General features: G+C 43.5%; 2 long non-coding RNA genes and 1 pseudogene across 3 annotated transcripts; all 3 read left to right on the plus strand.

Moving 5' to 3' along the window:
- Nucleotides 1-25,980: 25,980 nt before the first annotated feature.
- LOC131910259 (protein SREK1IP1-like) lies at nucleotides 25,981-36,222 on the plus strand (annotated as a pseudogene).
- Nucleotides 28,427-31,198, plus strand: LOC131910260 (uncharacterized). Of its 2 annotated transcripts, XR_009379079.1 has the most exons (3): nucleotides 28,427-28,520; nucleotides 30,378-30,487; nucleotides 30,759-31,198. It is a non-coding gene; the product is annotated as an uncharacterized LOC131910260 (long non-coding RNA). The 2 variants fall into 2 exon arrangements; XR_009379078.1 differs by lacking the exon at nucleotides 30,759-31,198 and having other exon boundaries at nucleotides 30,378-30,755.
- Nucleotides 36,223-40,678: 4,456 nt separating the features above from the next.
- Nucleotides 40,679-44,282, plus strand: LOC131910261 (uncharacterized). The gene is made up of 2 exons (XR_009379080.1): nucleotides 40,679-41,669; nucleotides 43,995-44,282. It is a non-coding gene; the product is annotated as an uncharacterized LOC131910261 (long non-coding RNA).
- Nucleotides 44,283-72,089: the final 27,807 nt, after the last annotated feature.

Raw genomic sequence — 72,089 nt, forward strand, 5'->3', positions numbered from 1 at the left:
ATTGCTTGGGTATTTTACATTATTGGTCTTTCAATAGGATAGATTTCCAGGTGGTATTCTTGAGACAAAAGCACTGTTTTTAAAGAAACAAAACCTACATTGTTTCTCATTAATGAAATTCATGTTTGTTCCAATCATGCTCTCAAAGAACATTTGACAGTCTAGGCAAATAAAGATCAGCTCACAGCAGTTTCAGCATCATGCATATGTGAGGGGGGCAGGAGGGGTGCAGGGGGGCAGGAGGGGTGTAGGGGGGCAGGAGGGGTGCAGGGAGGCAGGAGGGGTGCAGGGAGGCAGGAGGGGATTCACAATGTGTTCTGTGATTTATGCACTTCGAAGTCCAAATTTTGAAGTTCTTGCCACAACCTCTTCTGTGATCAGAATGAAAGGGTGGAGGTGATTTCTCAGTAGGATGGCCTGTGCCAGGAGAACTTGTGTTTCCATTTACCTGCCTCCTGCTAGTGAGGCCACAGGCTGCAACCATCACAGCCCAGTAAGGAGGCTCTTCTAGCATGATGGCTTGGAGTCATTTTATAACATCATTAAGTCCATTGAAGAGTGTGGGAGAGCACAGAGTTGATGTTGCAAGAAGTCGTTCATGAGACTCCAATGTTGGGGGTGCAGGGGAAGGTGAGGCTACAGATGAACAGCATCAGGGAATCATGCCACCATTCAAGGGACACTCAGGACCTGTGCCACTGAGCAAGTGGACTAAACGTTATGAGAAGTTATTCTTATATGACGGGTATCATGAAGTCACCTTTAACTTGGATGCACTTACTATACAAGGTTCCCTGACAGCACACAATGCTTGATTTAGTGGGGGACCAATGGAGGCCATGAGTCAGTTACAATTCTATTTTGGTCAGGATAAAGTTTAGATAAGGGAGGATGTTGTTCAGCATTTACGCTTTAAGCATTTATCCTGAAATGTGTGGCCAGTGACTGTAGGCTATGTTCATCAGGTAAGGTAAGGGGAAGATACCAATCAAAGCATTTTAAGCCTATCTGCTTCTGGCCAGAGTTCCCAGAATTATCATGGAGACCTTAGACATTACAGTGTGGAATTCAGTTTCACAGATTTCCTGGATCTAGAGGTAAACTAGATGATGTCGAACCCCAACTCAATTTCAGACTCCCATGTGGGTCTCCCCTTCCAACCGTTTGGCGCTTCTGCAGTGGGTTTCTTCCATCTCTTGGTTCCTCTCCTCCACAGACAGAGCTTGTTTATAGCAGTGGGTTACCATGGTGATGGCTTGCCCCTCCCCAATCTATTGGTCCTTGTATCCTCAGTAGGTAAGAGCATCTTGACTGGCATATCATCAATAAAATGATGTTTTCCTTATACAGCTAATTTATAACTGCCTGAGCACACAAATCATATTGATTTTGGAAAAAGACAGAACTCATCTTTATAAACCATTGATATTAAATTTTTATTTTAGAAATTAATGTTGTAACCGATAACATATAAAACAAAACACTTTACTTCAGTTAATCTTTGTCTCATTTTATTAAAGATAACAGTGAAAAAGCTTTTTAATGGCCTAAGACAATCTGTTTGTGGTACTATCACAGAGAACCATACACTGGGCAATTTATAAAGAACAGCATTGACTTCTCATAGTGTTCAAAATGGACAAGTCCATGTGCTGGAACCTCATGAAGTTTGTTCCTGCCTACACATGGGGGACAATGCTCAGAGGACCTTTCGTGAGAGCACCTGGTCCCTCCACAGTCCATCTCCTCCTCAAGGTGTGTCATACCATGACTACACTGATCACTTCTGAACTCATAGCACACAAGGCCTTCTCTAGGTCACACGTTATCATACACACAATCACACACTCACAGCACACAAGGCCTTCACTAGGTCACACGTTATCATACACACAATTACACACTCACACAAGGCCTTCGCTAGGTCACACATTACCATACACACAATTACACACTCACAGCACACAAGGCCTTCATTAGGTCACACGTTACCATACACACAATTACACATTCACAGCACACAAGGCTTTCCCTAGGTCACATGTTATCATACACACAATTACACACTCACAGCACACAAGGCCTTCCCTAGGTCACACATTACCATACACACAATTACACATTCACAGCACACAAGGCCTTCCCTAGGTCACACGTTATCATACACACAATTACACACTCATACAAGGCCTTCGCTAGGTCACACATTACCATACACACATTTGCACACTCACAGCACACAGGGCCTTCTCTAGGTCACACATTATCGTGAGCACAGTTTTGAAAGTGCTGGTAAGCAAGTTAAAGAATGCCAGCAGACGTTACCCAGGAAGGACTCCTGGGTCACTTGCCAATCTTCCTATCCTCATCTTTGTTCGAGGCTGGTTCTAGAGCACTAGTGTCACATTTCTTGGAGGACAGTTGGAGGTTACACTTGTCCTGAGATAGTTGAGATCACAGTTATCTCTGATCCTCAGCTCTTGAATCTGAGAAGTAGCCAGTGTGAATGCAGCGGGAGTCCCACTACTCACACCCCCGCTGTGTTTCTCTCCCCACCATTTGTGGGGAATTGCAATTTGCAATGATAGCCACCAAAGTCACTGCCTAAGCAGACCAGGAAATGCCACCCTCACACCAGCACATCTGGAAACTTTTTGAAAATGTAGATTTTATTATTCAGGTATGGCTACACATGGCAGGGCAGGAAGCAAGGGACTCGGAGGCCAGGTTTGTTCTTTTTACGGTAATTAGCTCTTTCAGGGACAGAGAAGATTCTAGCAAGAACTGCACCAATTTCATTTCTGAATACCAAATTACCTCCCATCTGGCCCCATCTCTTCAAGGTTCCAACACCACACTGGGGACAAAATTTGCAGTAGTGAGCATTGGGAGATACTCAAGCCACAGTGCCTTGAGACTCTTGACTATAATGAAATAGACACTCGCGTGTTCCAGTCACATCGCAGAGCAAAGCTGGCGAGAAGAAAGTGAATTGTCATTAGTCTAAGGCCAATCCTAAAGGTGACATTGATCAGCCACAGCCAAGACTCACATAAAGCTTCCCTGTCACTGACTCTGAAATTGCAACAGAGTAGCTCCCAGCCACAATGTGTGTGAACCAAAGCATCCTGCAACCCTGTTGTCACCTTTAAAGGAAGGTTCTGGTTCTTAATTCCTGTTAAGAATGTAGTTTGATGGACCAACATAGGTGTCTACCACAGAATAGATAAAGAAAATGTGGTTTATATACACAATACATTTTTGGGGGGTTGGTTACATAAGTTTATATATATGAAATTTGCTGCATCTCCAAGGCCATGAACTATGGCATCATGAATAGCAGCCAGATATTAGAAGCATCACCATTCAGCCGGGCGGTGGTGGCGCACGCCTTTAATCCCAGCACTCGGGAGGCAGAGCCAGGCAAATCTCTGTGAGTTCGAGGCCAGCCTTGGCTACTAAGTGAGTTCCAGGAAAGGCACAAAGCTACACAGAGAAACCCTGTCTCAAAAGATAAAAAAAAAAAAAAAAAAAAAAAAAAAAAAAGAAGCATCACCATTCATCACCAGGAATCTGTCCAAAGAAACCACAGCAAATCCACACAACCAAGCTACTGGAGGAAGTAAGTTCTTTACCACCATGAGAATTACAAGAACATATTATTAAATAACATAAACAAGGAGCCAAGGGACAAGATTTATCATTTTCTGAAACCTCAAGGCCTGCCCACACACACACCTCTGTCAACAAGGCCACACCTCTTACCCCTTCCCAACAGTTCTACCAACTGGGGACCAAGTATTTAAACATATAATCCTATGTGGGCCATTCTCATTCAAACCAACATTCTAATTTTCAGTGGTACATGTAACTGGACCCAATGCACCTATGAGAAAAACGTTCTCATCTTCATTTCACAAGTAAATAAACTAAAGCATGGAAAAGTTAAGACGTCTTTCCAGGGCCACAGGCCTTTTCTTTAGCAACTTTACTGATGTATATTTTGGAACTATTAAGTCAAGTGTATAATTCAATAACTTTTAGTTAGCACACAAAAGGTATTTTTTAAAACTTTTAAAAAATTTATTTATTTTATTTTATGTATGTGTTTTGTTTCCATGTATATATGTGTACCACATGCATGCCTGGTCACCTTGGTCATCATACAAAGGCTGTATATCATCCTGTATGTGAAACGCAGTAGAAGGAAACTCACTGGAAGACACGGGAGACTAACTGGAGGAGAAGGGAGGATAAAGGGACAGAGGCAAAGGAGGATATGTCTGACATACAGCTAAACAAAGCAGAACAAAACAAAACAAGAGTGTAGCCTGCTTCTCACAGACCTCGTAAGACCCCAAGTGAGAATCCCAGTCACACTGTGTGAACGCCAGTGACTACCATTATAAACAACTGTTTGTGGCACTTTGCTACATAGCAATAAAGGAAAATGAAGATAAACTTCAGCCTTCTTTGGTGGCATGCACTGAATTGGGTCCTGGTGTCCACAAAGTGAGTTCATTGTGGAAGAACTGGTGGCAGTCAGTTCCAGCACAGAAGAACCAGTGTGCTCTGAGGTTCTCCATGAAAATAAGGGCTAGAACTGGGCGTTTACGTTAGGAGTCCCACTGCACTAACTACAGGGCTACATTTAGCTTTGAGGTTGAAGGGCAGTGTGTTGTGGGTAAAGATACGAGAGGGCCCAAGGACCATCTTGAAATCAGGCTCTGACGGAGGGCCACCAGCAAGGGCTGCATTCCCAGTCATCTCTGTATAGCGAGCAAGAGCTGTTTGTGTTGGACAGTTTCTAATAAGTTCATACCTTCAATCAACATCTTTCCAGATCACAACAGAGCAAAGTATTCTGGTGCAATGGAGTGCTTATGAAGTAGAGGCACCTACAAGATCTAGAGCCTCATAGGAAGTCACTGGGACATGGGAGCTCATCCTCATTAACTGGTCAATTCCCCTGATGGCTTAGGTCAAGTCAGCCTGGATTTGGTTATGAAAGAACAAACTGTTACATATGAACCTGGACCCCTCCTGAATCCTCCACACACTGCAGTGCCTGCCACCCTACAGTGTCCGAGGTTCAAATGAGGATGGCCCCCAAAGGTTCATATGTTTGAGGATGTGGTCCCCCATTGGTGGCTCTTTGGAGAGAATTAGGCAGTGGGCTTGGAGGAGGTGTGTTATTGGGTGATAGATTGACAACATGCCTCCACGGTTGGGCATGTCTGGAGGACCTAGACACTTCTGCCTAGCCAGTTCCGGGTCAAAATAGCCATTTCCGGGCCGAGGCATCTCGCATGACCAGGACTCTGTGGCTTTGCATGGTTGTGTAAGAGCATGCAATGCAACCATGTGATCTACGTGCGTACATGGAGTAGCCACATGGACCTGTGTATGCGTGCGCCACCCAGCCTTTATAAGCCCGCGCCATATTCCCAGCTTCCTTCTTCTTCTCAATGCACATGTCTCTTCCGCAGGCCTGAGCACACCTGTCTGTCTCTCTTATCTTAATAAAACTCTTGTTAGTGGATTCTGTCGTGTTTCATGACATTTCCTCGCAGGGTAAGAGCGCCGCCAAATAACTAACACTGGGGGTGGGCTTTGAGATTTCCAAAGACTTGTGCCATTCCCACTTAGCTCTCTCACCTCCATTTTTGGATCAAGACATGAGCTCTTAGCTATCAGGCCTTGGCTGAGTCAGTGCTGGTTCTGGTTTCACTGGAGGCAGCAGCAGGGTGACTTAACTAGCAAGAAGGAGGCCTGGTGAGGGAAGGTCCCCTTCTTCCCTGTGCTCTTCCGTTACCAGGTGGCTACCACAAGACCCCACCCACATGGTCGGTGAATCTTTCCACTTCAGTTGAGGCAATCAGGACAATTCCTCTATGGAGGCTTCCTGCTCAGTGGCTATAGATTGTGGCGACTTGACATTTGAAACTAAGCAGTATCTACCTGTGCATTATTTTTGCTTGCCAAGAGAACAGTATTTACACACAGTGGTGTACAGAAAATATTTTCAGGGGATTTCTTCTTCACTCTATTTTGAATTGATTTGTACGTTCTTCTGTGTGTGTGTGTGTGTGTGTGTGTGTGTGTGTGTGTGTGTGTGTGTACGAGTGTGTTTACATGCAAACAGAGTCCAGAGAATAACCCCAGGTGCCATGAGTGTCTCAGGATCCTCAAGCCATTCATTCGTTTGTTTGTTTGTTTTCTGAGGTTCCCACAGACTTGGAGCTCACTGATAAGGCCAATGAGTCCTGGGGTTCTATCTGCCTGTCTCTGCCTCCCCAGTGCTGGGATTATAAGCATATATGACCTCATCTCACTTTTTCTATGTGTGTTCTGGGGATCAAACTCACACTTGCAAGGCAGAGACATACTGGCTGAGCTACCTCCCCAAACTTCAAATTGATTCTTCTTTTTTTTTTTTTTTTCCTCACAGATTTCCCATGAAAGTGGTTTACTTTCATCAAAGAACCCAGTGGTTGTTACTATTTGGGCATCAGTTTTACAGACCAGTCTTCCCTGTTTAACCCCTAGCTTTCATTCACACAGGTCAATTTACATACGATGCTGACTGGCCACACAGCTTCACATGACAAAAGCTCTCTGGTGCACTTAATTCTTTCATCCACTCACCACTGGACTGTGATCTCAGGTGAAACAGGAAGTTCCCAGTGTGTGTCAGCCCTCTGCTCTGCCAGCTGCTCTGCAGAGCTTGAGCACTCCTGGCTGTGGGGAAGACACTGGGAGGAAACAATGTGAGCTGAAGAGGCTTGCTTTTCCTTTGCCCACCCCCACACACAATCAAAGCACTGAACAGCCCTCTCTGAAGTGACCTCTCAACACACATGGTTAGGATCTGAGCTGGATGTTTCCAGGTTCTTGACTCTTGACTAACAATAGAATGATGGGTCACACAGATTGCTAAATAGCAAGGGAACTTGATTCCAAAGCAAAGAAATGGTGCAGATCAGGTACCCTGTCCAGAGTGACATGAGTCGGGCACACGGGCCTCCAGCATCACTTGGGACTTCCTTTCACAGGTTCAGGAGGAGTCTGGTGACTAGACCCTGTTTTTGGGTGGTTCTCAATTTTGACTACAGATGTGGGCTTTGTAGACCTTTGCTCACTGCAAATGTCCCTTCCCATGATTCACCTGATTTTAATTATACACATGCCCAATTATGAATAAACATAAGATGATAAATAGGAGAGTCTCCCCAAAAGCTCACTTTGAAGACATATTTTGCCATATTGTGTGTGCACCCAAAACAGTTTAGGCCAAATTGGTGCCCTACCTGTCATACTCAGATATGATTAGAAATAGCTATGAATGCAAACTGTGTATATTTTGTGGTTATTGAGAAAAGGAAAAACTGATTTCATTGTTAAGAGATGACTGAATGCGTAGTACATGCAGGTAAGTGTCTCAGGTTGCTGAGTGCATTATTAGGAGAGGAGTATGTGCAAAGCCCATACCAAGTAGAATCCCAGGCTGCTAGACTCCCCTAAGCCTGTCTGCCTCAGTTTTTCTTCTTTTCCTTCCAGAACAAATTTCTTCAGAGTTATTCTTCCAAATGTAATCCACATCATCACTGTTAGTTATTTGGCGGCGCTCTTACCCTGTGAGGAAATGTCATGAAACATGACAGAATCCACTAACAAGAGTTTTATTAAGATAAGAGAGAGAGACAAGTGTGCTCAGGCCTGTTGAAGGGACACGTGCATAAAGAAGGAAGCCGGGAATATGGCGCCGGCTTATAAAGGCTGGGTTGTGCATGCGTACACAGGTTCATGTGGCTACTCCAGGCATGCGCATAGATCACATGGTTGTGTTGAGCGCTTTACGCAACCGTGCAAAGCCATGGGGTCCTGTCACGTGAGACGTTTGACCTGGAAATGGCTATTTTGACCTGGAACTGGTTATTTTGACCTGGAACTGGCTAGGCGGACCTGTCTAGGTCCGCCGGACATGCCCAACCGTGCCCAACCGTGGGGGCATGTTGTGAATCTATCAATCACCTCTTAGCCTTGCCTTTATATCTACAGTTTCAATTGCTCAAGTCAACTCTTCAGGCCCAGCTCACATCATCACAGGAAACCTGAGTGAGGGCTTTTTATAAGATACCTAGAAAGAGAGAGATCATATTCACATAAACTTTATTTCAATATCTTATTATTAGCCATTCATTTCTAACATTGTCTAGTTTGCATATTAAATTTCATAGAAGGTATATATGCATAGGGGAAATCAGCATATATAGGATTTGGTACTATTCAAGACTTGGGACATCCTCTGGGGCCTTGGAGTTTATTTCTCCCAAGGATGAATGGAGACTACTGTATCTCATTTTATTCTGTTAAGATGCTCAAGTGGTTGTATAAAGCCTGCTCACATCATGGAGGACAGTACACTGTGCTCAAAGTCTACTGATTTAAATATTAATCATAATTTAAAACCACCCTTTCAGCAATATCTGTACTGTGTTAGGAACCATGGCATAGCCACCTTGATATATAAAATCAACCATCATGAACTTTGCTTGCCAGCTACTAAAAATCACTATTGGGATCAGCGGGGACCAGCTTATTGCAATCTCCAGCAACTGGCTGTGGAAGACTGTCAGGAGAAGATACTTTCAAGTTGGGATGTAGGGTGGCAGTGAACAGAGGGCTGCAGAGTGACCAGGCTTTCAGCCACCATGTTGCAAACTCCAAGCCTCTTGCTCTTATCTTCAAATGACATTTGATTCTAAAGATGACATTCTGCTGCGTTGCACAGTACTGTCTGTACCCTCGCTAAGCTTTAGCAAAGGCTGCTCTAACTTTACCCTTGGTCTTGCTTCTCAGTGAATCATTCTAGCAGCTATTTAACCTTAAACATCTGGTCCATCAACAACAAAACTCCCTTTTACCATTCCAAGCATCGTTTCACAAACGATACAACGCAAAGTCTAACTTGACCAAAGTGAGGTGTGATAACAATTTCCAAGGCTGACAACTATGGAAGAAAAAGGTTTTAGAAAAGAAGGGCTGATATAGACACCTGTCTGGTCCAAGGCAGATGACCTCCAAAGTTAGGTGTCCTCCAGTCCAACCACAGGAGGTTAAACACAAGAGAGCACCACACAGGCATATGCTCTACAGGGTGGCCAGAGGGCCTGGAGAGGCTCTGCTCACCTGAAGAAAGTGGATCCTTTTCTTTTCTTTTCTTTTATGAAGGTCAGCAAGAACTTGGGAGTGGGGCTCAAAGAGTGGGTAGATGGTCAATCTGCATTTCAAATCATAGAGTCACCATACAGATCAGAGAACAAATATACCCTTCATTAGTAAGTATACAAAAGCTTTAGTAAAAGTCATGTGGATACCAGGAGACCCTATTTGAAGGTGAATATATCTATAGTGTAAACAGCCCAGAGAATCTGAGTAGGAGAGGGCTAGGAAATGCATCCCAGGAAGGGAATTCTAAGGACAGGACTTTGGTTGTTGTAATTCTGAAGGAACGGGATAGATAGAACCTGGGACATGTATGGAAGTATGAGATGGATGTGATGATAAATCAGTCATCCAAGAAGTCAAAAATGATGTCACAGTATTAGTCTTGGATAGTCAGGGCAATGAATTTTAAAGACTATGTGGGGTGTGTGTGTGTGTGTGTGTGTGTGTGTGTGTGTGTGTGTGTACATATGCCACAGTACATGTGAGCAGCTCAGAGGGCCTCTGGTATTGGTCCTCATGCTACATAGTTTTGTATTAACTTGACATGGTCTAGAGTCTTCTGAGAGGAAGGAACCTCAATCAAGAAAATTCCTCCATAAGATAAGGTTGTAGGCAAGCCTGTAGGTCATTTTTTGAATTAGTGATTGACGGGAGAGGGCCCAGCCCACTGTGGATGGTGCTATCCCTGGGCTGATGGTCCTGGGTTCTATAAGAAAGCAGGCTGAACACCCCATGAGGAATAAGCTAGTAAGCAGCACTCCTCCATGGCCTCTGTATCAGCTCCTGCCTCCAGGTTTCCACCCTGTTTGTGTTCCTGTCCTGACTTCTTTGATGATGAACAATGATGGGAAGTGTAAGCCACATAAAGCCCTTCCTCTCCACATTGCTTTGGTCATGGTCTTTTATCACAGCAATAGAAACCCTGACTAAGACAGTCCTTGTCAGCTACCTTATTTGAGAAGACCCTCTCATTTCTTGCTCTACACTAAGCCAGGTAGCACTTGAGATTTTGGAAATTCTCCTGTTTCCATCTTTGTGATGGTTAGTTTCAATTGCCAATTTGGCACAACCTAAAATCACCTGGGAAGAGAATGTCAATGTGGGATTGTCTCACCAGGTTGGGCATGTCTGTGGGGATTGTCTTGATCATGTTAAATGATGTGGAAAGATCCAGCCCACTGTGGGCGGCACCACTCCCTGGGTTTGGGTCCTAGACTGTCTAAGAGTGTCAAAGGTGAGCTGAGCTGTAAGCATGAATACATTAATTCATTTCTCTCTGCTCTGAGTATCGGTGTGATATGATTAGCTACTTCAAGTTCCTCCTGCCTTGACATACCAGAACAATGAACTAGAATTAGAATCTGGAATTGTGAGCTAAAATGAACCCTTTCTCCCCTAAGCTACTTCAGTGGGAGTATTTTATCACAGCAACAAAAATGAAACTAAGTCAAGCTCCCACCTCACAGAGAGCCCTGGGATTACACATGTGCAGGATGATACCTGGTTTGCATGGGTTCTGGTGATTCAAACCAAAATCCTCTTGCTTGTGCGTGATCTGTGGAGCCATCTCCTCAATTCTAAAGATTTAATGGAGGTGAAACAGTCCAACTTTTTCTTCATGACATATAGCTATAGTGTGGATCTTAGAGTCCCCTCAAAGTCCCAAATGTTTAAGGGATGATTCCAGGGTGGTGCTATTGGGAGGAGGTAGAGCCTTTAAGAGGTGGGAATTGTTGAGGGATTTGGGGACACATCCTTAGAGAAGATGAGAAGATGGACACCCTTCCCTTCTCTTCTTTCCTTTGGCTTCCCAGCCTTGAGGTGAGCAGTTTTACTCTGTTGTAGACTCTTGCCATGGTGCTGATCATGTGCCACAAACCTGCAAAACTGTGAAGCAAAATAACTTGTTTCTTTTTATGAGAGATGATAGCAGCCATTTGTGTGTGCACTGAAAAAGGAAGAGGAAGTCAGTGTCTGAGGTTTCCCCTTCTGTGCATTGGGCTCATCTAGTATGAGCCCCATCTTGGTCCTTGTTTCCAGGCCAATGCACCTATCCCTGCCTCTGTGTGCTACACTCTGTGGTAGCTACTCAATTGTTAGTATTTTGGAAAGATCAGGTCCAGCAAATTCTGAACTATCGTACTTCCTTATCATGAAAAGCATACAATGTATTTTTTCCCCTGAATGTTCTTTGTATGACTTGTTTGCCTCAAAATGTCAGTGGTGAATGTGGTGAAGAGCTCCACGGGGATCATGGTGGCAGCAGTACCCCAAAAGGACCAGGATCAGGTTTGAATTCCTCTCTCATCTGCAGCCACGGTGACTTTACTGATGACTGGTTATAAAAGCCACCTCCTAGGAAGGTAACCACCAACCCAGCTACAAACCCTGCAATCTGCAACAATGACCTTCCTGCATGATACACTGTTGCAATGGTGATGCAAACGTCAGGGAGTAACCAACCACTAACTACTGGGATTTGAGGCTCATTCCACAAAACGGAACCATGTCTGACACTGTTGAAGTGGCCAAGAACCTGAGACGATAGAGGCCACGCACCTAGGGGAGAACCAAATACTATTGTTCTGCTAAAGGAACATGGCAACAAGATGACTCTTGGCGACATTTTGGTACACCCATAGATCAGTGTCTCACTCAGCTGTCATCAGAGAAATTTCTTCCTTCAGTAGATGGGAAATAATGCTGAAACCCACACCTGGACAATCTGCAAAGGGAGAGACTTGGAGCACTCAGTCCTGAATGGGATGTCTGCTAGAGAGAAGACGGAGAGAGCTTAAGAGCCAGAGGGAATGGAGGACACCAAGGAAACAGAGTCTTCCAAACACTGCATGACTGACACACGTATGAACTCACAAAGACTCTGGCAGCATGCACAAGGCCTACACAGATTCAGGTCAGGTGGAGTCCCAGTGCTGAGAGGCAGAAGTGGACATGATCTCCCATCTCTAACCAAGTAGCCATCTCCAACTGCTAAAGAAAAATTAGTTTTCTTCCGTGGGGTCTCACTGGGTGTTCCAACCACATTTGAGGGCAAGCCCCATGCCCAGCAGTAGAAGTCCAACACAAAATTTAACTCAATGGTGTTTTTGTAGATTTTTTTTTTGTCTCATTGCTTTTTGTGAGCTTTTTTTAATATATATATATATATATATATATATATATATATATATTACTGGTCTTTTACTTGTAAATTATGGTTTACAACTCTGTTTTTTTTTAATTTCTATGAAGCTTTATTATCAATCTACTATACAGAGACAAAGTCCAATGCCCCTCCCCCAACAGGCAAGCTGAATAACTAACAAAAAGAGCCACTGGTAGGACAAGGTGTGCATGAAACTACTTCAAAGGGGCAAAAACAGAAGAAGATAAAAGTGAATAGAAAATTTCTGAATATGAAAAAAAATAAAATCCCATAGGGGAAAAAAAAAAAAACAACCAAAACCCCAAACCACCAAATCACAACACTTCGAAGCCTGGCAACTGGAAGGTAAAAGCTACAAGTCCCAGGCCAGAGACAAAACATCCACAATATAAAGTAAGAACCCCCAAAAACGGCTGTGGTAGAGGCAGAGGGATTAATGAAGTTGTCTTCCCCAGCAAACCATGACACACTCTCAGAGATACCCAGAAGACAGTTTGAGCTCCTCCAAGGCTTTCAAAGTTTCAGGGAGCCCGGGGCTCTCCTTCAAAGTTTGGTACTGGTAGAACGTGAGGCTGAGGCGAGGCCCAGTCAATCTTGAGCACGGTATTTTCAGCCTGGGCGCAGATGCATCTCCCCTCCTGTGAAAAGGGCCGCCGTCGTCGGAATAAAACTCCACGGCAGGCTTGGCTCTCTGGTGCTGGCACGCTGTCATGTGACTTGCACACACCGTGCCTCTGCTTCTCTGTGTTTCTTGGGCACCTGCTTGAGCTTCATCTGTTCTTTCCTCTCTTGGGGTCCTTCACCGCGGGTTCTCCCTTAACATCTCCTTCCAGTTGAGCTTGACAGCCAGGGCCTTGCAAAGCTCCATGCTTTGGTCTGGCTCCACCTTTGAGTATGAATCCTCCTTGAAAGGTGGCTCCACCTTGAAGTGTCTTTTCAGCGCTGACAAGGCTCACGGGTAGGTCCGGAGTGTTGATTCCCGCCAGCTCCTTCTGACGGTCCAGACTTGCACAACTTCGAGTTTCCGACATCTTGACCGCGGTCACTTTAGCTCCAGCTGATCAGTTTTTTCAACTCTGTGTTTTTATGGGTTTTATTTTTGTATTTACATGTGTTTCTTGTGTTTTTTCCATGTTTTTTTATTATTATTAATTATTATTATTATGTATTAGGGGTTTTTTCCTGCTTGTTTTCTGAAGACACACAAAGATAGAAGTCATTGAGTTGGACGGATGGAAGAGCAGAAAGGGGAGGAGAAACTGTGATCAGAATATACTGTATTTTAATAAGTAATAATAATAAATCACCTCCTAGCTACCCAATGGGGACTTTAAGTCAAAGCCTCCTGGGAAAAGCCAAAGTACAAATAAGGCAAAAGTGTGGTCAAAATTCATAAGCCAGAAGTGTGGAGGAATTGGTAGACTTCAGAGCTGCGCATCTGGGGCTAAGGAGTAAGAAAATGACCACAGAAACAGGGTAGGAGCCAGCTTACTAAAGTCTCACAGAGTTTGTGGGCCACCTTGGTGCTCAATTGGCTGGTGGGTGAGTCCTGGGGGTCAGTGTGGCCAAGAAGAACAATGAAGACAAAGTAAGAACTTCTCTTGGGTTGGATTCCCTGAAGATACACTCTGGGCACTCAGGAGGCTTATTGAGAACATTTTTAAGTGACAGTGATAGGTGGGAGACAGTGACATTATTAAACAGTCCAGCATTGTCCAGTGTCAAGGCAGGGAAGCTGGTTTTTTTGTGTGTCTGCAGAGAGTGTAGATGACTTTGAGGGAGGCATAAGTTTGGCATTTGACTTATGCCAAAAACAGTTCCTAGGGATACACGCAACACTTGGAATGATGGTGGGAACAAGTACCTCCATCCTGGGGCCTTTGGGTGACATCTGCTATAGCATCTTAGGAAACAGAAAATCAGTAGACATGGTTTGGGAGTTGTGGGGTTTGCTGCCAACGTAGTATACTATCACCTCAAAGCACTGACAGCAATATTAATACCTGTTGGTGGTGCGTGCCCATAGTGCCTGCTTTCTCTTTAACAGCCTAGTTGTGATAGGAGGTGCGGTATTAGAAGTGAGCAGTCTGCTGAATCAGCTAGGCTGGGGAGTATGTCTCCACTGGTGAGGAATAAAGAGCAAAAGATGAAGGATCGAAGGTGGCCATCTATCATACATCTGCTGGATGCAGGCCATCCTTCTTTTCACCAGGTTCCTCTGACACAAATGTGACTTACATCGGGACCCTTGATGTAAGGCCGGAGACTCTTTTATGGGGATGCCTCTGCTTCATCCCCACCTCTCCTGAGCACACACAGACAACACATACTCACAGGTACATCACTGTTTCACCATGTCCTTAATTGTACAGATCTCCTGCTCAAGGTTCTGACTAATGGTAAGTTATTTGTTCAGAAAGATTTTATGGCACTCATAAAACGTCAATTACAGTTTTAAAATAACTTGTAGATTTTCTGTAACTTGATGCTGCCATCTTGGTTCCCAGAGGGTATATTAAATTCAAGTAGCAATAACTAATCATTTAAGTAATACATAAATAACCTGAGATGGAGCGCTGTTAAGAGTTAATAGTCTCCCACACACTCCATAGAGGTTGAGGCTACACTCAATTAAAGTGACCCTGGGAGGGGGGGTGCAGGGGCCAAACTGCACCCAGTCGTTTTGTTGAAGGTATTCAACCCGCACACATTCACTTCCTTCTTTATGTCGTCTCTTTTCAGCAGGGAAGGGCTCTCTGCAGTCCCTGGTCCAGAGAACAATCACGGTACAGTCTCAGAGGACAGAAAGAAAACTGGGGTCATAAATATGTTAAATGGGTGCGTGGGTTTAAGTGGCTTTGTAAATGAAACATGGAGGAAACCTCAGACTAATTAATGAATATGTGGCAGCAGAAAAGCCGGGGGCTGGGGGGACAGCCTCTTTGCAAGATGAGGACACAATCAATGGGAGATAATTCTTTTTTTCCCCAGGAAGGAGTGCTTACTTATTTTGAAAACATTTTTCAAGATCTAAATCACAGTGGCTCGATGGAAAAATATCTGATGAGACTGAACATACACAAACATTTGAAGAAAAAAAAAAAAGCTCCTCTTCTAAATGGTAGTTTCTCTAATTAGGGCCCTAAAGGATTCTGTAGATTTAAAAAGTGTTATCCTTGTATTTAGAGAAAGAAACAATCATTTAAAAGAGGGTGAATTGTATCCTCCAGATGGATTCACAGAGCATTAGAATGTATGGATGTTTTCCTGGTACATGGGCACTGCTGGGCAAATTCCACTTGGATAAATACAAGATGAGACTGTGGTGTGGCTTTCCATGTGTTGTAAAATGCTCCAATCTCTCTGTTTGGAGAGTCTAATATCTTTATCTTTTAAGGCACTTTTATTAGCATATGTATTTATGTGGGAAGTTAGAGGCTGCTCACGTGTGTCAAGCAGCCCATTGTGAACCCTCTAACACTTTCTTGATCCTGCCCTGTGAGGGCAACTAGCTAGTCTAGCACTTTGAAAAGCATCCTGAGTTTGGAGGATGCTGTTCTGTAAGACCTAACTGGATACCAAGGACCAAACAGACCATAGCAGAGAAGAAAATGGACAAAAGACAAAGTAGGGATGGAGGGGTGAGGGGAAGGGGGTGAGGGAGGAATGGAGTGGGGAGAAAGGGATGGAGGGGTGAGGGGAAGGGGGTGAGGGAGGAATGGAGTGGGGAGAAAGGGATGGAGGGGTGAGGGAAAGGGGGTGAGGGAGGAATGGAGTGGGGAGAAAGGGATGGAGGGGTGAGGGAAAGGGGGTGAGGGAGGAATGGAGTGGGGAGAAAGGGATGGGGGGAAAGAAGTGTAGCAGGGGGGATGTAAAGAGGGAGAAAAAGAGAGAAGAAGGGAAAGACGGAGAAGAGGAGAGAAATGAAGGGAAAGGTGGAGGAGTAGAGGGAAGGAGTGAGGAGGGAGGGAGTGAGGAGGGAGGGAGGGAAAGGCAGGGTTCAGTGGGGGATTTGGATAGAGTACTCAAAGCCATGTGAGCGGTGGGGGGGCAAAGCAATAGAAAAATAGCAAACAGCAATACTGCTTCCAGTTTGTCCCTGACTTCCTTGTTTAAGCAACAAATTAAATAGTTGAGTTAATTCAATGTTAAATTCTAAAGTAAGCAGCCTAAGCCTCCTGTCATTGAGCTGGTTCAATGGCTTTCGCTCCAATGATTATAAAAACAAACAAACAAAATCCCTTCTAAGTCCTATCTACACTGACTCAGCCAAACTCATTTTATTTCCACTACAAATTAAGCTAAAGAATCACCAAATTATAATCCTTAAACACAATTCATAAATGACATTTATTCTTCAGCAAGTTTTGATGAATAACACAGAAAAGACAGAAGATTAAGCTTTTTTTTCCAAAGAATCAAGAGGTAAAAACTTTAATAGCTCTTTTTAATTTTTTTTTCTTTTGGAGACAAGTCTTTCTATGTATCCAGGCTGTTCTGGAACTCACTATATAGACCAGGCTGGCCTTGAACTTACAAAGATCCACCTGCCTCTGACTTCCAAGTGCTGGAACTAAGGGTATGTGCCATCATTACTCTTCTTAATTTTAAAAATGATGTATTTGTTTTTATTTAATGTGGGGGTATACATGCGCGTGGGTCCCACTTGGAAGCTGGAGGACAGCTTATTCTCTCCTGCCATCACGTGAGTCCTGAGATGGATTCAGGTCCTCTGGCTTAGCAGTGAGCACCCACACCCACTAAGCTATTACCCAGCGGTCTCAACAGCTCTTAGAGTGGAAGACACATACAGTTAAGGAGTGGATGCTCAGGTGGACTCTAATAAGCAGATCAAAGCAAAGAGTTGAGCACAAGGAGAAGAGATGTCATGTGACAGGAGAAAACTCGTGACTGCTGAATGAGCAGCAAGGATTGCAGTCTAAAAAGAGAACTCTCACAGGATGGAAGAGGAAGGCTTCATGGTCCCATGGGCTGTGGGGAGTTGCCCCAAATCTTCTCTCTCTTGTGTCAGCACCCATCTCCACACACCAACAAAGGACTTCTGCTCCACTTGTACACCAGGTCACATCGTGTTCTTAGAACACCCTGTGACTCTCACAGCAGGATCTGAGCACTAGTGTACATTGGATAGAGAAGGAGCAGGAAGGAACCAGTGATTCCTGGAGGCTGAGAATGAGAGAGCACAGGGGATAACTAGAACATGTATGTGAGGAGATTTCAGGAAGAAATGGAAATACTATAAAATGGTGTTTTGACAATGGCTTTACAGCTCAGTACATTTACAAAAATCATTGACTTGTATAGTTATTATACATAAATTTTATCTGTACATTATAACATTATAATTCATTTTTAAAAAACATGCCTATCAAACCAAGGTTATAATTCAAAGCTATCACAGGTTTTATATATATATATATATACATATATTTTTGTATATATATATATATATATATATATATATATACAAACACCACCCCCACCTCCCAGTAAATACTTAAGAGTAAGAGTATTCTTCAACCCTAGAGGGTAACAACTACCTCCCATATTTTGTCAAGCATGAGATTTGTTAGTTTTCATTTACTTAATTTTAATTAAGACACTATTGTAGAGAAACAGTTCATGAGTTGGAGAGGAAAATGGTGATGTAGTCCCATAGTAACTAGAAGTCAATAGCAAATTTCCAACACGGAGCCTCAGTAGGCAGTTGTGGGGTCCATGGCAGCCTAGAGGGACACCCAGCTCCAGGGACCAGCTTCCACTCAGCTTTAGTGGTCACTGAATTCGGGGTGTTGCCAGATTTTGCCCAAAAGAAGCTTAGAAAAAAATTCTTCAGAAATCTTGCATGTTGGTTTAGATTTTTAAAACAAACCACAGTGTGGTCCAAAGAAAATAGGATCAATTCCGCTGATGGACTGAAATCTTGTACCTTCTGTACTGTGGTCAAAACCTCACAATTCAGCACTTAAGTACATTCCTAAGACTTTATGTTGGCTAATATTAACTTCCCCAACTTTTTATGGTTTCTGAAGCTAGATGTTGGAATAAGGGGTCAGAACCTGACAATTTCTCTTTCTCCCCCCCCAACCTCTCCAGTCCCCTCTCCCTCCCTCCCTCCCTCCCTCCCTCCCTCCCTCCCTCCTTTCCCTCCCTCCCTCCTTCTTGTTCTCTCATTGGCTCTTAAGGTCACTCTTGTTCTCTCTCCTGGCCTCAACATGCTGCCTAGCAGCCTACCAAATATATATCACAGATACTACTAAATTGAATTAATACAATGAAATCCTGTGTGCACAAACATTGCTTTGAAGGCTAGCTCAGCTGCAAACTCTACTTTACCCAGCAGGTAGGGTAAAGCCTAGACTCAAGCCTAGGGTTATAAGGACATTTCTTGAAATGGCATTGGCTTTGTGGGTTTTCTTTGGCTGGAGCTGGTTTAGAAAGAAGCAAAACTAAGATGGTTTCTAGTATACTGACATTTCCTTTCTGAAATATGGACGAGACTAGATGCATTCTTTCCAGATACTTTCTTCTTGCTCAGACACACAGAATTAGGCTTCAGTCTCTCTGGCAGTGAGTCGGAAGACATCTGATTGTGTCCGACCCTGGAGTATTAACAGATATTATGGACACTTTTTCCAGAGCTGACTACATAAATCCCTGGCCAAACCAGACCCTGCATCAATTTTCATGCTCCATATGTGGAAGTTACATATTGAAAATGAGATGAGCCCAAATCCCTGAGTCACGTTTTGGAGGAGAGTCATGTGTCTTACTGCATCAGCCTGGGACAGATGAAAAAGAACATTATGAAACACATTAAGCCAGTGAGAGTCAAAGGCAGTTTGTCATTTCAATGAGTACAATGTTTCCTTTTTAGAGCAGGTCTGGAAAAACCTGTGTATGACTGTAGGTGCCTCATATTCTAATAAAATTAATAACCACAGATTCTTTAGGAATCATGCACCTTCAATAAACTAAGCTTTGTCACATACTACGTTGTTGAGTGCTCACAACAAAATCTTCCAGGGGTCTCCTCTGCATTGGTACAAAGCAGAGAAGGGCCAAATCTCAAATGTGGGTGCAAGAAGTCCCCACCTAGACTGCATATCTTCCTTTCCGTCTGTGCTTGGTAGAAATACCCCAAAGAGGTAGTGAGGACTTAGTCATCAGATGACTTTCCTGCATTTATATTTTGATTTAATATTTACTTGGTATCTATGCCTAGTCTTTGTTCTTATGCTGATGTTAACTATTATTTCTTTAATTAGACTTCTATAGGAAGAGAGAGGTTATGCAACCTCTATCCCATAGGACAGCCACTTAGATAGAAATTTGAATGCTTAGAATACAATATATCTCTTGGTAAGGCATGGAACTACTCAGAATTTTCCCTGAAAAGATAAAATGAATTAGTGAATAATTTTAAATATTAGCTAAGTTTTGTTATAGTTTCTTTGTCAATTAGCATTGAACAAAAACCTCTTATGATGGAAAAAATTAAAAAAATATTCACTATCAGGCACTAGAGATAAATACTAGAAAAAATGAAACATGAGACATGGAGCTTCTTGGGGCATTTTCAAACTTACCTTCTGGAGTGCCACCCTCATCCAGTCACCCAGAGCCACCTCATCCAATCACCCAGAGCCAGCTCATCCAATCACCCAGAGCCATCTCATCTGATAACTTAGTCAAGCTATCCTTGTTTCCCACAACATGAACAGCACATCTCAAAGCTGTTTTCATTCTCTTGTTTTCCACCATGCCACTTAGTACAGCCTACTGTTTGTGGCTCCTGGATGATTCTCCACTGTGGGAAATTCTGCCCCTCAGCGAACATTTGGAAAGGTCTGGAAACCAGGGCTGGCTTAATGAAGACTGGTCAGCTCAGGGGGTAGGGCTCCGTTTAGTGCACCTCTGCCACTTATAAGTTGTCACTAAACTTGAACTTTGCCATGTGCAGAAAGAAGCAAAGAAGAAGTTAATATGTTTAACATGTGGGCAGCCATTCCTTCCCTCTCCCCAGTATGCAACCTTCACAACATTCCATGACCACAGAACTCTAGTGGTCATGAATGAACTGGACTTCAGCAAGATGCAAACAAGCACATCTCACACATAACTGAGTAACAGGGCAATGTGGAGCCCCGGAATGTCATACTTTCTGATAAACCAAAACTTTCTTTGAGTACAGAAGGCTGACAGTATTCTAACCGTGAACAAACAGGAAACCATCTCCTGACATTTCTTAGACAAGCAATCTCCCTGTATCAGTTGGTCCTGTGCCCCTGAAAATGATGCCTGGTGGGGCAGTCGAAAGGCAGGGTGGACCACAGCTCCTTCCACTCAGACCCTCCTTACTCAGTAATGAGCTGAAGGTGGAGTGTGCTAGAATGTGCATGTTTCCTGAAGCATCTCCCCACTCCAGCGACATCCCCTGAGGATGGGAGCTGTGAGGGACTGTGCACTGGGTACCAGGTGCATGTATTCCTAGTTGAAACCAAAACTGGCACTCTTGGGTTAAGAGACAAACAGTACAATCACGACAATAAGGTCCTAATTGTAATGTAGACTGACATTAAGAAGAGAGAGATTTTCCTATTCTTGTGCCTTTCAAGATGCCATCCCCGGATTTTGAACAGAAGCTTATGTTTCCATTTTGCACTAGGCCAAACAAATGACTGGCCAGAATGGAAACCCTTTAGGGATATCACAGCCAGGGCAAGTAGACAATATTGGCTCCAGTGGGATCTTAAGATGCTAAACACAGCACAGGGCACAGGGGTTGCCCACTACACAGACAGTAATTCCTGGGCTGAGAGAGCTCCTGCATCAATGATACTTGTTTATAATGTTAATTATGGCCGTCTTGTGCTCTAACCCGTACTGATAACATCCAGCATGTACTCTGGCGTAAGTATGGAATTTAACGAACACTATCACTAAATATTTCCCCTGTTGGAAGAAAACAGCTGTTCCATATTGTTGCTACAGTTACAGTCTGCAGTACACCGACAGCTGGTGTACGTGGGGCCTGTGCAGCACACAGCCCACGCACGTGGCTCACGTCCTCAGCAGGCTGGAAACAGGAGTGTTGGGAGGCAGAGGCAGGCAGAAGTCTGTAAGACTGAGGCCAGCCTGGTCTACATAGTGAGATCCTGACTTGGGGGGAGGGGAGTAAATCTTAACTATTAACTTAATTTTTGACTTGGGGACTTCAGCATTATAAACACTAATCTTGTATCCTGTTTCATACCAAACTGCTCTGTGGGTTAGTAACTCATTCAAATAAATGTTTAAAAATAAAATTCAAGTCTGCATGCCTCTGAAACCTGTGGCCCATGAACAGTGGTTCCCAAAGCCACATGTCTATCCCAAGGGTATAACTTGCTAAAGTTCTGTTCTCCTTTCAAGCTCATGAAGCACCCCTGAGTAGATCACAGGGGACCACAGGCCTGGTCCAAATGAAGATGTAGTTGAACATGAAAAGGGGTTCATGGACCAGACACTGGGACAGCAGGACTGATGGGGTCTGCTGCTATGACATAAGGAACCTGCTATACGCTAGGGCACCTGTACCCTAGAGGCTTTCCTTGGTGGGAGATATCACAGCAGTAGAGGGGAAGTATCATGCTCAGTGCTTTGACTGAGCCAAGCATACAGTGGTGGTGGAGACTTCCTTCTTCATGGCCACCTTAGACTGGTCCACTGAAAATGGCCAAAGGAACTGAAATGAAATTTGAAAGGGGATGAGGAGTAAAATGCAGGGGGCACCTCATATTTTTTCAAGAATGGCTGTGGCAGTTCCACTTGCTTTTAAAAGCATTTGTTAAAACAGGTCAGCAACAGAACGTGTGCCAGAGCAGATCTCAAATCCAGGAGAGCTTCTATTTACAAACCTGGACCACATATTCCCCTTACCTTGCACCCTGGGGTGTCTCTCTGTGGTGTCATGTGCACACAAATATGGCGAAGAGTCCGATTTCTCAAGCTTTATCTTAAAATCTGGGAGACTTCGTGTTCACTTTCTCTGTTTCTGCCATGTCCATGGTATGCGTGGCCAGTTAGCCAGATAAAAAGCATGAGTGCGAGCACTCTCTCTCAAAATCATGTTCCTCCTCCTCCTTCTCCTTCTCTTATTGAGCTACAATTACTGAAGTGCATGCAAATTAGACATGCATTACAGGAGAAACCAGAGGAAAAGGCACTGATAATTTTAGCGGGACGGAAGGTTCAAATCCAGGGCAGCTCCCCAGAGCTCCTTTATTTGAATAGCTCCTGCTGTGAACATCCTACTCATTCCCTACCCGCCCCCCAAATTTTTGCTAGGCACTAGCCAGAGCTTGGAGGTACAGACTTAAGTGTGATGCTAAGCCCACATTCTTGTCCCCATCCCTAAGGATTCCTGCCCATGGATTCAGAAGTTAGTCATTAGAGTCAAGAGCATGGGCTTCCTCCTGTGGACCAATTTTGAATATCGGTTTGGTGATACTGTCATGGCTGGATTTGCGATTTCACGCTTCAGAACCTCCTCATTTGAGGCAGGGTCCCCTTCAGAGCTGAGGAAGGCAGTGGGTCTTTGTCTGAGGTCACAGATTCCTGGCAACAGAGCCTTCAGTTTGGGCTAGCTTGCTGCTGGAGGCCTGCCAAGCCTCACACCAAGAAAATGATGGCATTTAATTGGAGGAGGGAGCAACTTTCTTTACATGAAAGAGACAGGGAAATGAAAAAAATTAATTCATGACTATGTAATAGGTGTAAAACACTTTAACTATGTGGAGGTTGTCATTTGACAAAGTAGAAAGAAAAGAAAAGAAAAGAAAAGCTGTCTTCTTATTGCGCCACAGTACAGCTATCTTGATCACTCAGGGCTTTGGCAGCCAAGGGCAACATGGAAGCTAAAAAGCCATTGCAATAAACCTCTGAGCTTTGCCCTATTAAAAATGTCAGACTCATAAATCACAACTTTAATGACTGAGGAGGGAGGAGATCAATAAGTTTGGGGAAGCCATCTATAGAGGAGTCATATGGTGTTATTTAACACAAGATCACAAAAGGTGGCTGACATCTCCCAGCAAGCCAAAGTTCAGTGTGAAGATCCACATTGGAACAAGAAGGTTGAGTTAACTTTTAGGTCAGGAGTTTTGGAGTAAGGGCTCCCAATTTTAGGCAATAATTGGTCTTTCAAGTTGTATTTTGTGTTTAATAATAAACAAGCTTGTTTTCCAAGTTTTTTTATTTTCGTAATCTTCAAACTGCAGTTTAAAAAAATGGAAATTTCATCAGTTTTATTAGCAAGGTATTTAAAAACCATCCTTAAATTTGGCAACTACTTAGTATGTGGCAGCAACAGGAAGTCAAATTAAACAAAAGGCCAAAACTGACTGTTAAAGTCATGGGTGTAAGAATAATGTACCAATAGTTCTGTGGCTTCTGTCCCAGGATCAAACTGTCAAGCTCAAAGAAAAATGGATCCCATAAAATAAATAATCCAAGACTTAGAATTATTCCTCGTGGCTTTTCCTTCTCTCTTTTTCACAGCTTCGTATCACCGAATTACAGCAGTGGCCACAAACCTTCTCCCAGGGGAGAGAGAAAAAGAAAACTCCCACATTTTATAAGTTATTGATTTTAGCAGAAAGTTTCAAAATTGCCTTATGTAATGAGTTACACTTTATAGTCACAAAAGATATAAATGAGACACAGTGGTAGCCAATAAAAGAAGGTCTTTTGAGGTCTCGGTGAAATCGTTTAGCAAGGACTGAAGACCACTTCTGATGCTCATTCTAAAAGAAATATTTTAAGCAAACCATAAAAGTGGGCTTGACCCTTCCATGAGCCTACCATAAATCAATTGTTAAAGGAAGGGTAAAAACTGGGGAGGAGGTCAGAGGTGGCAGAGAGGCCACAGAGAAAGGACAGTGTGAGAAAGCAGGGCGAAAACCAGAGGGGAAATAAGGCATCAGGGCTGAGGAGAATCATTCATTCAGAGGCTTTGCTTGTGTTGCTTGTGACTGAGTACAAATGAACATATGAAAACTCCAAAGCCTAAAGCAGAGGGAGGGCTGATCAAATTATAAAGCCCTCCACAGTGGTACTTAGACCAGAACTCGGTAGGAAGTAAATACCGGTAAGTCCTTAGGAAAGGCCACAGCAAAGAGAAGGAAGCAGACATTGGTTTCTTAAGTTTCATTGAAAGACAGACTGTAAAATATTCAGGAGGGATACAAACAAATTCTGCAGGTGTGCTGCCTCAAAGAGGCATTTTTACTACATTCTGTGATGGCTAACATGTTTTTACTATCTTGCCGAACTTGTCCTTACACACACAAGAAACACTTTATAATATTCTTTTCTCAAAGTGAGTGAGGAGTTAGCATGTGGATTAATAGTAATTAAAAAACTTTGCTTTTATATAAAAAAAATTGTACTAAATGTTAAGTTTGAAACGTCTTCTCATTTGTGTCCTCTGAGTGGAAACAAGTGTGAAGCCCGGACAATTATCACAATTCACATTTAAATGAAAGCTGGCTGGATTGATTTGTAACAACACAATTTATTTGGTAATAATGACATTCCTTGAGTTGAGCCAGCAAAACAAAGGTTGATTTATTCCCTAATAACAAAGACAAATGGCCCTTCTGTTGTCTCTTCCTTACTTGCTGGGTGAAGGGCCAGGTTGCCAGCTGACTTCTCTGCCTCTTCCTCCAATGCAGGACGATTCAAGACTAACAACAGATAATAGTTTGTATGATGCTTTCAAGTCTAAAAGACACATGCCTATCCCCTGGACTCAGTCCAAAGAAGTACCAGTTCCTGGTGACTGACTGAAAGGCTGAAGAGCTAGCTGCTCTGAGCTATCATCTATCTGTGGATTTGAGCATTATATGAAGACTGAGCATACACAGGCCTGGAGGAATGATTGATGGAGGGAAGGGACCGGTGACTCCTTTACAGAGCAGACAGAGTCACTGAACCCTTGGAAACAAGAGCCTGTCCTCAGGGTTACATACAACACACTCCCAGGGACCCTTTCCTCAGCGCCCCTGGTGAAACCACAGGAGGTATGACAAGGCTGCTAGGAGTCCATGGAGAGGCAGGGGACTCCTCCACCCCTCCCCAAACAAAACTGCTGAGCATGTGTCTTCCTGCCTGAGCTGGCCTCAGGTGACCACGTCTCCCATTTTCCCCGCCAGCTTCTCCCTGAGAGTCAGCAGCCTCTTTTCTACCTGTGGCTCTCCACAGAGCTGTCAGGGCCCGTGGCTTGCCTCTCTCCCACATACCATTCTGCTTTTCAAAATTAATTGACATGAGAAGAGCTTGGATCATAAGCCACCACTTGGGTAATTAAACTCCAAGTCCTCATTTGCATGTGATTATAACGTGATACAACTATTCACTTAACGAAATAGAACAGCTGCCATTCAGTGCTCAGAAATACACCAGGAAGATCGGCCTTCCCCGGCAGAGTGGCAGTTGCTGTGGCTCAGGTGGGAGAAGTCTCTCTGAGAGTACATGGTCATCACAACAGACAGGGAACCTAAAAAGCCCTCACTTGCCTCATGGCAGTCCCAGGTTGCCACAAGGACAACACCAGAGCAGGCTGAAAAAATGTGGCCTCTCTGGACATCTAACTTTTGAGTATCGCCATTTTCTCGGGTAGACCCCAAGAAAGGGCACTGTTGCATGTCAGCAGTGCAAGCAGTGAGGTCAGTGATGAAGAAAACGAGGAACTGAACAAAATGCAGCCTTTGCAGGAGAAAAGGATCAGTGAAAAAAAGGAGAAAAAAGGAGGGGAGCAAGGAGAAAATTAAATTTAAAAAAAGAGAGAGAGAGAGAAGGTCTTATTTCAGCTCCACTGCAGAGGACACTTCAAAACAAAAGTCTCAGGAAAAGAAGAAAAGAAAAAGGAAAGAAAAAAGGAAACCCATTCTTCCCCTAACCATCCTAAATTCACCAAAAAGTAAATGGGTCTTTGTCCTAACTCAGGAAATTGAAGAATTCAATTTTTAAATTATTTTACCTACCTTGGAATTGCTGTATAATTACAACCTCTTCCATATAGACATTTTTACATGTTGGGACCCTTATGCTCCCTGTGGCCATCTGTATTAAATCTCTCGTTACTTGGCAGCCATGCCCCAAGTATCGGCGTTTACACACACAAAGCACATCATTTTGGGTGTTTGTGTTTCTGTGTGTTTGGCTGACGTTGTCACTCCGTAAGTTAATTATAAGATGACGTAATCAGTCGAACAAGTGTTCTACACAGCAGCTACTAAGTCCTGTCCACCTTCCAGTGATGAAGCCAGGTCTGTGATAGTGATTTACACGCTATGAAATGTATAAAGTGAGGTTCTTCACCTTTGTTTTTAAATCTCCAGGCTTAAAAACAATCATTGAAGATAAAGTTGCTTTCCTGATCTTGAGAAAGGTTTTTTTTTTTTATTTTTATTTTTTTTTTTGGTTTTTCGAGACAGGGTTTCTCTGTGTAGCTTTGCGCCTTTTCCTGGAACTCACTTGGTAGCCCAGGCTGGCCTCGAACTCACAGGGATCCGCCTGGCTCTGCCTCCTGAGTGCTGGGATTAAAGGCGTGCGCCACCAACGCCCAACTTTGAGAAAGTTTTTAAATGAATGAGATCTAAGGAAGATAATAATGAGAGTATTTATAACAGTGCCATTGTTTTATGAAATGCATGTTTCTAGCACCTGCTAGAATGTTTTTGTAACAATTAAAATATTTCTTCCTTTAAAAAAAATCACTTAGCTTTCTAGAAAGTCTGGCAGGGAGATTGTGTGCCAGTCAGGATTATTCGGGTAGATCCCAAGTTGACTTAGAAATGTGCCATATTGGCAAGCTCACGGTGACATCTCAGCCACACACTTCCTGTGTGGAAACAGCAGCATCTTCATTCAAACAGATTTTTATTATATCTAGTGTGTATGCTGCTAGTATCCATGAGTACTGTGGCAGTTTTTATGAATGTTTTGATATATTCTATTTATTTTGTCTGAAATGGTTTTGAAATGAGTTTCACACTAAGCTTCTGGCTTCACAGAGTCCAGGGTTAGATATCTCCTCTTTTGCTTCAGTCACAGACCTTAGTAGTACTGCCAAAAATTTAGAATTAAGAATTTCATTCTGTACTTTTTAAAACTGAAGAACCAGGGGTAGCATCATGAAAGCCTTTGTATAATAATGAGATTTTATATGAATAAGTATTTCCAACAACATATTAGTAGATATAAACGTTTCTTAAGTTTTTCATGTCATGGTCATCAGTGTGGTTTAGTTTTATGTCTAGTATTCCCTCATCCCAACAAGTTAGCTTATTATGCTGCAAAGCTTTGAAAAACCAACCTGTCATCTTGGACTAGCACCAAAGGTTCTACGTATGACAACTTCTACATTTTCAAATTGGTAACGACAGACAAGGCCATGAGCAAACTTACGGCCATAAAATAAGCTAAGTCCATTCTGCCTTGCAGGCTGGAGAGCTTTATCAGCCCTTGACCAGCACCCAAGCTGGCTTTCCCTGGTCAGACTTGGGGATCTCATAAGTCTTGTAGCTTTCCCTTACCTCCGCTCAGATTTCATGCAAGCTGCACCCACACTTTTCCCTAGCATTGCATCCACGAAGCTCATACATCTTCAGCTTTTCCATAAACTGATTCCTCTCCTAGCCTATAAAAACAAAACTCTTTTGTGTCGAGTTTAGTCAGCTGTAGGACTAAATGCAGAACTTTTAGATTTTTAAGGCTTTGTTTTGTCTATGCTAATTTTGTGAAAGTTCAGTTCCTTGGTTGTAGAGAGCCGCGCACGGCCGCGCCTCAAAGATGCCGGCGTCCGGCTTCCGCCTTCCCGATGGCGGGTGTTCTCTGGGATAAACAACTCAACTCCTTATTTGGCTTGGGCGTAGAATCTGGCTTGCTTGCGTATGTCTGACCCTATCGGCATTGTCTACGTGGCACTACGGGGTTGGTTGCCCAGTGGCTATAAAGGGCATGGGCTGGCTTTCCCCGGGGTTCAGAAGATTGTTGAAGGTTCCTGAATAAACGGCAGAAAGAAGAGCTCGGTGTTGTGTCTTCCTTGCTGGTCAAGGTGGTCGCAACAGTTGGTTATCTGGATTAACAAAAATAAGTTAAAAAAACATTTTTTAAAACCGATTTTTAAAAAATAGCAAGGGGCTGAGAAGGTGGCTCAGCAGTTAAGAACTCTCTCTGCTCTTACAGAGGACCTGAGTTCGGTTCCTAGTATCCACACTGGGAGTTCATAACCACCTGTAACCCTGTTACTCCAGCTTGGAGAGATCCGATGACTTCTGAATTCTGTGGTACCTGTGAGCACTTAGTAGATGCCCACACAGACATACACATGTACATGTAAATTTAAAGTTTTAAAAATTTTAAATTTAAAAAAAAGCAAAAAAGAAATGGTCTCATACCATTGTGTATGTAGCACTGTTAGCAACAACTGTAGTTCAAAATGAAGAGTTCATCCTATTTGTGAGTTTTATTTCTGTTAACTGTAAGAGAATATAAATGGAATCATTTGGGTTTTTTTTTTCTTGAGTCGTGACACAGCTAATGATTCAGAAGAGCTGTATATAATCAGTCCTCCCTTATTAATCTTCCATAAAAAATAAAAGATTCTTATGGACCAGTCATTTCCCCCAGAAATAATCTCTGAATTGTTGCTAAATTTCCCTATAATATTGACATGCCTTATGAAACATCTCATCTGAGTAAAAGTCATTTATTTTTACTAAAGTAAAAAGAAAGGAAGGAGAAATAAATGTAGATAGGTGATAGATAGATAGATAGATAGATAGATAGATAGATAGATAAATGATAGGTGATACATAAACAGATGATTGATAGATAGATAGATAGATAGATAGATAGATAGATAGATAGATAGATAGATGATAGATAGATAGATGATAGATAGATAGATGATAGATAGATAGATAGATAGATAGATAGATAGATAGATAGATAGATGATAGATAGATAGATGATAGATAGATAGATAGATAGATAGATAGATAGATAGATAGATAGATAGATAGATGCTGGGAATCTTTTCCTCTCAGAGAGCCTTAACAAACAAGTAGGTGTTAGCATCAACATTTAACAGCTAAGGAAGCCCACACTCAGGAAGGAACTCCCAGAGTTCCCAGACAGGCCCAGAAATTCTAACTCTACTCTAGCCAACGCACCCGAGGCCAGACAGACCTTAGCCACGACTCCTTTAGACAGTCGTGGTTCACTGATGACAGAATCTAAAACTGAGATTCCAAAGAAACCTGAGGAAGCATTCCGTAGACCTCAGAGCAGTGACCTTTGGCTGGTGCCTGGGGTCACCACGCTCCCCAAGCTCCCAACCTCCACTTGGCTTCTGCTAAGCTTCAAGAGTGCATTTGCTCACACCAGGCAGTCATTGCACACTTTGGATTAAAAGAACATGCATCTTAATAAGTGTTCATCACAGACGCTGCTGAAACAGCAATTCTTTAAAAATGTGACAGATCTCCTCTGCCCTGTTTACACACCCAAGACTTCTCTATGTTGTGATCATGTGACACTCTTCACACTATTCACTAGTCTACCCATCTTTGCATCATACCACTTACATTTGGGTTTTGAATCAAATATTCATGCTATTGTGAGAATAACAGGAAATGACAGATACGAGAAGGGAACTTCTATCCTGGACAGAGCCCTAACATCCTGTTGGGCAGCGTCAATGACCTTGATAAGAGACTACTCCTAGGAAGGTGGGCTTACCCTAAGCCATGCTTAAGAGCCAGGTGGAATAATTAGCCCTTTAATGAGATACTGTACTCACTCCTGCCCCCCATCTCCACACCAGAACAGTCCCTACAAGTCTGAAAGTCATGAGGACCAGCTGAGTATACCCAAAAGGTGTAATTTTCCTTCACTTTTTCTCTTTCAGATGCCAGCTGGAGCCTAACCTTTTTCTGGTACCTTGGGCTCCCTTGCTCTTCCTCTGAGCCACGTTTCCCGCTTCATTGCTCCATTCTCCTCCTCCAGGAAGTTGCAGAGGTTTGCCTGTCCTGTGTTTAGTTTGTCCTTGAGTTTCTGTGTGATCCATTCTTCAGTTATTTTATTAATGAGACTAAGAACCCAAAGGGTGAACCTGATTGCCCAAGTATCACTCTGGTTTAGAAAATGGAAAATACTCCTGAAGGCCTGCTCTGCATGAGGGCCCCCAGGACCCCTAGGACCCACTAGCCGGAGGACCTAAGCACTGACACTGGGCGATCCAAAACTGTGAACCAAATAAAATTTTCTTTTCTTTTGTTTTTCCAAACAGGGTTTTTCTTTGTAGCCTGACCGCCCTGCAACTCCCTCTGTAGACCAGGCTGGCCCCAAACTCAGAGAGATCCACTTGCCTCTGCCTCCCAAGTACTGAGATTAAAGGTGCGTGCCACCATCACCCAGCTTAAACCTTTTTTCTTTATAAATCAACTGTCTCAGTTATTTTGCTGCAGTAGTGTGAAATTAATACAATGAATACCCAGAAACACCTGTTCCCATCACCCTGCATACCATGGCTCCACAGTCATCCCATCATAGCTAGACTGTCTCATTCCTATCCTTTTCTCCATTTGAAAATATTTGTTCATTTTCTACGGATTCTTCCTGCTTATCCCTAAACACTCAGCACCTAGACTGAAGCTTAGGAAATGGTGAGAATTCTGTGAAATGGATTAAACAAATCATGTCCCTCCCACACACACACACACAACGAAATGAGTGGCTAATCTCTAGTGGAGACAGACATGACCAGAAAGGCTTTTCCCTTACACACCTCCGAAAAGCTTAGCGGTGAAAGCGAGTGGCCAACCATACTTTTATTTGGTTCTAAAGCACTGGTTTCAGAGGCCGAAGAAACCTGAGATTCCACTGCCTCTGTCCCTGTCAGAAACCAGTCTTCCTTGTCAGCAGAAGCCAGGCTGCTGGAATCATCCTCCCATTCCCTCTGCCTTGGCATGCATCCTGGGCCTCCTCGTAAAGGCTGCCATTTACTGGGTTTTGTCAGGGTCAACACAGAGTAAATATTTTCAGTACTTGAACTCGAAGGAGAGCTGGGAGAGATCAAGTGACTAGGGAGTAAATGGCACCTCCACACAGCAGCAGACAGGGCCCTATGCTGTCCTTGTGCCCAGTGATTAGTGTCACGTGGTTAGGGGCTGAACTCTCCTGCAGCTCAGTGACTTCGAGAAGGGTGCATGGAGCTCCGAGGAAGAAATCCAGTATGTGGTGCATTCTCCAGCATGTAAACACCCTGCACACACGTGGATGGGGTTATATATGAGAACAAGCTGGGAAAGATGGGTGTCAAATCAAGATGAGGAACACACATAGCCTGGTAGGATGGTTATAATGAAAAAGTAAACTTTTGTGTTCTAAGCACAAGTACACAAAGAAAAAAATCACACTTTCCCCAAAGCTACCCCAAAGTGGGATGGCTGCTGCTTGCTTGTTCCTATAATGGAGAGGGTTCTGGCAGCTGACTGAGCAATAACACAGTACCACTCCCCAAAGCTGGACTCCAGGCTGTTCTCATACAGGGTGGGTGGCAGCTGAGGACTCAAGATTCTTTCCTTGGCTAGCCTCAGAGAATCTTAGTGCTTGTCCAGACAGGCCCCACAAGGCACTTTTATTTCCTGTCTGGCATGATTAATCTAATTTGTTTTAGGTTCTGAGAAACAGGCTATACTACAAGGTATCCTGGATGCTTAGGAGACCTTATATCCAAAAATTCTTGAGTAAATTAGATGTTAAAGGGCCAATTGTTTCAAAGCAACAAGCTGCTCCCCAGCAGAAGGTGAGCTGTTTAGAAAAAACTCAAATGTGTAGGCAAAATAGAGCACCGGGCTCCATGTTCTTGGTCCTTTGTGAGTTTTCCTGGACTCTCCAAAGATCTGTCACCAGAGGTGTTACCATCCAGAAGAGACTCACTTGAGTAGAGGTGGACCTGTCACACTCTGGCAGAGTTATTTTCTATGTATGATGGCAGCCCTAGAGCAGAAGGGCCCTGCTCTGAGGAGAGATGCTCAGTGGTACTGAGCTTTTGCAGAGGACCCAAGTTCAGTTCCCAGAACCCACATCAGGCAGCTCACAACCGTGTAACTCCAGTTCCAGGATACCTGAAACACTCCTCCACAGGCACCAATATGCGTGTATGCACACACTCATGCAGATCATGCCTGTGGTGGCATCAGAGCTCAGAACAGACAAAACGGCTTCCTGGGTAAGTAAAATCCTTTTCTAAGACAAGCATGGCCTTCAATCTAATGGGAATGTATTCCAGAAACTCTGTCCTCTGGTTTGAAGCCTCACCATCTTGATTCTGTGGTGGTAACAAATCTATTTTGGCAGGCCCCAAGGTGTGCATTCCTAGAATTGTCCTCCATAAGCCCGTTTCCAGGCAGAATCTGACAGAGTAGTTTCAGGACATGGGATTGTCAGTCTAAGATCTTATGTCCTATCTTTGGCCTGGGACCTGGTAGGGTGGCTAGCCAGTGAATGCCAGGCATCTGCCTCTTGCCTCTCAGTCTCTCCATGTGAGGATTATAGGAACACAGCACCAGGCCCAGCATTTGCATGGATGCTGGAGATTGAATTCACGCCCTGAGCACGCTTGCTCGGTAAGTAGTTTAAAGTCATCTCTCCTGCCCCCAGAAAGTATTGCTTGTTTCTCTTTAAGATGTATTTCTATCGAAGAGTGGATTGCAAACCCAAACCAAATCTCTCAAAAAGCCACAAACTAAAAAATCCATTCCACCCCACCCCACCCCTGAGACCTCTTAGCTGTCCAGACAAATAACTGAGTCTTCCAGATGTTTGAAAACATAGTGTATTTCTTTGGCAAGTACATATTAGGCAAGTACAGAACCAAATGTCATGCTCCACCTAGATAGTAAAACAGTCAAGATGAATATTTGATTCTCAAACATCTTTCTTTTACTTCATACAGAACACAATTTAATCTCTGTTTCCTTTCTAGGAAAAAACTCAAAATAGAAACCTTTTAACAACAGAACTTTGTTTTAAAGTAAGAAAATCATATCACCTACTCGTGCCAAAAATGGAAGAGATGAAAAACATGCCCAGCAGTATGGAATGTGGAATGCAGTTCAGAACCACATCCCAAAACACAAGGGTGCCATCAGCAAAGCACAGGGGTGCTCTGATATCAAACACAGCCAGTTATCCTCAAGACCAGCGTGTAGTCACCTTAGTTCACATCTTTCAGGGGGTCCAATTTCTGGTCAAATTTCTGGAAATCTACCAAGATAGTTGGGAAAATCATTTGATCAGCAAAGCAACTATTGTTCTCTGTCAGATCCAAGATAGTGACAGGAAAGACCTAAGAAAAACGCATCTTTGATGAGAAGCTTCTTCTTAGCATAACTGTGAGATTCAGTCTGGGAGACTCTTCTGTTAGGACTGCTTAGGTTCATGAGGAAGAACAGATCTCACAGCCGTCTAGTTCTCTGTGGCCTGGGTAGTAGGTGGCCACTCCAGCTATGGCCTAGAGGACAAGAATGGTTTTCTAAAAAGAATCCATCTCGACCACCTTCACGACCAAGTCAGAAGGACGAGAATGGGTCACTTTGCCTGCAAAGTTCTGTTCTGCCGTTCAGCAACACTACTCATGGATATGGTTCGTTTAGTCAAGACAGTAAATGAGTTTTAACCTCTCCTGAGTCCTCACTGTAGGAAGCAGTATGTTAGTTTGTATGCATACTAATTGAATTTGGGCATTTTAAAAAACAAGTTCTTGTTACCTGCTTGCCAACCTTTTAAAAACACTATGCATGTACTGACATTCAAGGGAGGAAGAAAAGAACCTCAAATAGCTGAACCTTGAATGCCACAATTTGGAATTTGAGGGGAAATTCTTTCATGTGAGCTTGTTTGAAGGAGTGCTTGGACTTTGCACAGCCACAGTGAACCCAGCCTAAAGAGCTTCTTTTGAGAGGGTGTTCATGAATGTGGATGCTGAAGGACTTTCTCTTTACCTTCTTTCACTGAACCATAAGCCTCCTAAGAGTGAGACCTTGATTCCAACAGTTTGCTTTATCTTGTTTGTTCCTGTTTATCACTGTTTTTCTCTAGGAATGTAGGGTGGTGTTTGTACTAAGCATTCAGTAAACACCTAGTGAACGAATGGATGAATGAATGAATGAATGAATGAACGTTCAAATCTGAGACTTCCATACTGCGTGACTGACTCACAGGTGACACACACTGCTGGGGAGCTCAGCTAGCCCCAGAGGGTGTTTGGTAAAAATCATGGTGGTTTATTCCAGGGTACATGCCTTTGGTGCCCTTTTTATTTTTTTTTATACCTGAGTTGTGTTTCTAGAAGCTTAACTAGTCTCTTCCCTTTTAAACAGTGAAACTAGAACACTTCCACGGCACTTACTTTGAAGAAATGGAAGTGTGTCACGGTCTTTGCATTGCCCCAGCTACCTACATTTGACAACAGACTAGATGAGCAACCAAGACACCTTGACTCCGTTGATAGAGAAAAACATCCCAGACAACTATTCCCAGAGACCAGAGAACCAGCCCACAGGGCTTTCTGAAGCTTCTTCTGCTCATCTGTAGGATGGAGAGTTGATCTGTTGGATCTGTCTCTATTTGACTAGTCTAGGACTCTTGCCCCACTCTCCCCAGGTACCACAATAAGTGCTACATGAATGAGCTTTCTTGGTCAGTGCTGGATTCTACTGATGTGAAGGCAAAGGGAACAGGAAGTGAATGACAAGATGATCCTACATTCCAAACAAGATGACAGCCAAAGGCAGAAGGGGGTCCTCACCCAAGGGAGCCTAGGCTCAAAGCATCTCAGGAATGAACATATACCTTTTATGGTCTCTTATTAAGCCAGAATACACTCAGGTAGACGGACTAACAGATCTGCTTCCATTCTTACTAAATTACCAAAGGATATGAGACTTACCAGGGACTAGCTGACTTTGGGTATCAATGCCTCGGTAGAGCCTGGTATGCTGGCAGACATTAAGTGGTGCTTGCTGGATACACAGTGACCTGCTAGTCCTGGTTTTCCTGATATTCTCAATTTTAATAGTAAATTTCTCAAGTCTCAGAAAAGTCCATGTTATGGTCAAACTAAATAGTCAGTTGCTTTAAACACAGTGACAGGCTAGGCTGACGCTAGACTACCTTTAGCAAAGTTGTGTGGTCTACCAAATTGTGTGGTTATCCACCTGGTTTTTAGGACCTACCGACAGCCAACAAAGCAAGATTTCCTAGCAAAACAATCAATATATTTTGAACTGCTTAACTTTTTTTTTTCAAAATATCTGTTTGAAAAATCAGTTCATACAAAACTAAAAGGTACATAGAAAAAATATAAAAATAAAATAAGAAACACGGTAAGTGATTTCTACATCTCAGGCCCGTGGACTGTGTCCCTTTCTCCTAACTGTTTGCCAAGTGACTTGCTTCAAACATACTGGTCAATACCAAGTAGGCAAGGTGAGAGACCAAATGTTTTGGTATGCAGAGATAACGCAAGAATAAATAAACAAACAAACAGAGACAGAAAAAGAAAGAAAGAGAGAGAGAGGGAGAAAGAAAGAAAGAAAGAAAGAAAGAAAGAGAGAAAGGAAGGAAGGAAGGAAAAAAGAAAGAAGGAAAGAAAGGAAGGAAGGAAGGAAAAAAGAAAGAAGGAAAGAAAGAAAGGAAGGAAGAAAGAAAGGAAGGAAGGAAGGAAAAAAGAAAGAAGGAAAGAAAGAAAGGAAGGAAGGAAGGAAGGAAGAAAGAAAGAAAGAAAGAAAGAAAGAAAGAAAGAAAGAAAGAAAGAAAGAAAGAAAGAAAAGAATGACCATAGAGGGGGAAAGATGACCCAAATTATTCTCCCTTCCTTTCAAACATTAGAAAAGAGATTTGTGCAGAGTTAGCCCGCCGCTGAGTAGCTCTGCTGTAAATTCACCTTGCACTTTCAGAAATTCCCTCAATGAGATGCGAGAGAAGAACGCACAGCCTAGAGTCCGAAGCGTATGTAATATGCTGTTTTTACAGCAGCCGCTGGTTTCAAAGAACTTTAACCCCGGTGTGTAAATGCGTCACCAGGAACATACCCAGGTTGTCATGGCAACAACCTCAGTGCAAGGCCCTTTGCTCGGTTGAACGGGTGTCAGCTTTCAGCCTCCTTGCATTCCAGGCTGGCATCCACCCCAGGCTACAGCTTAGACTTCATTAGAGGCCCAGATGAAGGACAGTGAAAGAATCCCCAGGCAATTCTGAGAACTGCGAGGAGGCTTTCCATCAACACACCTGAGGGCGCAAGCTGAGAATGAACCCAGACGGTCAGAACGCACCAAGCAAGGTCTCTCTGGACTGTTCCTTAGAGAACCCGCGACAGACACAGCGGCCTTTCCCTGCCTAGTTTTAGGCACATCCATAGTCTTAGCCAGAAGAGACAACATCTCAGCTGCTATCTGGAAGATTACTACAAGGATCATGACCCGTACTTGCTACAGGTGCAAGACCAGCTCTTGGGTGCTGCTTAAAGGCTTACGAAAATGTTAAGGATTCTTGAAGAAAATACAGTAACAGGTTGGCTGAACCCTGATGCCTGGTGAACGTTTTCTAAAAATACTGTAATGATTGACTTTAAACAACAATATGTTCAAAAAATGTGGCCTAGAAAACAATGAATTAAAAAAAAAAATACCTTGATAGTCAAGTGAAAAAAGGGGAGACAGAATGGCTAGCCACTGTAGAAAGAAAATTATAATCAAATGTTCTAGAATCTTCCATGTACTCGTGTGTTGCATTTATTTCAGCTCTGATACATTTTTTTTATTTCATCATAGGAAGGTTTGTTTGATAAAGGTTACACACATATGATTTATCTGAAGAAAGCACCTCATTTATTGTACAAGGAACTTTCCAGAATAATCCTCACTGAACTGGCCAGAAATCTGAAGCACAGAATAAATTCAGCCATCAGAGTAGAAACGGAATAGAAAAGGAATACCAAAGCTTGTGCTGACTCATGCTTATGGGAGTGATAGAAACGGGCTTCCATCAGGCTCAGACACAGGTGCGATCAACCCGAGGGGTGTGACAACCTCTGTTTAATGAACCGACTAAAGTGGGACAGAAAGAGGAGTCCACTGTGATTTGTGTTCTCCATGTAGAAATCCTTATTCGCTCACACAAACAGATCCAGAGACAGCCCCACGCGGGGCCCACAGTGGTGGGTCACAGCCGACACTGTGTCTCCAGTTCTCTTCGAACCTGCCCTGGATGTGGGCAGTTCCCAGATCCCCATTTGGCATATGAATATGCAGTCTCATTTTGTGATATTTTTCTCTCCATGTTTCTACACTAACAAAATTCCTTGAGACAAGTTGTGTTGTTTTAAATAAAATCTCTTTTTTAATGAAATTGCCTTCAGGTGGCATCCAGCTGTGACTTGGCCACTTGTGACCATTACTGGACTTGTGTTCTCTTTATGATCATTTTCTTTTCTTTATTAGATTTGGTCTAGAAGACCAGTATTTGGTGGAGAACAGAGGGATGTCATGGATAAGGTCACTGAAAACCGTGGGAAATAAGTACTATCATCAGGCAACAGTACATAGTTTTGGAATGTTAATCAAGTAAGTCAGTTGTCCTCTGTTCAAATAGTTAAGTGTGGCTCTGTGCTCATCTCATCTGGAGAGAGAACAGAGGGGGTGAGTGCAGAAGAAAACACAGTTATTTTAGAATTAGCCTCCAGAATCCTGGCCTCTTGGGGTGATTCGGGAACACTCTGGGGACAGATGACCTGAGCAGCACTTCAGGACCAACTATAGGGCACCCGAAGTCTCCCCAGACTTGATGAGGGGACGGATGATTATAGGACACAATGGAGATGATAGCCCAGGTTAGCCAGGACTGGGCGACAGAAAACTCAGCCTCGTGGGGACTAAGCAGAGAGGAGGGGGGCGGATTTCCACAGAAGACTATGGTGAGAGGGAGACATGATGCCTGTACCCAAGCATTGGGTGGTTCTGGGAGACCACATACACAGAAAATTGTCTCCTGCCCAGTTAGCACAAGGAGCATACATCTGAATCCTCAAATTTCTTGTCCCCTTTTAACACACCAGTTGGGAACAGGCTGAGTTAAACTGTAGTTACAAATGGTCCTGTACATCCTCTCAACCTGCAATTTCATTTTCCTTGTTTCAATTACCTGCAATCAGAGCCTAAAAATATTAAGTTGAAAAATACTATAAACAATAGCAAGGTCTAAATTGTGTGATGAAATCCCAGTCTTTGGGATGTGGGCCATGCCTTCGTCCAGTGTATCCATATATATGCTACCATCCATTAGTCACATAGTGTTCATCTTGGTAATAAGATCAGCTGCCATAATAATCATGCAACTCTATTTTAACTAAACATGATGCTGGCATTTGAGTATGCCAGAGATGCTGTGAGTGACCTCCTGTAAGTGAAGGGTGAGAGCTTTCCCTACAGATGTTTGAACAGGAAAAAACATCACAGTACATTTAGGACTTGGTGCTGACTGAGGTGTCAGTCATCCTGCGGGCACTGGGACATAGGCACGAATCCCTGAGCATCGGGGGGGGGGCAGTACAGACTCTGCTCACTGTGCTGTGGCTGCAGTGCTGGCCTGTCATCATCCTAGCACTCACCACATTTGTCCCTCTGTCGTAAAGTATACTTGTCAACATAAAGAAAATATGGTTGTATTTCATAATGGCTGTTTGGAGAGAAACAAACCCAACTTCTGCATCAGTATCCCACTCTGTTGAGTCATTCCTGCTCACCACCTTAAACTTCAGCCTCATTGTAGAAAGGACTCACCGCTTGGCACCAGCTCTTCCCCTAGACAGCCCTTTCCAATCACACACTGAAGATCATCGGTTCTGAAGCTTTCTGTTTGGATGTTTGGTCACGGACCCTCTCATGTAATTATTAAAAAATTTTATGAACTGCTGTCTTCACCTCAGAGACTGAGGTTCATGCTTCCTAGAAATTTTCCTCAAATCCCATCACACTTCTGTGGTTCCTGTGGAGTGTTCCTGATGAGACAGAAAACTGCTTAAAGATAAACATGATGTCTTCTCCCTCCACAGCTGCCACTCCTGGAATAGTGATCAGCTTGTCAATGGAATGGATGGAGCTTGAAAAAAAGGGAATGGACCCACCAGTACAATGCACCTTCCATTGGTGTGGTAGTTTGAAAGAAAATGGCCCTCAAGGAGGGGCACTATTAGGAGGTGAGTCACTGTGGGGGTGGGCTTTGAGGTCTCTTACTCAAGCTTCCCTCAGTGTGACTGTCATTCAGTTTTCTGCGGCCTTCTGGTCAAGATGTAGGCAGCACCATGTCTGCCTACACAGTGCCATGCTCCCCATCATGAAGATATTGGACTGAACCTTTGAAACCGTAAGTGAGACACCCCAATTAAATGTTTTCTTTGTAAGAATTGCTATAGTCATGATGTCTCTTCACAGTATAAAAATCATAACTAAGACAGAAGTTGGTACTAGGAGTAGGGTATTGCTGTAATAGGCCTGACCATGTTTTCTTTGGAGGAATTTGGACTTTGGTACTTTGGGTTAGGAAAGCCGTGGAATGCTTTAAGCACTGCTTAATGGGCCATACTAGTAGGAGCATGGAAGACAGTGGTGCTAAGAGCTATTTGAACTGTTGGGGACTCACTCAAGAGGTTTCAGAGAAGAATTTTAATATATGGCCTACAGATCGTTCTTGTGATATTTTGGTGAAGAATTCGCTGCATTTTGTCCTTGTCTGAAGAGTTTACCTGAGGTTAAAGTGAAGAGTTTTGGATTAATTCCATTGGCAGAAGGAATCTCAAAACAGCCTAGAATATATTCTGTCCTATGGATATTAGTGCAAGCTCTAATGAAGATTTATAATAAAAAAAGAGCAAGCCGAGCAGAATAAATTACAAAATGTAAATTTTGAGGAGGAAAACAGCACCAGGAAGAAGAATGGAGCTAAATTCTATGTTTAAGGAGATAAATGGATTGAGAAATGGAATATAAGGAGTGGTGACCTCAAGGCAAGATTCCACTGAGGTAAATTTCCAACTTGTGAAAAGGAACTAAAGAAAAGCTTAGAGCCAGGTATGGTGGGACATACCTTTAATCCCAGCACTGGGAAGACTGAGGCTGGCAGATCTCTGAGTTTGAGGCCAGCCTGGTCTACTGAGCAAGTTTCAGGACAGCCAAGCTTAGGCAACAAAGGGCAGAAAGCTGATGAAGATGGATTAGATGAAGGGGCCATGATCCAGCCTGAGTAAATAGCAGAACTTGGCAGTTTTGGCCGTGTGGTTCTGGTATTAGAGTTAAGGAGAGAAGAAATGGGTTATGGAATTTGCCTCAGTGCCTAAAAAAGGCCACTGAGGCCAGGATTGTGTCAGGGGTGTCCTTGAATGAAAGCCTAGTAGAGAGGCCATTGCATGAAGCTGTGAAGTTGCAGCCTGGATTGCCTTGGAGAACCCAAGATACTAGAGATGCCAGAGTTGTGGGATACCTGCCAAAGAGAGCTGCTAACAATGAGTAGAACTAGCCCGAGAGAAATAAATATGTTGCAGTCAACAAAGCTGAACATAATTGGAGATCTGAAGATCATTTTGCTCTCAGACAAGGAGTTGCAGAGTTTAGAATTTGCCCAGCTGGTTTTCAGTCTTGCTTTGGTCCAGTACTTTTCCTCACTCTGCTCCCTTCCCTACATTTTGGACCAGTAATATATATTCTGTACCATTATATGTTGGAAGTATGCAATCTGCTTTGTGATTTTGATTTTTACAGGGGGATTACAGTTAAAAGATTGCCATGCATCTCAGAAGAGACTTTGGACTTGAAACAAGTCTGAGACTGCTATAGACTACGGGGACTTTTGAAGTTGAACTGAATGCATTTTTTTGTATTATGATACAGCTATAAACTTTTTGAGGCCTGGGAGTGGAATGTGGTGTTTGAAAGAAAATAGCCTCCAAAAGGAGTGGCTCTGTTAGGAGGTGTGGCCTTGTTGGAGGGTGGGCTTTGAGGTCTCTTTTGCTCAAGCTTCTCTCCACGTGACAATCAGTCGACTTCCTGCTGCCTTCTGTTCAAGAAGCTCCAACACCACGTCTGCCAGTCTGCTCCCCGTTGTGCTCCCCACCATGATGATAATGGACTGAACCTCTGAAACTGTAAGCGAGCCACCCCAGTTAAATGTTTCCTTTATAAGAGTTGCCGTGGTCATGGTGTCTCTTCACAACAATAGAAACCTTAACTAAAACAGCTGGTCATGGAAAGAAATAGGTCCATGGTACCACCTGCTCAGGTTGTACAAATGGTAGAGTGTCGTGGATGCCTTAGGCTCTCTTCGGAGAACTTACATATTATATAGTGATAGTGCAGATCTACACTCCTCTCTGCTGAGCTCTGTGACTTGCACACAAGAGTGCCGAGTAATAGTATGATGAGTTTCTGAGAGTTACCTGTCAGTTTTAAAGTAAAGCTTGACCACACTTTCCCTAACAGTCTCTTTTTTTCTCTGTCTTAATTAAACACGATGAAAAAAAATCCTGTCCTTATTCAAGCACATCACAGAATATCTTCAGGTTTAAAAAGGAACTCCAGAAACAGAATGCTTATAAAGAAAGGAAATTTAAAAACAGAACTGATAGCAAGCTCAGTGTTTTTGGAATGGTATAGTTAATAAATAGAAATTATGCTATGATGATCTCATTAGATTAAATCTGGATTAATATTTTAAAATCTTAAACATACGAATTGTTTTACATTTCTAACATAGGATGGTCCAAAGGGGGCCCAGATTCCACCACCCTGAGTGTGAAATCAGGCAAACTGTGAACATTTTATTTAGATGAAGGAACACATTCAGGAAGAAAAAAAAACCTCCCCCTTAGATATTTTATTTGTAATTAAAACAAAAATCATAATCAGACATACTAAAATTTAAGGTCCTAAACATAAAGATTGCTAATGTTTATTCATGACTTTTGTTCCTAAAACCTGTTTCTCCTCCAGAACATCTTTGAAGTTTTAAAATTAGTCCAGTTCCAGCTCTTTCACAGAATATAATCTTTTAAGTTGATGGGAATGCTATAAAGAGACATCTGTGTACACACAGACACACGGGCAATTCTTAGACATCCCACGAGTGTTAAACAACATGATGATAAAAGTTCCTGATCTGAGTAAAAAAGAGTTTGTAGTACGTCCCACTCAGTAACTCCAAGACACACCTTTATGAGACACAGATTTACACATTCAAAGTCTAGACGCACCTTGGCACTGATGGAATCTCATGTTCAGGGACTAGACAGTCTTCTGTTATTATTCCTTTGCATACAATAACAAGTCAAAAGTTTCATCAACCAAGTTTGAATAGGATTATTTAGCTCTTGACAGAAAATCCAGGAGGCGATAACCAACCTGTTTCTCAATTCCAAGGAAGATGTGTTTGTGCAGAGGAGAAAGGGGCTGGCGTAGAACCAGGTGGGTTCTGTAGAGTTCCTAGAACAGCATCCAGTGGTAGCTAATGCTACACAACTAACTCCACACAATCTGCAGTCAGTTTCAAGGCCCAGCACCACTGAGTTTTAATTTCTTTGTTTAAAAAAAAAAAATCCCTTGGAAGCACTGTATTTCCAATGTCCTTGTTAACATAGCTGGTGCTATGGGGAAAATGCTAATGACTTAGTCAAAAAGCAATTGAAAATCTAAATTTGAAAAAGTTCAGCAGTAATGTGTTTCATTTCTCTCATGTTTCTCTTTCTATATACTCATGGTAATTCATAGTACCCCCACACAACTAAGAAAATTCAAATGAGATTTTTGTTAAATACAAAAAGAAAATTCCAAGTGCTAAGAAGTCTGGTGCCAGAATTCGCTGGCAGCCCCTGCCTTTGCCTTGGCAGAGCTTGTTTTGAATCTGAAATGTCCCACACAGGCTCATGCTTTGAATGCTTGGCCCTCATCTGGTGCTGCTCTTGTGGGAGGCTGTGGAACCTTCAGGAAGTGGGCCTTACATGGCAGAAGTAGGCCACTGAGGGTTGGCCTTGGAAGCTTGCAGACCAGCCCTCGTTCCTGCTATTCCTTTCGTGGCTTCATCCTCCATGGTGTAAGGAACTTCAGCCTCACCAGCCCCTTTGGCAATGGACTGAGCTTCCCCACCAGACCTTCTGATGTGAGCTGGACCCCTGAAACCACAACTCCTTCCTTGAGCTACTTCTGTCAGGTACTGTGGTCATCATAACACACAAGCAACTAGTACTGGGATCCCTGTAGTGAGCTTCATGTGCCAATCACTGACGACTTGGTTTGATGAATACGGGGCATACAATTCAAAGGGCACCTGATGTGTATGAGGTACAGTGTTAAACATTTGCTATTATTTTTCTTGGTAGTAGGTTTTTGAATATTTAATTATTTTACCCAGAATCTTTGTTTTCTAAACTGTCCATATTAAATACATTTTTATTTAACTTAATGGCTTCTTTCCATAGCCCCCTGGAACCTGCAGAAGGCCTACACAGACCATGAGTATGCTCTGATCACATGAAAAAGAGTTTGTGGACCCACAACAGCCAACCTCCAGTGACACAGGATTAAACAAAACAGATGGACAACTCTGAGCAATTATCTATGCCTAGTACAGCAGGACGGAGTCCCAGTTGCCCTCAGCAGCAGAAGGCTTAGCACATAGCTGATGAGGGATCGTCTCACTGCCCTCCTCCTTCCCACCCCTTTACCCTTTCCTAGAATCACTTCCCAAATAAACCACTTCCACAGAATCCTTGCTTTAGCTTCTACTTTGGGAGACCTAACATAAAACTGTTAGGTTCTTATGGTGATATTTTATTTGTACTGAAATGTGATTTTATTTGTATGTTAATAAATAAAGTTGCCTGGGGGTCAGAGCTAATAGTAAGCCATAGAGGAGCTGGGCGGTGGTGGAGCACACCTTTAATCCCAGCACTTGGTAAGCAAAGCTAGGTAGATCTCTGTGTGGTCAACGATACAGCCAGCATTGGAGACACATGCCTTTAATCTCAATACCAACTATAGAAGACCTGGAGGTCTGTACAGACAGGCAGTGACGAGGCAGTCATGTGGTTGGGTTTACAACCAATGAGAAGGCAGAACAGAAAGTCTATATAAAGACAAACACACAGGAAGTAGGTCCCTCTTGGCTGAAGAGAATCGCTGAAGCAGGAAGGGTAAGGATCTTAGCTCTGACCTCTTGGGCTTTCATCTTTACATTGGCTCTGTGTTTCTTATTTAATAAGATGGTTACTTCTACAGGTTCTGCCCTTCCATAAGAAGCTATTGAGGGGCAAAGATATAGCTCAATTGATAGAGTGCTTGCCTAACACACAGGAAACTCTGAGTATGTTGTCTCATACCAGGTCATCTCTCCAGCTGTCACATTCTTAAAGGGACACAAGTGGGTGAAACTATAGTCAAATACTGTATCAAGATATTTTTGTCAGCAGTCACATACATGGCAATAGTTATTGGGAATATCATGGAACATGAAGTTCCCGCTGACTAATGGCATCAGCCCTATTTGATTAGAGCACAATGCATTCTCACATGTTTGTGGTGATGGAGGCATAAGCAAACCTACTGAAGTCCAGCTAATAAAAGCTCGGCCTCTACCGTCATGAACAGCCCAGCATCCAAAGGATGACAGCAAGTGAGTGTAACTGGCTTATTTACTAACTGCCCTGTGTATTTGATGGTTGCTTTAGAGTATTGGACTTCGGCTCATGAAAACGCACTCTGGTCCATAAAACAATATGTCATATTACTCCAGCAGCAGCCTCAGAGGAGAATCGAAGTAATAAGAACAGATAAACCACTGCACTTATGCACAGGTTGTGGAGGAGCCAGCAAGACAGTCAGTCTAGAACAAGCAGTCAGCTAAAGTCTGCACAGCAGAAGAACCACGGGACCTGAGACAGAACATATGGACGAATCTGAACATTTTAAGAGATTGGCAAATAATTGATATTCGAGAAGGCCGAGTAAGAAAATCAGACACAAGATGGGAGTTGGGGGTACACTCACCTCAGGGACAGGAAGAGGAGGTAGCACTAACATGGGCTGGGAATCACTATGGGCCTCTAGGGACATTTATGACCTCTTTCAGTCACCTTCTCTGGCCTTGGGAAACTCCTTCTTCCTGAAGACACTTGATGGCAGAGACACCACCTACCTTGGAATTAGCCACCTTGCTAGCTTGGTGACAATGACAACAATCCTTATTCTCTAGGCTCTTAGGAAGAGCGCTTCCTGTTTCATTGGAACATTTTGCCATGAAGAACTTCAAACACATAATAGCAAGCATGCACATGCGCTCCAACGGTTCTCAACCAGGATGCACCAACAATGAGCATTTTGCCAATGCTGCCTCCGACTGTCCCTTGTTCCTTCCACTTTCTCTACCTTCTCACTGATTTCTACTTCTCTGCAGCTTTTTTTCTCCAATACAAATCTCAAACACTGCCTTATTTCACCTGCTAATGTCTTGGCATGTTAGCATGCATCAGGAACTCTACAGGGACATGGCCTCTGTGTCGAATTACCCCAAACAGTGTTCACAGTCATTCTAAAATGACTAACACTCAGCCATGTCTGACACCTCTGTTGTCTTTCACCTAAATCACAATCCACGGGAAAACCATGGATTGTCATTGTGTTAGGCCTCCTACAATCTTTCCATTCAACGCCAGTCCTCTTTCATTTTTTCAGACCACTGATTTGTTGGTGAAGCAGTTCGTTTTCCCCGTAGAATCCAATATCCTTCCCATAAATCTCTTTTCTGCTTAAATCAGCTAGGATGGACTTCACTGGATTGCAACTAAGGATTTTGACGAAAAGACAAGTCTTCTAGCTCCCCAGTTTCACAGAGAAGGAAATTGAGGTTCAAAGGGGTTAAGAAATGTGTGAAGTTTTTAGAGCTGCTAGTGTCACAGCTGGAACTGAAATTGAAAGCTCTTGCTTTTCCCCCTCCCCCTCCCACCTCCTCTCTCACCTCTCCTCCCCCCTCTGCATACTGAAGCCATTAGGCTTCCCCTATCCCCTTTCTGCAATCCCAACTTCACTTTAGCAGTGGCAATGCCAGGGACGGAGCACCTGGGTCATCACTGCCAGCAACTGCATCTGATCCACTTGGGTTCATCCTGAAACCTCCCGGCAGAGAGCAGGACAAGGGCCCAGTGCGGACTGGCTTTACTGCAACCCATTGCATTTCCTGCCAGAACACAGGTGCAGATGTGAGTACAAATAAATGTGTTTTATGCACATGTCTTTATCAAAAAATGCAGCCCAGACCAGTCCTAGCACCCAGGAACTTATTAGAAGACACCTTAGTGCTACTGAGTCAGAAACTGGTGGTGGGGCCAGGGGTTCCAGCCAGGCTTCTAAATGATACTCATGCCCGACTCAATTTGAAAATGTCCATTTCTGCCAATTTCTATGAACATAAAGTCTCCAAATCCAAGACTGTTTTGCTTGCCTCAACCCTGCCTCCAGGGACCCCGACTCTGCACATGCAGGGCTCTTCCTCAGCAGCTGCCCTTCATCTGCCCTTGAGTTTACCTGCAGACTCCAGCATTTAGGGTAACACCATTCCTTTTGGAAGTCAGAATCTAATGATGTCATAATCTAATCTTTCCTGCTCCAGAAGTGTTTTTTTAGTGCTATCATCAGAAAACCTGGATTTCAGGAAAATGGCTCAAAATGACCCTCAAACCTACAGAAACCCCTGAAGCCCCTGGGGCTTACTCAAGGGCCAGGTAAAGCCTTCTGTCCCTGGCCTGGTCCCTGCTTTTCAGCTATGCAGGCTTATGGGGGACTAGGAGGAACAGAGAAATTTTGAGGAGGCAATGAGTTAATAGGGATCTGACTACCAATTGAGGAGAAATCACCCTGTGAAGCCCAATTTACCCTGTACCACTGCATCCCTGTTTCTTTATAGATAGCATTCTGCCAAATTCTTATCCATGGTTTTACAGTCTCTCCCATGATGAGTAAAGGCAGACACTTGGCTCATTGTAATGCCAGCCTGTCACACGTCCACCAGCTGGGCAGTGTCTGTCTGGTCTTCCCCAGGGCATCACTGGGCATCAGACTCAGACTGGAGCAGCTCAGATCATCTGGTATTGGTGGCCTACTCTTAGTGCATTCTTGGCTTCCTGTTCAGCCCCAACCTGTAGCCACATTACAAGGCCTTTGGGGACAAAGAAAAACTGCAGGGCCATTCTTTGACAGACACCATCTGTTCCTCCTCTCCAGTACCTTCATGATCAGGGTGATACTCTTGAATCATTTTACACTCCTCTTCTTGACCAGTTCAGATTCCTCCCTCCAAATTTCCCACCAATGAGAAATGAGTAGATCTCTCTACATTATGTCATAGGACAGCTATGTGGCATGTACACAAATGCACACACATGGAGACACCTCCCCCATCCCCTTTTCCCTTCAAAAAGTTAATGAAATTCTCCCATAGCAACTAACCCCACTAATACAGATTTTACATGGCAGAAACACTGGACATTTCTGGGAAGGGTTTATCCCATAATGTTTGGACTTAGTATTTGGAGTTTGTGTCGGGTCATGTCTTATCCATGACATCGCTCCACTTCATTAAGTGGAAAGGAACTGTACCCCCAGAGTTACAAAAACAAGCTGCTCTTTAACAGAGGCAGTTATCTGAGCCCAGACCCTCCTTCTTGGAGCCTGGAGAGGTAGGCTGGCGGGAGACTTTACAAACGGAGCAGGCAGTGATGCATGTGCCAAGGTGCCTGGCCTCGGAGAACAATAAAAGGAAGTTTTTTTTATCCCCACCTTTGCTGGCTTTCTCCATTTCTCTTAGGGCTGTCATGGGCTCTTAACATGATATAAGGAGGCGCCCGAGGATCATTTGCTTCTCTTGGCATGGGAACAGTGAGAGTCTCTGTTTGCCATCAATCTTCCGTCTCTCCCTCACTCCTTCTCACCAGGCTCCAGAGTGAAAAACGAGAATGTTCCAACCTCACATACTAAACCATAACTAATTATTATTAGATCAGTTTTCTCTTTCTCCCAGCCCAAATGTCAAAAGCAAAAGTCTTAATTTACTAGTTCCAGTAGGTCTCCAGCCAGGGTGGGAAGGCGACAGGATCCTCCCAGAGACAGCCCACGTTTAACTGACTATAGGAGGGGCTGGAGAGATGGCTCAGTGGCTAAGAGTACTGACTGCTCTTCTAGAAGACCCAGGTTCTATTCCCAGCATGCACATGGTGGCTCTTACCCATCTGTGACTCCGGTTCCAGGAGATTCCACACCCCCTTCTGGCCTCCATGGGTACTGCATGTGTACAGAGTATCTACATACACACAGCAGGCAAAATACACACACACACACACACACACACACACACACACACACACACACACAGCAGGCAAATAAAAAAACCTTTGAAAAAAAAAAGATATTCCACAAGGGAAATGCCATGTAAAATCATAATATTCTGTTTCATGGTCAACAAAATGAACCAAGCTGTCATTAGAAGGCAGAATCCCCAACCAGTGGCGGTGTTTGGAGGCCGTTTTGGGCTTTTGCAGTAGGAGGCGTGGTTGGTGAAAGACAGTCACTGGGGGCAAACTTTGAGCATTTTAGCACAACCCACTTTTGCTCCACGCTCTCTTCCGTGTCTGCGGCCCAACGTGGCCAGTTACATGGCCTCAAGCAGTCATAGTGGTGCACGCCTATAATTCCATCACTTCAGAGGCTGAGGTAAGAGGATCTCAGATTCCAGACCAGCCAGGCTGCATACTGAGATCCTATTTCAACAACAAAGCAACAAAAACAGCAACATCCAAATATCTGGGGATAGCTGTGAATTTAAGTCATTTGTCTTATACTCAGCTTGTTCAAGTTAGCTAAAGCATTCACTCCTCAGCTTTCTCAGCTATAAAATGGGAATGTCTAACTCATGGCCATGAATTTAATGAATTTTGTTGAATGTGCTCAGGACAATGCCTGCCAGGGGTATTTCACATTCCAGCCATAAAGGGCACTCACTAACTGCAAAGCACTCCACAAATGTGTTCTTTATAATACTAGTTCAGAAACATGCTAAGAACTTTAAAAAATTTTGAAAGAACAAGTCAAAACCTTTTTTTATAAATGGCTGAAGAGATAGCTCAATGGTTAAGAGCACCTGTTCTTCAAGAGGATCCAAGTTCAGTGCTCAGCCCCTGTCAGATGCCTCACAGCCACACGTAACTCCAGGTTCAGGACATCTGTCACCCTTTCCTAACCTACATGGTCACAAACATAGTATACACACAAAACAGACACATACAAAAACATGTAAACACAAATTAATCTTAAGAAATCTTAAAAAATGGAGTCAAATGTCATGCTGGCAGACTTGTGTCTGTTATCTAAACCAGGGGATGGCACAATGCAGTCCACGGGCCACAGTGGCATGTGAGGACTGTTTTTGTGGCACACTGCCAGGCCCTGTTGGTTATGTGCAGCCACAGTCTCTTCTGGACTTCAGGAGCCAAGTGGTTGAAGTACAGTCTACATGGCACACCAGGCCTGAAATACTGTCTCTCTCTTCTCTTTACAGAAAAAGCGTGTTAACCCCTGACCTACATGCATGGAAAAACAATCACCCTCATGGAATGATAACCAAAGGGTAACTTACAACTTCCACAGTGTTCCTACCTTGCTGATTGAATAACCACACTTCCTCCATTAGGTACTGGTCATGCATGTGGCTTCCTGTCCTGGAAATGTCATGTAAACGAGCAATTTCACCCATGGAATCGTTAAGTGGGAGCTTCCCAAATCTCAACTGCATCATTTCCTTTATGAAAACCAATACAATAAATAAAACGTGCTGTCTGCTGTGCTGTGCTAAGCCAGACGTCTGTCTTCTCCACACTGAGGAGTGCAGATAACGCTTGAAGAGTTGGCTTGGGTTTGTGGTTTGTTGGCCCTATGGCTTCTGGGCCTGAGCTGAGGTGTGAATCATAGCAGTGTATCATATCAAGGAAAGGGTGGCAGAGAGCAACAGGTCACTTGTAGCTAGAAACAGAAAAAAGAAAAAAAAAAGAAGAGGAGAGTGGAGTCTGACGTCCCTCAGTGTCTCTGTGGCCCTAGTAGCACCACTATGGGATCCAAGCCTTCAGCTAAGTCCCTTGCTCTCCAGACCCAGCCTGAGCATGGCCTCGGGTAGCTGTGCACCGTTATCATCAGGGTGACTCCTTTTCTGCAATAATTCAGTTCACTATGGTTTTCCTAGAACTTCTTTTGACAGAAATCAAGCAAACATGTCTGGAGAATAGAGAAAAAGAATTAGACTTAATTCCTCAAGAGCCAGGTATTATGATCCCTGTCCTGCAGAGGAGAGAGAAGGGTCCTGAAACCTTGTGGAGACCTTGGGATATGAAGAGTATGTTGGTTTAAATGAGAAACATCTGCCATAGGCTCATGTGTTTAAACCTTTAGGGGAAAAAAAAAAGATTGAATGATTCCCATATATTCGCAGCAATTGGTGACGCAGGATTACTCACTTGAGGATAAGACCAAGAGTGAAATCTGGAAGCTAAAGTTTGCACTGCTAAAATCCACACTCAGAAGTGTGATGTGAAGACTGTTTTCCCAGAGGGGTGTCAACCCAACCTCCTGCTGCAGTAAAGGGCCATACCAAACACTGGGGGAAACATGGGTTCTGCCTCTGTTGCTTACATTTTTTTATTAAGTGGCATCAATGTTTAAAACCAGCTGCTTTCCTTCCAACACTGATCATGCATCCTGGACACTGACTGCTGGTGGCTTTGATCCTTCTGTCCCCTTCTTCAGGGGGGACATCATGGTTTACTGACAGGTAAGACTGCTCATAATTAATTCTGCAGTGACCTGGGATTTTTCAATCTCAGCTTAAAGACGGAGGATCATGTGTAGACGCAAATGTGTCTGTCTAGCAGCTTCTACTTCTGCCCCTGGCTGTGCTGCACTGGGCTGAACAGTAAGGAAGAGGCTGGCCTCTGGGGAGCTTTCAGCAGTGGACTCCACTTCAGTGCTGACTGGAGTTCTAGAGGCATTGGTGACCAGAGCTCCAGACTTTAGGCTGCAGGAGTTTACAGGAGCCCTGTAGCTTTGGTATGGAATTCTTTGCCTCTAGTCCCGGGACTGAGTATCTGCTGAGGGTACAGACCTCAGCATCCATTTCTGACTCTGCCATCATCTGGTTGCGTGGCCTGACACTTAACATGAGTGTGTTTTGAAAAACTGAAAAGCTGAGTTGTTCCCCTACCTGCCAAAAGAATTTGTGAACAATAGAATGTTTGCTTCGTGATAGTAACACTTGGCAACCCAGACAGACAAATGGGTAGGCCTGGGAAGAGGGTCCAGAGGCAGGCATAGGCAATGGTGCCAGGGTTACTCGGGATGGAGATGTGCTTTGTGTCTTTAACAAATGGCAGCTGAACATTCCACACGCAAAGGAACTGAGCAGCCAGCACACCTGTCAAATATGAACATTAACTTCAGAACTGATGCCTGAATGTGCAATAGAAAGTCATGTAGTTTCCAGAAGTAAACATAAGTTTACAACCTTAGAGGAGGGACAGAAACACCAGAAGCACGTGAGTAAATGTGCTAAATCAATGTGGCTGGCTTACGGTTTCAGAGGTTCAGTCCTTTATCATCATGATGGGGAGCATGGTGACTTGCAGGCAGATGTGGTGCTGGAGCTGAGAGTGCTACTTCTTGCAGGCAACAGGAAGTCAACTGGCTGTCACACTGAGGGAAGCTTGAGCAAAAGACCTCAAAGCTCCCCCCCCCCCTTGACACACTTCCTCCAACAAGGCCACACCTCCTAATAGTGCCACTCCCTTTGGGGGCCATTTTCTTTCCATCCACCACACCTTTTTCACCATGTGGAAACCCAGCGTCCTCAACCAGACACCACGTCAGCCAGCAAGCTGAGTGACATGGATTTCCCAGTCCCCAGTGGGGAATGGATGTCTACTGTTTACCTGCTATCTGGGTCATGGCGTTCTGGACAGCAGCTTGCATAGGCTGAGACATGAATCATGTCTTCCTAAGGCAGTCTGCCCACTGACCTCTTCAATCCCTTGTTCCTCTGAGATGAGGAACCCCACTCTCAATATGCTTTCCTCACCAAGGGCAAGCAAGTGCTCACTCCACAAACTACCCAAGCTGGCTGGTGGAGCTGAAGAAGGTGCAGAAAGAGGATTTTTAAAAAAGTGGGTTCAGGATATTGCATGGGAAGTGAAACACGTATGTTGCGTTCAGTTATTTCCTGTGCTGCAGCACTGGGCACTTGGCATTGGGAGAGATGGTTGAGGGTGGAGGAAGTAGGAAGAAAACTGCCCTGTGGATTTGAAGCCAAGCCTTAGGAAAAGTCATCTAGTCCCTCCCAAGGCTGCATGGAGCTCCAGGGGTGCAGCATCCATAAGTCACTGATTCTGGGGTAGAGCCTTTCAATGATGCAGCTGTCCTTGAATTTTCTCTGCTCCTACAGGTGACCCCAAAAGCTCATTGTTTTGATTAGTAGGATCATTACTTGGTCTGTCTTTAGTTTTCTTTTAGAATAACTAGATGTCTGCTCCTGTCTCCCTGGAAAAGTCTCACACAGCACCCTGATGTACACTCTCAGCCGTGGGTGGTCATTTAGGCTGATTTCAGTTTTTGGCTATTCTGAGGAATATTAAATAGCTATTCTGGCTATTTAATCAACTATCTGGACAAGTCTTTGTATAGACATTTTTTCATGGTCCTGAGATAAATATTTAGGAGTGGGATCATACAGTGAATGTGTGTTGAACGCATAATTCTTTTTAAGATTAGTTACAGAATGTTCTAGGCCCACCACAGTGCTGGGTACTCTGGTTTCTCTGCCCGTGCCAGCACACACGATCACCCCAGATGTAGCACAACGGCTCTACATTGGCTTTTTCTTAATAGTTTAAGTTGCTGAATGCATTTCTGTGAGCTTGTTAATCATTTATACATCTTCTTTTGTTATTTTCTTCTCTCCCTCTTTACAAAAATGGCTCCCTTTTCATTTTCAGCTATAAGAGATTCTTAACCATCCTAGCTCTAAGCATGTTCTTAGTACACATATCATGAATATTTTCTTTTCCACTTTTAAAAAGTAAATTCTTTTAAAAATGTGTGTGTGTGTGTGTGTGTGTGTGTGTGTGTGTGTGTGTGTGTGTTTGTATCAAGTCACATGTGTGGAGGTCAGAGGGTAACTTGCAAGAACTGATTATCTCCTTCCACCTTGCTGGTCCCAGGACTCAAACTCAGGTCATCAGGCTTGGCAATGGGTGCCGTTACTTGCTGGTCTATCTTGCTGTACTGCATTTTAATTTGTTTTTTAACAGTTACCTATAATAAGGAGAGATTTTGAAAATCTTGATAAAATGGCATCTCTTCACAGCAATAAAAACCTTAACTAAGACAAAAAAGTAAGATCAAGGCAGATCTGTGGGGTCTCCTTTCCTAAGAGAATTCATCCTCTATGTGAGTCCTCCTCTCTATCCCCAAGGGCCTTTAAAGGCTTCAGCTCCTCATGTGGCCACTTGAAGGTTAGGATAGCATAGGTTCTCTTCTTGTGGCTTTTCTTCCAACTCACAGATGAAGAGTGTAGACCACAGGAAGTCAAAGCAGCAGGAACTTGAGACGGTTGGTCACATTGCTTCCATATCAAAAAACAGAGGGGAAAAAATGCACTGTGCTCAGCCTGTTTTCTTATCTGGTCCAGGATTCCCACACCAGGGAATGCTCCCTTTCCATACTGTGAATCTAATCAAGGTGTCCCAACAGGCATGCTTGGTCCCATCTCTCAGGTGATTCTAGGTCCCTCAACTTGACAATTAACACTGACCATCACAGGTACACACAGGCAAATCCAGGACACAGACATTCAGCGTGTCAGCAGTGTGGTTCAACCAGTGCTGGCTTCACCGGTGCTGGCTTCACCGGTGCTGCCTTCACCAGTACTGGCTTCACCGGTGCTGGCTTCACCGGTGCTGCCTTCACCGGTGCTGCCTTCACCGGTGCTGGCTTCGATCCGTGTAGCCTTCTCTCTGCTCTTCCATTTCTCCATTAGTACTCGTTGTCCCTCAAAGTTCACACAAAACCCAATGCCCAGCTAGGGTAGTAGAGCAGAGCAGTAGCCACTGCTGGGCATTTTTGCCCCTTAGAGTATCATTACAGCCAATGAGCTATCCTGTTGATGTAAAATGAAATTATCCTTTGGTATTCATGCCTAGAACAAGGGCCGCATAGACATGGACAGGGTGCTGGTGTGAATTCCCCCACACCTTTCTCCCAGCACCTCCTCTAGGCCTTCACCTGTCACTACCGCCCCACTCAGGCATGAGTTCTCTGCATCCTGACCTCATTTCTCCTCCTGGCTGTGTCCCCCCTGTGTCCTAGCCCCAAGACCCCCACCCCAGCCTTCAACTTTTGGTGATCTGACTTAACATCTGAATTTTACACTGGTGTAAAAGTGAAACACACTCATCAGAGATTGAATGCTGATATTAACTTCAATTTTTCTGCTGTGAGCTGTCTACAGATGCTGGGCAGCAGCATAAAGCACAGGGCAGCCGTGAAAGGAAGGAACTCACATCCCCCAGCTCTGGGCTTTCCAGCACTCCGGAAACAAATGTAATTCAGTAATTACATGAGATACACTCAGTTATAAAATAGACCTTGTGCAGGGTGCTTCTGTCCAGGCCAGAAAGTGATTGAGCAAGTTCCAGGTGGGTGGGGCTAAGCTAGACTGGCCAGCAAGGTGCATATTTGGCTTGGGAAGGTCACAACTTATGCTGAGTTCAGCAGGATGTACTCCATCTTAAGTCAAGAAGCACTTGTACTCACCATTCTTACTAGTTACTATCTTATAACTTGTTCAAACCAAATCTAACTCATTAAGACAGAAAAAAATGGATTTACGTTTTCTTAGAGCAACAGGTATCCTCCAGGCTGACACTCTTGCTCTCCTGGCTGAACACCAACTTCCATCTGCTCCTGTAGTATCTCATTTAATGCCCCAGAAGCGCCACTGGAGCCAGGTGCTCTTCGTTCTTCCTCGCCTGACAGAGCTGAGGCCGAGGGAAGCCCAGTGGGCAGGTGGTCGGGGTTGAGAGCCAGGCTGTGGGTTCGTGGGTTCGTGGTGCGGAGCCTCTTCTAGACTCAGGCCTGCTCTGCCCTTGCCTGACTCTCACTTCAGCTCCCATGAAAAAGCCGTTTCAAAGGCTGTTGGGAGGAACTATTCCAGGAGCCAAAGTTTAGAAAAAGCAAAATCCAGCGAGCGACCAACTGTTCCTGGCCACCTGCCGGGTGAAGCAGATGCCATTGATAGGGTGGCAGAGTATTTGGACTACAGAGAGGTGGTTCAGGAACACCTTCGGCTCAGCTGTCCATAGGATGTCCTTGTGTGGCCTCCTTGAGTGATTTCGAGTGGCCTGGAAATAGCACCAGCCCTTCACTTCTTCCTGGGTGACATCAAGAGAAAACTCAAGACTTCTCTTTTCTGGTGACCCTCTTTTTACTCATTTTAAACTATAATAAACCCCCAACCCTGTCCCAACCTGGATTTGGGGACAGTGTACAGTTTCAGTTGAAGATGAAAGACAGGTTGAATTTTAGATTTTTGTACTCAGATCTCTTTATTGATCAGAATAGGTTGTTTTGGGTGAGAAAGAGGCAGATTCTAGAGGAATAGCTTGGGAAAGACACCAGAAAACACGAGTCACAAAAAAAGTAAAAGCTGACTGAAGTAGTAACCAAAAGGTATTAGCCATCTGGCACTAGCTGGGTGCACACCACCATGCCTCTCTGAGCACCTCATGGGTATCGCTTGGTGAAGATGGCTGAGGTACCAGCTCCTGTGGCCCTGTTTTTACAGGTGAGGAAACAGAATCAGGCAGGTAACATAATCTGAAGTGTCATCTTTTCAGAGACAGGATCTACTGCATCTCCAGGTGGGGGTAGTCTTAAATGGTGATGCTGTCGTTAGCCCTGGTGGGATGGCTTTGTGGGTTGACAATCCTGGGGGCCCATGGTGTGGAAGGAGAGAATCATGTCGTCCTCGGACCTCCCCACAGGTGCACCATGTTACACAAACACCAATACAGACACACACACACACACACATATACACACACACACACACACACACACACAAATAAATAAATAAAAGTAACTTACAAAAATAATTATAAAAAAACTATAATATTCAGGCATATGTGGAGAGTCCTAGATATCATCGGAACCAGCATCAAAACATAACTAGTACATTGTTCTTAAAGTGACACTATACTGCGGGGAAGGAAAGTCTAGTGTGTGTGCTTTCTCAGATCCTGAGGGGGAAGAAAAGGAATCCACATACATGGTACAGTGTCTACTGACAGGAATAGAGACCAAGCCACATGCAGCTAACCTTAGACTCTCTTTACCATAAGCAAAAGGCACAGCAGGTCTCAGATCAAGAATTCTTTAACTTTCTCCCATGAAAACCAGGCATTTGGCCATCGCCTTGAAATCTGTTGAAAATTTTAAGTACATCTCTTTTCATAACTTGTGTAAACCTCAATCTAGACAGGAATTACTACAGGTCTACTGGAAGTGGTACCTGGTTCCTTGGTGCCAGCCCAGAACGCCTGAAGGACGTTTTGGAAAGAAACAACCTGCTGTTGGGGGATAAAGAAAGGAAAACGACAAACCAGACTCGGCTATTCAGGCATGCAGAGGAGTCTGGCTGGCCATTTATGGGATCATCTGGGTGCGACGCCACCGCCCCTTCGAATGTATAGAATTTCAGAACTATCCCACAAATGCTTGTAAACTAGAAACGTTTTTGAACATCAAGTTTTAAAACATCATTTCCAAGGATACCTCCACTGTGCCCATGTCGAAGGCTCTGGCAGAGATGGTGCAGGCAGCTCCAGCCACATGGAGGGCCCTGACTCGGCTTCATCAGCCTGCCTGTGAATCCATGATGTCATCCTTCCCCGAGTTTGGGCTCCCAAGCTCCAGACCACCCACGCCGGCAGCCCATTCTCTCCTGCGTCGCCAGGGAGAGACCTGCCTTTATAAATGGTTCGAGGTCGGAACGGAGGACTGGCCTGAATTGTTACACAGAAGTGCGGCTGGCAGCAGCGATAAGCATTTGGACATGTGGGCGCGGTGATTTTTTTCTTGTTTGAACTCTGAAACTCTCTTTAAGGCACAGTGGAAAAGCCTGTGCGCAGAGAGAGGCAGGGAGGCTTTAGGGACAGGCCTGAAAAATCTGAAACACAAAAGCAAACGGGGTTGAGGAAATACAAAATAAGAGGTAAGGGGCGGGGGGGGGGGGGGGGGTGTTAATAAATAAGATGGCCCTGGGTTTAATGCCCAGCACTGCTGCCACCAGGAAGACAAAGGAAAAAAGGTGGAACTCTTTTTGCCACAGTCCTGCCTGGGTAATCACACATCAGATTTCCATTTAGGATTTTTTTTTCCTAATAGGTCATTAGCAGAGGGAAACTGGGGCATGTGTGGAAGTGCTCATGCTGCTGAGAGGTTAAAAAAAACAACCCCCCCCTCTCCAAAACAATCTTCAAGCATAGAAAACTGGGGCTATTGAAACACTGAATATTTTTGTCCAATCTTCTGCCACAGAAGAGAAATGAGTGAATTTGGGGTGACAGTAAAGGGCACCACAAGGCCTGTGCCATGTGCACATCTCAACTTGTGACTAGGGTCCTAGTAGTGGTGCGCACTGGACAGGGAGGAGGCCAGGAGATGCTCTCCCTGAGGAAGCAGGACCAACGAAGGGATACTTTCTCCACTTACCTGACAAAGGTCCTTCAGATGCCCAGAGGAAGCTGAGTCATTGGGATCATGATCTAGAAGGTATTGTGGAAGCCTTGCCTGTCCGTTACATCACTTGCTTCCTGTCCTGATGTCTGTCTTGCTCCAGGCCCCAAGTAATGGGACCAAGTGACCATGGACAGAAGCAACATGAAACCATGAACCAAAGTAACCTTTTACCCTTGTAAGTTAACTATCTTACGTATTATGTCACAGTGATGCAAAACTCACTAACACAACATGTCTGGATATGTATTTGTGTACACACACATATGAATGTGTGTGTAGATGTACATACGTATGTATGTGGGAGCACATCCCTATTAAGAACTCATCTTAGGAATTGGGAACCAGCAGGTGACCTTTGTCACTGGTCTTGAGCAGGGAGAGTCAGATATCCTCAGTGAAGTGTCTGGCCTACAGCACAACCTGGCTTGCTAAACATTCTTTGACAGAAGGCACACGAAACATATTTTGAGACCTTTCTGTCAGTTCCAAACAAATGCATTTCTCTCTGAGGCAGAAAAGTCGAAGGGCTGAGCCCCAACGTGATGAGAAAAGGCAGTGGTGTAGCAGGAATCTTAAATGGTCTTATTAATAAAATCAAACCTGAGGCCTGGTATTGGGGTGAAGGCTGGAAGATCAGAGAGACAGAACAAGCCACAGCCACCTCACTTCGCCAGTTTCTCAGCTGGTCCTGTTTCCTCAGACTGGAAGCCTCTGTGTCCTCATCCAAATGAATCTCAGCTGAACTGCTGCTAGAAGCCTGAAAGCTTATCCAGCCAAATGCTTCTAGTTTCCGGTCCTCACGCCTTATATACCTTTCTGCTTTCTACCACCACTCCCTGGAATTAAAGGCTCACTTTCTGGAATTAAAGGCATGTATCACCATGCCTGGCCGTTTCCAATGTGGCCTTGAACTCACAGAGATCCAGAGGGATTTCTACCTCTGGAGTGCTAGGATTAAAGATGTGAGTGCCACCATTTTCTAGCCTTTGTATCTAGTGGCTGTTCTATCTCTGATCCCAGATAAGTTTATTATATTTTGGGGAACACAATACCACCACACAGTGGTAGCAAAATAAACAAATAAGTAAGGACGCTGGTGGGTGCCAATTTCCCAGTCAGCGTGCTGTGGCTGTGTCAGCCCCAGTGGGCACAGAAAAGCCTGAAGAAGAGAAGAAATATGAAACAACACAAAGGTATTTCAGTTGAGCAGATGAAACCGGTTTGTGAGACCACGTGTGCCCCTGTTGGGTAGCCTCAGAAGTTCACAGAGTGAAGAAGATCTCACCAGGCTGTGTCTTATACAAAAAGAGAAAGAAAAACCATCAGAAAGCTTTGTGAGTTGGCCAAATGCTGCCTGCCTGGCATGCCCTCCCCGCTCCCACCACCACCAGCCTGGTATCCCCTCTCTCCTCCACTGCCAACAACTTCCAGTCTCACATGGCATGTACCATCTCCACAGCCCATGTGGTGTTGGCTGTGATGGAGGCTCAACAGACACCTGTCACTGTGGTCTGGTCCTGGCCATGCCTGTTGGGCCAGGATGAGCATGTCATCTAACAGATGCATCAGTGTGACTTTCAAAACTCTTGCTGGGAAAGCTGGGATGAAAGTGTTCTCTCTTTCCCTGACTTGTCAGGGTGGAGGTGTGAGCCTGAACCTGCCCTGGTCATTTTGTTGATAAAAGAGAGCCCACAGTGCAGGACATAGCCCAGAGCGTCTTAAAGAAATGAACCTGGGCCCCTGGATGAGACAAGTTGGGAACTCAGCTGCATGGGTGACTTAGCAGGGTGTGCTACCTCTCCGAGCCTCAGTGCTGTCATCTGGAAGATGGAGCACAGATGAAATGTCTGAGTTATCCCACAGCCTTTCCAACCTACCAAGTCCATCACTAAAGCTATGGCTAGTTTTAATAAGCACTCCATGTAGCCTGGAAAGACATTCCCCTCCAGGACAGTTCACAGCTTTATTGCAGATGTGATGTGACCATAGATGCTAGTAACCCAGAGAATATAAAGTGTTAAACTACCTGTACATAAGCACTCAGTAAGCCCTACATATAAAGAACTAGCAAGTAGCAAGGCCAAAAGAGCAAGAGGTAAACCGCCTTTGTCTTTAAGGAGCCCCCATTTTGGCAACATAAACATTTAGACTGCTGTATGTAGCTGCACAAGGGTGCGTACTGGACAACTCTGAGATTGCCTTGCATGCAATGTCCCCTATGTGACAGCTTAGGGCAGCAAACTAATAAACAAACAAACAAACAAACAAACAAACAAACAAAAATATTTTGCAAAGAGCAAGATGTTGGGCAGTAAATCATCTGTGATCCTGGCTGCACAGGGAATGCACTCGGGAAGGGAGGAGTCATAGCTGCCCCTGCGTCACCTCTGGAAAAAGACACAGACACTGTTGACAGACAACATGTCTGGGATAGTAAAGAAGGGGATTCTTACCTAGTACTCCATGCCCTTTGTCCTATTTCATTTTTCTCCCATGAGAGCATTTTACCATCTCTTCAGCACAACTTTTGAAAGTCAGTCATTATGAAATAGTTGGTTCTGAATTCTACAGCCTCATGGAGGTGAGCCTCCCCTTACTCAGGCTAATGACTAAAGGAAACCCAGGCTCTGGGCCCAAAACAATAGGGAGAAGTGTTGGGGTGGAGCTGCCAGAGTGGAGTGTTTGCCTACCATGCATGGTTTATCCCCAGCAGAGCATAAATAGTACATGGAGGTGCACACTTGTAATCCCAGCACTTAGGAGGTAGAGGCAGAAGATGAGAAAGTGCAAGTCATCCTTGGCTATCTGGTGGGTTCTAGGGCAGCCTAGGCTCCTAATTGAGATCTTGTTTAAAGACAAAACAAGAACCCCCACCCAACTCTGTCCCAGTTGCCAGGCAGCAGGCAGGGCACCTGCGGGAAGACCCCCCTCACCAAGACTCCCCACCAGACCCTGCAATCTGCATGCCCTGCCCCCATACCCATCCTCCTAAGATCCCAGCCACTTCCTGAGGCAGGGAAATCAAATCTCCAGCTCTCATTGGACCAAGAGACCCTGCAATCTACATGCCCTGCCCCCATACCCATCCACCTGAGACCCCAGCCACTTACTGAGGCACAGAAAACAAACCACCAGCTCTCATTGGACAAAGAGCTCTCATTGGAACAAGAGTAACCTCCTGAGAAAATCCTGAGGGAATTTACCACCCCTCATTAAACCAAGAGTGGCTTTCTGAGACGTAGAATCTGCCACCTCTCATTGGAACAAGAGAGTCTTCCTGAAACACAGAATCTGTCAGCTCTGACTGGACCAAGAGCCCTGATAAGACCAAGAGTGGCTCCATGAGTCACAGTCAACAAGCTTGGGTTGACCCAAGAGCAGCTCCCTGAGACACAGAATCTGCCTGCTCCAATTAGACCAAGAACTAAGATTGAACCCAGAAGGGCCCCCTGAGACACAGACACAACAAGCACAGAATGGACCAACAGCAACTCGCTCAGACACAGGCACCTCTCATACCTATTAGAGGAGGGGATGGGTAGATGTCAAGGTAGAAGTACATACAACAACATAAAGAGCAGTACAGCATCACCAGAACCTAGCCCTCCTCCAACAACAGCAAGACCTGAACATCACAAGGTGGAAGAAGCAGAAGAAAGCAACCTTAAGAATAGCATCATGAAGATGCTAGAGGCCTTTCAAGAAAAAATGAAATTGAGGAAAAGACAAACAAAAAATTGGAAGAAATCAATAAAGAAATAGAGAAAAAGACAAATAAAAAATTGGAAGAAATCAATAAATCCCTTAAAGAAAGCCAAGAAAACCATGAAAAAGCAATTAAACATGTGAGGGAAACAGTTCAAGACCTGAAAAGGGAAACAGAAACAATGAAGAAGACACAAACAGAGAGAAAGCTGGAAATAGAAAATCTGAGTAAACTAACAGGAAACACAGATGCAAGCATAACCAATAGAATACAAGAGATGGAAGAGATAATCTCTGGTGTAGAGGACACAATAGAGCAAATAAATTCATCAGTCAAAGAAAATACCAAAGCCAAAAAAGTCATAACACAAAACATCCAGAAAATCTGGGACAACAAGAAAAGGCCAAATCTAAGAATAATAGGGATAGAAGAAGGAGAAGAATAGCAACTCAAAGGCACAGAAAATATATTCAACAAGATCATAGAAGAAAACTTTCCCACCTTAAGGAAGGAAATACCTATGAAGATACAAGAAGCCTATAGAACACCAAACAGCTAGACCCCTAAAAAAAAGTCCCCTCACCACATAATAATTAAACAACTAAACCTACAGAAAAAAGAAAGAATATTAAGAGCAGCAAAGGAAAAAGGCCAAGTGACTTATAAAGGCAAACCTATCAAAATAACACCCGATTTCTCAATAGAGACTTTGAAAACCAGAAGGACCTGGACAGATGTAATGCAGACACTAAGAGACCATGGATGCCAGCCTAGTATACCCAGAAAAACTTTCAATTACCATTGATAGAGTGAACAAGACATTCCAAGACAAAACCAGATTTAAACAATACCTATCCACAAATCCAGCCCTACAGAAAGCACTGTAGGAAAATTCCAACCTAAGGAAGTCATATACACCCACAAAAACACAAGCAATAGATAACCCCACAGCAGTAAATCCCAAAGAAGAGAAATACACACACACTACCACCAAAAGATAGTAAGAACTAACAATCACTGGTCATTAATACCCCTTAATATCAATGGACTTAATTCACCTATAAAAAGACATAAGCTAACAGAATGGATATGAAAACAGGACCCATCTTTCTGCTGCATACAAGAAACACACCTCAGTTTCAAAGATAGACACTACCTCAGAATAAAAGGCTGGGAAAAGTCTGACGAATCAAATGGTCTTAAGAAGCAAGCTGGTGTACCTATCCTAATATCCAACAAAATAGACTTCGAACTAAAATCAATCAAAAGAGATCGAGAAGGACATTACATACTCATCACAGAAAAGATCCACAAAGATGAAGTTTCAATTCTGAACAATTATGCCCCAAACACAAGGGCACTCACATATGTAAAGCTTAAATCACTAAATTACTAAAGCTTAAATCACACATAAAACCCCATACATTAATAGTGGGAGACTTCAACACCCCACTCTCACCATTGGACAGATCTGCCAAATAGAAACTTAACAGAGAAATAAGGGTCTTAACTGATGTTATGACTCAAATGGACTTAATCAATATCTACAGAACATTCCACCCTAACAAAAAAAGAATATACCTTCTTCTCAGCACCCCATGGAATCTTCTCTAAAATCGACCACATACTCAGTCACAAAGCAAACCTCAACAGATAAAAAAAAAAAAATTGGAATAACCTCCTGTATTCTATCAGACCACCATGGTTTAAAGTTAGATTTCAACATCAACAAAAATTACAGAAAGTCTACAATCCTATGGAAACTAAATAATGCTCAACTGAATTACCAATGGGTCAAGGAAGAAATAAAGAAAGAAATTAAAGACTTCTTAGAGATCAATGAAAATGAATATACTACTTAGAGATCAATGAAAATGAATATACTACATACCCAAACTTATGGGATGCTATGAAAGCAGTGCTAAAAGGAAAATTCATAGCACTAAATGCCCACATAAAGAAGTTGGAGAACTCTCACACTAGTGACTTAACAGCACACCTGAAAGCTCTAGAACAAGAAGAAGCGAAGTCACTCAGGAGGAATAGACGCCAGGAAATTATCAAATTGAGAGCTGAAATCAATAAAATAGAAACAAAGAGAACAATACAAAGAATCAATGAAACAAAGAGTTGGTTCTTTGAGAAAAATCAACAAGATAGACAAGCCTCCAGATTAACCAAAAGGCAGAGAGAGAGCATCCAAATTAGCAAAATCAGAAATGAAAACAGAGACATAACAACTGACAATGAGGAAATCCAGAGCATCATCAGATCATACTTCAAAGACCTGCACTCTACAAAATTGGAAAATCTAAAAGAGATGGACAATATTCTGGATAGGTACCACATACCTAAGTTAAATCAAGACTAGATGAACTATTTAAATAGACCAATAACCCCCAAGGAAATAGAAACAGTCATTAAAAGTCTCCCAAACAAAAAAAGCCCAGGACCAGATGGTTTCAATGCAGAATTCTACCAGATCTTCAAAGACAAGTTAATACCAATACTCTTTAAATTGTTCCACACAATAGAAACAGAAGGAATGTTACCAAACTCCTTCTATGAGGCTACAGTTACTCTGATTCCCATGCCAAACAAAGATTCAACAAAGAAAGAGAATTACAGACCAATCTCCCTCATGAACATTGATGCAAAACTACTCAAAAAATATTGGCAAACAGACTCCAAGAACACATCAAAACAATTATCCACCATGATCAAGTAGGCTTTATCCCAGAGATACAAGGTTGGTTCAACATAGGAAAGTCTGTCAATGTAATATACCATATAAACAAACTGAAAGAAAAAAAACACATGATCATTTCATTAGATACTGAAAAGGCCTTTGACAAAATCCAACACCCCTTCATGATAAAGGTCTTGGAGAGATCAGGAATACAGGGAACATACCTAAACATAATAAAGACAATTTACAGCAAGCCAACAGCCAACATCAAAGTAAATGGAGAGAAACCCAAAGCGAGTCCACTAAAATCAGGAACAAGACAAGGCTGTCTGCTCTCCCCATATTTATTCAATATAGTACTTGAAGTTCTAGCTAGAGCAATAAGACAACAAAAAGAGATCAAGGGGATACAAACTGGAAAGGGAGAAGTCAAACTTTCACTATTTGCAGATGACATGATAGTATACATAAGTGACCCCAGAAATTCGACCAAGGAATTCCTACAGCTGATAAGCTTGTTCAGTGAAGTGGCAGGATACAAGATTAACTCAAAAAAATTCAGTAGCCCTCCTATACACAAATGAAAAAGGGGCTGAGAAAGAAATCAGAGAAACATCACCCTTTACAATAGCCACAAATAATATAAAATACCTTGGGGTAAGTCTAACTAAGCAAGTGAAGGACCTATATGACAAGAACTTTAAGTCCCTGAAGAAAGAAATTAAAGAAGATATCAGAAAATGGAAAGATCTCCCATGCTCATGGATAGGTAGAATTAACATAGTAAAAATGGCAATCTTACCAAAAGCAATCTACAGATTCAATGCAACCCCCATCAAAATCCCAACACAGTTCTTTACAGACCTGGAAAGAACAATACTCAACTTCATATGGAAAAACAAAAAACCTAGGATAGCCAAAAGAATCCTATACAATAAAACAACCTCTGGAGGCATCACCATCCCTGACTTCAAGCTCTACTATAGAGCTACAGTAATAAAAACAGCTTGGTACTGGCATAAAAACCGACATGTAGACCAATGGAACTGAACTGAAGACCCTGACATTAATCCACTATGTATGAACACCTAATTTTTGACAAAGAATCCAAAACTGTATGTTGCTGGAGAATTTCTCTCCAACTCCCGCCACCAAGTCCGGCCAGTCTCAGAGCCCACTTATAAAATAAACACACAGACTCTTACATTATTTAAACTGCTTGGCCATTAGCTCAGGCCTGTCATTGTCTAGCTCTTACTCTTATATTTAGCCCATTTCTATTAATCTTTACTTTGCCACGTGGCTTGTGGCTTACCGGTACTTTACATCTTCCTTGTCCTGATGGCGGCTGGCAGTCTCTCCCCCTCAGCCTTCCACTTCCCAGCATTCTTTTCCTTGTCCCGCCTATACTTCCTGCCTAGCCAATGGCCAATCAGTGATTTATTTACTGACCAATCAGCAACACACTTGACATACAGACCATCCCACAGCACTTCCCCTTTTTCTTTTCTTAAAAAGGAAGGTTTTAACTTTAACATAGTAAAATTACATATAACAAAACAATTATCAAGCAAGAATTACAGTTACAATATTAAAGAAGAGATCCTATCTATCTTATATTTGTAAGTTTAAGGTTTTATATCTAACTTATCTTTTATTATAACTAAGGAAAATTGTAAGTATCTAGTCTTTAACCACATCAAAGACCTCAGAAGGATATACTACTACCTGAGAAATGGAGAAGGATATAAGCAACTTTTAGGAGTCTTGTAGGGTAGACAGAGACAGCTGGCAGCTTGGACAGTCATTCAAAGTTCTCTTGTAAAGTTGGGGCATCTGTCTTCAGCCCATAGGCCTAGAGTCTCTTATTCACTTTTGTCTGTGTCCTGTAGAATGTCTGGCAGTTTTCTCTGCAAAGCAGGAACCTGAAGGACCATTTTGTCAAGCAAAGTTCAGTGGTCACCTTTGTATGGGTCCTGCATGTCCAGTTGATCAGGCAGTCCAGGCAAGAACAGTTTCTTGCCCAAATGGCTATTTTTGTCAAGGTGAAGATAAACTCCGTATGGAGTGTCTTCGATGCCCATCCTCCTCTCTGAAGTAAATCGGTGCTGTCAGGAGCAGACATGTCTCATTGTCCAGAAAGTCTAAATTTTTAAAACATTTTAAATGCCATATTCTGTAGGTCTTTGAAGTGTTTGAAGACTACCTATCTATCTGAAATATAACTATGTATACCTAGAAGACTTAATTAACATGGCTACAAATATGATTATCATAGATGACTAATTATTAATCTATTTTTTAATTATCCATTATAATTTTAAATGAGTTACATAAACATAATACCTCAAACAAGAATAGAAATATATATACAGTATAACAAAATTAAGTTTAAATTTGTATCAATAAACTAAAATCTATAGCAATGTAAAACATTTTAAACAAGTTGTTACTCTTTAAAAGTAGGTTCATTAATCTACTTTCATCCTATCATATCTAAACTACCCCCCTTTTTGTTTTAGAAAGAGATTGTATTTATAATCAACCTGATTTAAATAAAAATATTGTTTTTTCTCTGTCCCACACCAGAGGGCTCTTCTGATTTGGGACACAAGAATCTCTTAACCATTTTTTTTTCTTTGAGCAATATGTCTGGGTTTAGAGGGGGAGTGAGCCAATTCCATCTCTAAAGCCAGCTTGGTATATTTGGGAATTTGGGCGTAGCTTCTCTTACTACTTCCTGCTGGAGGGGGGCGCTGTATCTTCTGGAGACAGAAAGAAAATTTTAGGATCATGGAGTAGTCCGTGAGGCTGTATATCTGAGCCAGTTGACTTGAAACCATTCTGGATGTTGAATCATCTGGGCCATGGTGTCATTGGAGACCTTTCAGGGGGTCTTGGCTGGTCAAACCTGATGTATCTTAATCTGGAACAAATCCATAGTCTCTGGCTTTCTGTGGAAACAAGAGCAGAGACTCTTTTCCAAAGCAACATATCCTTATATCCAAATTTTTGAAGTCAAGGTACCTTTAAAATATACATTTTGGCATAACTCAACAGCTTTTACAATCAAATGTTTTTCTGCAGTTACGAATATCAAAGAGAACATAATCCAGATTCTCTGTGTGGTAGCCATCTTTACGTGGCTTATTTTTTTATATTAGCTTGAGCCTATTGCTTTAAATTGCAGCCTTCTAAGCCTGAAACGGCGCAGTGGCTGCTGGCTCCGCCCACTTCAGCTTTCCAACATGGCAGCGGGCCGCTTTCCGCCAGCTCTGGGAGCCATAACTCTCAGAAATAGTGGGTCTACACTTTTACCAAAGTAGCGTGTAGCCCAGAAACCTCTTTTTTTGTTTTGTACTAGCAAAGGCTAAATTCACCACACAGTTTAATGTGCTACTTGCAGAGGCCTCATTCCCACCATACTGCAGGTCGAGAGCGCACGCTAGGAACCCGCCAGTAGCTCAAACCGGCAGCTGCCGCTTATTTGAGAGAGGCAATTAGGAAGCTGTTTTTAGGTCCGTTTTAGAATCTTTTTTCTAAGTTTTTAGGTGGAAACTCTTGCCACCACGTTGGACGCCATTTGTTGCTGGAGAATTTCTCTCCAACTCCCGCCACCAAGTCCGGCCAGTCTCAGAGCCCACTTATAAAATAAACACACAGACTCTTACATTATTTAAACTGCTTGGCCATTAGCTCAGGCCTGTCATTGTCTAGCTCTTACTCTTATATTTAGCCCATTTCTATTAATCTTTACTTTGCCACGTGGCTTGTGGCTTACCGGTACTTTACATCTTCCTTGTCCTGATGGCGGCTGGCAGTCTCTCCCCCTCAGCCTTCCACTTCCCAGCATTCTTTTCCTTGTCCCGCCTATACTTCCTGCCTAGCCAATGGCCAATCAGTGATTTATTTACTGACCAATCAGCAACACACTTGACATACAGACCATCCCACAGCAACTGTACAATGGAAAAAAGAAAGTATCTTCATCAAATGGTGCTGGCATAAGTGGATGTTAACATGTAGAAGACTGCAAATAGATCCATGTCTGTCACTGTGCACAAACCTTAAGTCCAAGTGGATCAAAGATCTCAACATAAATCCAGTTACTCTGAACCTGATAGAAGACAAAGTAGGAAGTAGTCTTGAACGCATTGGCACTGGAGATCGCTTACTAAATATAACACCAGTAGCACAGACACTAAGAGCAACAATTAATAAATGGGACCTCTTGAAACTGAGAAGCTTTTGCAGGGCAAAGGACATGGTCAATAAGACAAAACAGCAGCCTACAGAATGAGAAAAAGATCTTCACCAAGCCCACATCTAACAGAGGGCTGATATTCAAAATATATGAAGTGGAAGGCTGAGTCAGAGAGACTGCCAGCTGCCGCCATGACAAGCAGCATGTGAAGATGCCAGTAAGCCATGAGCCACGTGGCAAGGCATAGATTTATAGAAATGGATTAATTTAAGATATAAGAACAGTTAGCAAGAAGCCTGCCACGGCCACACAGTTTGTAACCAATATAAGTCTCTGTGTTTACTTGGTTGGGTCTGAGTGGCTGTGGGACTGGCAGGTGAGAGAGATTTGTCCTGACTGTGGGCCAGGCAGGAAAACTCTAGCTACAAATGGCGTCCAACGTGGTGGCAAGAGTTTCCACCTAAAAACTGAGAAAAAAGATTTTAAAATGGAGCTAAAAACAGCTTCCTAATTGTCTCTCTCAAATGAGCTGCTGGTTTCAGCTACTGGTGGGTTCCTGGCGTGCGTGCTCAACCTGCAGTATGGCGGGAATCAGGCCTCTGCAAGTGGCACATTAAGCTGCATGGTGGATTTAGACTTTGACAGTACAAAACAAAAAAAGAGGTTTCTGGACTACATGCTGCTTGGATAAAAGCATAGACCCACGATAGCTCCCAGAGCTGGTGGTAAACGTAGCCATGTTGGGAAGCTGAGGTGGGCGAAGCCAGCAGCCACAGCTGCTGCAGTTTAAAGCAATAAATTCACAATAAGACAGATTCAGATGTAATAGTTTACAATGTGTGTAAAAGATACATAGGCTTGAAAGAGACAAAAAAGGTGATATATAGAGTTATAGAAACAAATACATAGTTTTAAAAAATAAAGTCATTAAAGAGACAGTAAAGGTAGTATAAAAAATAAGCCACGTGAAGATGAATATTACACAGAGAATCTGGATTGTGTTGTCTTTGGGATTCTTAACTGCAGAGAAATATTTGATTGTAAAGGAAGCTGAGCTAAACCAATATGTATACTTTAAAGATACCTTGACTTCAAAATTTGGATATAAGGATATGTTGCTTTGGAAAAGAGTCTCTTTTGTTTCCACAGAAAGCCAGAGGCTATGGATTTGTTCAAGATTAAGATACATCAGGTTTGACCAGCCAAGACCCCCTGAAAGGTCTCCGATGACACCATGGCCCAGATGATCCAACATCCAGAATGGTTTGAAGGCATCTGGCTCAGACAATACAGCCTCATGGACTATTCCGTAATTCTAAAATTTTCTTTGTTTCCCCATAAGATACAGCGCCCCCTTCCAGCAGGAAGTAGTAAGAGAAGCTACGCCCAAATTCCCAAATTATATGTAATTTTACTTTGTTAAGGTTAAAACCTTCCTTTTTGAAAAAAAAAAGGGGGAAGTGCTGTGGGATGTATGGCAAATGTGTTGCTAATTAATCAATAAAACACTGATTGGCCATTGGCTAGGCAGGAAGTATAGGCGGGGCAAGGAGGAGAATAAAGCTGGGAAGTGGAAGGCTGAGTCAGAGAGACACTGCCAGCCGCCACGATGAGAAACAGCTTGTGAAGATGCCGGTAAGCCACGAGCCATGTGGCAAGGTATAGATTAAAGGAAATGGATTAATTTAAGCTATAAGAACAGTTAGCAAGAAGCCTGCCACGGCCATACAGTTTGAAAGCAACATAAGTCTCTGTGTTTACTTGGTAGGGTCTGAGAGGCTGTGGGACTGGCAGGTGAAAGAGATATATCCTGACTGTGGGCCAGGCAGGAAAACTCAAGCTACAGGGAAACAAGAAAAGAGATACCACAATAGATGAAGACACCATGGGAATAGGAAGAATCAGAGTGCTAGAGAGGTCCCTAGGAATCCACAAAGATGACTCCACTATAGACTACTGGCAATGGTCAAGAGGGTGCCTGAGCTGACCTAGTCTGGTGATCAGATGGCCGAACACCCTAACTGTCATGATAGAACCCTCATCCAGTGACTGATGGAAGCAGATGGCAAGCCCCAGGTGGAGCTCCCAGAGTCCAATCAATGAGAGAGAGGAGGGATTATATGAGCAAGAGATATTGAGACCATGATTGGAAAAAGTACAGAGACATCTAGCCAAACTAGTGGAAATACATGAACTGTGATCCAACAGCTGAGGAGCCCCCATGGAACTGGGCCCTCTGGATAAGTGAGACAGTTGTTTAGCTTGAACTGTTTAGGGGGCCCCAGGCAGTGAGACCGGGACCTGTCCTCAGTGCATGAGCCGGCTTTTTGGAACCTAGGGCCTATGCTGAGACACTTTGCTCAGCCTTGGTGCAGGGAGGAGGGGACTGGACCTGCCTCAACTGAATGTACCAGGCTGGGCTGACTCCCCAGGGGAGACCTTGCCTTGGAGGAGGTGGGTATCGGGGGTGGCTTGGCGGGGGGAAGGCTGGGGGGGGGGGGGAGGACAGGGGATTCCATGGTTGATATGTAAAACGAATAGAAAATCTCTTAATAAAAAGGAACAAAAAAAGACAAAACAAACAAAAACCCAGAAAAGATATGCAAGTGTTACTCAGCCCAAGGCAGAAAGAAAAGTACCAACAAGGTGAAGGAGGCAGCTGTCCCCTCAAAACCTGAGAATGCGGCACACGTAAAGCCTGGAGGGTCACAGAAAAACGACAGGGATGTGCAGACTCTGTGGGTAGCCGCAGGTTTGAGGTGGTGTACCTCCACAGCAGCACTTCCAATGAGCCGTGACACCTTCCTGCTGGCTCCAGAAGATCTTCATGGTTCTATGGAGGCCATGAGGGGAAAAGTAATGGGCCTCCTTGCCCCTATAGACACACATATGTGCCCTGGTCAAGAACACGGTGTCCTCTGCTTCTCACTTGTCTTTCTAGTATCCCTGTCTTCCCTGTACTAGGACCTGGAATTGGTTGTGGTGTTAAGTAGCTTGTGTCTGTTCTCGGTGTTTGGCCACTTTTCTCCATACTGTGAATAAAATAAGCTCCACTCTACCCTAACGTCCAGCTTCTTCGGTCATGGTTTTGA

Source organism: Peromyscus eremicus, chromosome 5, assembly GCF_949786415.1.
Source record: "Peromyscus eremicus chromosome 5, PerEre_H2_v1, whole genome shotgun sequence".
Taxonomy (NCBI): Eukaryota; Metazoa; Chordata; class Mammalia; order Rodentia; family Cricetidae; genus Peromyscus; species Peromyscus eremicus.